The sequence below is a fragment of the Prunus persica genome, chromosome G5 (genome assembly GCF_000346465.2).
Source record: "Prunus persica cultivar Lovell chromosome G5, Prunus_persica_NCBIv2, whole genome shotgun sequence".
Lineage (NCBI taxonomy): Eukaryota > Viridiplantae > Streptophyta > Magnoliopsida > Rosales > Rosaceae > Prunus > Prunus persica.
This window is the reverse complement of record NC_034013.1, coordinates 1,106,249-1,176,283: the sequence shown is the minus strand read 5'-3', so window position 1 is coordinate 1,176,283 and position 70,035 is coordinate 1,106,249. Positions and strand designations below refer to the sequence as shown.

General features: G+C 36.6%; 4 protein-coding genes across 9 annotated transcripts; 1 reads left to right on the top strand and 3 right to left on the bottom strand.

Annotated features, from left to right (window-relative positions):
* On the top strand, positions 15,049-21,590 carry LOC18777244 (protein NLP5). Of its 4 annotated transcripts, none has more exons than XM_020563868.1 (5): positions 15,049-16,166; positions 16,821-17,803; positions 18,867-18,914; positions 19,008-19,920; positions 20,280-21,590. In XM_020563868.1, exons 2-5 carry the CDS (start codon positions 16,910-16,912, stop codon positions 21,164-21,166), a joined length of 2,742 nt encoding a protein of 913 aa, XP_020419457.1. In that variant the 5' UTR covers positions 15,049-16,166; positions 16,821-16,909; the 3' UTR covers positions 21,167-21,590. The 4 variants fall into 4 exon arrangements, with proteins under 4 accessions (XP_020419457.1, XP_007210497.1, XP_020419455.1 ...); XM_007210435.2 differs by having other exon boundaries at positions 16,761-17,803; positions 19,011-19,920; XM_020563866.1 differs by having other exon boundaries at positions 16,761-17,803.
* Positions 23,978-40,436, bottom strand: LOC18777803 (Niemann-Pick C1 protein). Its single transcript, XM_007210363.2, has 39 exons — positions 40,106-40,436; positions 39,545-39,609; positions 38,920-39,019; positions 38,676-38,783; positions 38,422-38,538; positions 36,648-36,798; positions 35,916-36,163; positions 35,569-35,757; positions 34,739-34,815; positions 34,520-34,637; positions 33,967-34,050; positions 33,619-33,714; positions 33,334-33,435; positions 32,681-32,749; positions 31,821-31,916; positions 31,602-31,709; positions 31,358-31,471; positions 31,065-31,148; positions 30,793-30,921; positions 30,370-30,568; positions 30,109-30,249; positions 29,921-29,964; positions 29,495-29,578; positions 29,317-29,385; positions 29,147-29,223; positions 28,645-28,714; positions 27,718-27,867; positions 27,275-27,340; positions 27,044-27,188; positions 26,861-26,925; positions 26,684-26,749; positions 25,932-26,025; positions 25,689-25,725; positions 25,482-25,539; positions 25,281-25,391; positions 24,879-24,946; positions 24,572-24,638; positions 24,417-24,485; positions 23,978-24,242 (listed from the first exon to the last, which is right to left on the bottom strand). Exons 1-39 carry the CDS (start codon positions 40,148-40,150, stop codon positions 24,189-24,191), a joined length of 3,834 nt encoding a protein of 1,277 aa, XP_007210425.2. The 5' UTR covers positions 40,151-40,436; the 3' UTR covers positions 23,978-24,188.
* On the bottom strand, positions 46,746-50,478 carry LOC18777403. Of its 3 annotated transcripts, none has more exons than XM_020564922.1 (7): positions 50,224-50,478; positions 49,093-49,192; positions 48,022-48,100; positions 47,718-47,905; positions 47,540-47,612; positions 47,235-47,432; positions 46,746-47,064 (listed from the first exon to the last, which is right to left on the bottom strand). In XM_020564922.1, the coding sequence occupies exons 1-6, from the start codon at positions 50,331-50,333 to the stop codon at positions 47,278-47,280; spliced, it is 705 nt and encodes a 234-aa protein (XP_020420511.1). In that variant the 5' UTR covers positions 50,334-50,478; the 3' UTR covers positions 46,746-47,064; positions 47,235-47,277. The 3 variants fall into 3 exon arrangements, with proteins under 3 accessions (XP_020420511.1, XP_007210995.2, XP_020420510.1); XM_007210933.2 differs by having other exon boundaries at positions 47,293-47,432; XM_020564921.1 differs by having other exon boundaries at positions 47,293-47,432; positions 48,022-48,097.
* LOC18777501 (probable serine/threonine-protein kinase PIX13) lies at positions 50,789-54,847 on the bottom strand. Its single transcript, XM_020563412.1, has 6 exons — positions 54,517-54,847; positions 54,039-54,436; positions 53,547-53,682; positions 53,122-53,255; positions 52,887-53,010; positions 50,789-51,391 (listed from the first exon to the last, which is right to left on the bottom strand). The coding sequence occupies exons 1-6, from the start codon at positions 54,566-54,568 to the stop codon at positions 50,961-50,963; spliced, it is 1,275 nt and encodes a 424-aa protein (XP_020419001.1). The 5' UTR covers positions 54,569-54,847; the 3' UTR covers positions 50,789-50,960.

The following is a 70,035-nucleotide window of genomic DNA, read 5'->3' as shown; positions in this document are numbered from 1 at the left end:
GAAGTGACAACACTTTGTACCGCAGTGTCTATTACGGCTACGCGTAGATGGAGCATCAAACCAGAAAGGAGCTGGAGCAGGCGTCGTCATCATCACCCCTGATGGAACCTTGTTAGAGCAAGCTATCACACTTGGCTTCCCGGCTTCAAATAACGAGGCAGAGTACGAGGCATTGCTCGCTGGCTTGCGCTTGGCAAAGGAGCTATCAATCAAGAAGCTGGCCATCTACTCAGATTCCCAGCTGATCACAAGTCAAGCCTCAGGAGAATACATGGCGAAGCACCCAAGGATGATCTTGTACCTTGACAAAGTCCAAGAGCTGTTGAAGGCATTTCCCACCTTCACCATCCAGCAGGTGCCCCGAGCAGAGAACGCGCACGCAGATGCACTGGCAAGCTTAGGATCAGCACTGGATACCCAATTCAGACGCTCCATCCCGGTCGAGCACCTTGATCAGCCTAGCATAGAAGAGGCAGAACAACCAGACCTGATGCAAATCGACGAGGATCCTAGCTGGCAAGAACCCATCATCGACTACCTAGTGAATGAAAACTTGCCCCAAGACAAGTCCGAGGCCAGAAAAATCAAGCAGAAGGCTGCAAGATATTACATGAAAGGCGACACGCTTATCCGCAGATCATACTACGGGCCTCATCTCACTTGCATCAAGTACCCGCAAACGCTTGAGGTTCTCTGCAAAATACACGACGGCGAATGTGGAAATCACGCTGGAGGCAGGTCGCTTGCTCAGAAGGCTCTCAGCATCGGCTATTTCTGGCCTACCATGCGTAAAGATTCCACGGAGTATGCTCGAAGATGTGATCGATGCCAACGGTACAAGCCAGTCCCTGGCTTGCCAGCTGAGGAATACCATCCGCAGAATAGCCCATGGCCGTTCATGCAGTGGGCCATTGACTTGGTGGGACCTATGCCGACAGCACCTGCTAATAAAGAGATGATGATCGTTGCCACTGATTACTTCACTAAATGGATCGAGGCCGAGGCTTTGTCTTCTACCAAGGAAGCTGACGTTGAGCGTTTCATCTGGAAGAACATCATCTGCAGATTCGGTTGCCCGCAATCGATAGTTACTGACAATGGTACACAGTTCGTGGGCAGGCAGATCACTGCATTTTTTGCGAAGTATGGCATCAAGCAGCATCTGTCAACTCCCAGATACCCGCAAGGCAATGGTCAAGCAGAGGCATCCAACAAAATCGTGCTGGACTGCCTAAAGAAAAGACTGGAAGACGCAGAAGGAAAATGGGTCGACGAGCTGCCAGAAGTTCTATGGGCTTATCGCACAACCAAAAGGAGATCGACCGGAGAAACACCGTTTTCCTTGGCCTATGGGACGGAGGCAATCATTCCCCCACACATCACAATCCCTTCCATGAGCATTGAAGTGGGCAGTCTTGACCAAAACTGCAGGCATATGAGAATTAACCTTGACCTGCTCGAAGAAGAACGAGAAAAGGCCATTGTTCGAGTAGCCGCCTACCAGCAGCAGTTGACATCCTACTACAATAAGAAGGCCAAGATCAGACAGTTTCGGCCTGGAGACCTTGTGCTCAGAAAGACTTTTATCACATCACCAAGGCAAGGATCAAAGAAGATGAAGCCAAATTGGGAAGGCCCTTACATGATCAGCCGATCTAGGGGCAGAGGAAGTTACACCCTCGACACTCTAGAAGGGAAGGAAATTCCAAGACAATGGAATGCCCACCACCTTCGGAGATACTATCCGTGAAGCTCTTCGCTTACCAGCTCGACTCCTAGCAGACGACGAGCCTCCCGTACTTCAATTGAAGACAAACTGCTTTCGATGTTGCCTATGTTGTTAATTTTCTTTATTCAATAAAGCGATGTATTCACACCAACATCAATACAAGAGCAAGCTTTTCAATGAAGTACTTTTTCGAGCATTATGTCCCACAAACATATACATGCAGGCAACAAGCCTTACCTCCATTGCAGACAAGCTGCTCCCCGGAGCACAAACTCAATGGAGTCTTTTTCAAGCGCTATGTCCCTGACATACGCACACAGGCGACAAGCCTTACCTCCATTGCAGACAAGCTGCTCCCCGGAGCACAAACTCAATGGAGTCTTTTTCAAGCGCTATATCCCTGACATACGCACACAGGCGACAAGCCTTAGCTCCATTGCAGACAAGCTGCTCTCCGGAGCACAAACTCAATGGAGTCTTTTTCAAGCGCTATGTCCCTGACATACGCACACAGGCGACAAGCCTTAGCTCTATTGCAGACAAGCTGCTCTCCGGAGCACAAACTCAATGGAGTTCCTTTTCAAGCGCTATGTCCCTGACATACGCACACAGGCGACAAGCCTTAACTCCATTGCAGACAAGCTGCTCCCCGGAGCACAAACTCAATGGAGTCTTTTTCAAGCGCTATGTCCCTGACATACGCACACAGGCGACAAGCCTTAGCTCCATTGCAGACAAGCTGCTTCCTGGAGCACAAACTCAATGGAGTCCTTTTCAAGCGCTATGTCCCCGACATACGCATACAGGCGACGAGCCTTACCTCCATTGCAGACAAGCTGCTCCCCGGAGCACAAACTCAATGGAGTTCTTTTTCAAGCGCTATGTCTTCCAAGTACTATGTCTCCGGACACACACTTACAAGATACAATGAGAATTGAAGTTCGAAAGACAACTGAAAATTCCATAACAAAGCGGTCAATCAGCCAAGTTCAACAAGAAGTAAGATGGTCAAACAAAGACCACTTATTGAAAGAAAATAACAAAGTTCAGCAGGTGACCCTTAGCCGGTCACATCCTCAACTGCACTGGCAACAGCCTCATTCTGCCCAACCGGCACAACTTGCTCAACCGCCTCGGTTGCCTGCTCCTTCGCATCCGCCTTAGCCTCATCAACTGACCCACCTTGGCGTTTGTCTTCCTCAATTGTAGCTTCATCTGCTATCTGCTCTTCAACTGTTTCTGCATCCATAGCATCCACCTGCCCACTCTGAGCGGGGGGCAGGTCAAGACCAGACTGCTCACCGTCATGATCTTTGAGGGGACAGCAAGGAGAAGTACCATTTTGGCAATCCAGGCCAAAGCGGCATGCTTACGTTCGAGGCAGAAGAAGGCTTCCTTGCGTTCGAGCAGGGTAGCCATAAGAGACTTGAGTTCACCATCCTTTTGGCCAACTGAACTCTTGAGCACGGACATACTCTCCTTCATCTCGGAAATCCCCGCATCATGGCGAATCCGCTCGTTCGAGAGCTTGTCAGTCAGGTCAGAATTCTTCTTCACCAGTTCGTCGAGCAGGGCAGAAGAGGGGGCAACATTACGCGAGTTCCGCATGGCCCCAACAGCAAAAACCATTCCCTTTTGAAGGTGATACATGACAGCTTCTTCTTGCTTATCCAAGGGAAGGCTCGAGAAAGCACAAAGGTCACCAGCTCGATACACGTGATCAGCTAGCTTAGCACAAGCAGATGGACTTGACAGAAAGCCCGTTTTCAGCAGATCAGACACTGGCTCGCCCCTGGCAGAGCTATCACTAGTTCCCGGACCGGCAGTTCGTGTAATTGGAGGACTCTTCGCTCGAGCAGACAACTCTTTAGCTCTTTTAGCTGCAACTTGCAACATTGAGTCAGCCCTGCGCTTGACTGTTCGTGGCCCCGCAGATGAGTCGTGGTTGCTGGACAGAGGTACAGTCATCTCAGCTTGGTTCCTAGATCGGCACGGATGACCCAAACCTTGCTTCCCAGCGGCTTCCTTGCATAGCAGATCACGGGTCTTAGGCAGTACGGGCAAAGACTTGAGCAGAATTTCCCGAACCTCCTGCATGCCGTTGGCCTTCTTGCTGTTCGCGCTGACGAGGCGTTTGATCCCGGCAGACGAGGCAGGAGCAACTCCCATATGGGCCTTCTGAGCAGGCGAGACCTCCCTTGTAGAAGACTTGTTCGTGGTAAGAGAAGATCTCGGCTGCCTTCGCTGTGGAGACGTATCCACTGATCGTGAAACTGTAGCTTAATCTCGAGCAGAGCTACTGCGCGCTTTCCCACACTCGGGGGACTCAGTCGATGACCCCTCCCGCTCAACTGGCAAGTCACTTAGCTCCAAGCAGCGCGACTTCCACCTTTCAATATCTTCAGCAGGGGGCAGGCCACCGACTTCCTTCCGATGTTCGCTTAGCAGCCAGCGCCATTCACGAAACTTGGTGGGGATGCTCAAAGCTTGTCGAACCTTCGTCATGTCCGGGTCGAGAACAAGCTTCTTTCGGATGGCATCATCTGCAAGCATGAGACAAAAGTTAGTCAGACACAGCAAAGAATTCCATGGCAACAGTAGCAGATTAGAGGGATGCGACTTACCATCACAGTAGGTGAGAGGAACGAGCGAACCGTCGCCAACCTCCCCTTCCCATCTGCCGCTAACCTCCAGCACATCCTTGCTCCACACATGATCGCCCTGACCCAAGCTGCCACCTGCTCCAGCAGCAGATCGCGCACCTCCAGCCCAGTTACAGCTGGACAGCCCGAGTAAAAAGCCTCCTCCACGCATGAGCCCAATTCAAATAAGGAAGCCCAGTTACAGCTGGACAGCCCAACGGATAATTTACATCTCCTACATGCCGCCACACGCCACGCAGAAGCTGGGGGGCATTTGTGGGAACCTAATTAAATCAAAACCCTAGGTCAAATAATTCCTTCCATTTGGGGATTATTTGACCTAATTGGGAATTATTCAATTTAATTGGGGATTACCCAATTAAATAGAATATTACCTAATCGGGTCGAGAATTAATTCTATTCCTACCCCAATTTCCAATTAAAGGAGGAGTTACCTATTTAAGTCGGGATTTGATTTGATACCTACCACAATTAGGGATTTGATTTACCCTAATTAATCAAATCCCTAATTAATCAAATCAATTCCAAAAAGGGGAGGAATAATTCCCTTCCATCTACAGAATTATTCCTCTGAAACCCTAGCCTCCGAGACTACTATAAAAGCATAGCCACACACAATGGTGGGGGGACGTCTAAATTCCTACTAAAACTCTGCAGAAATTATTTCTCAAGAACCCTAGCCACTTCCTCTCTTTCTCTCTCTCACACAAGGCTCCGGCCACCACACACGGCTCCGGCCACCCGGTTTTCCTTGAAATACCCTACCTAACTTAGGCATCGGAGGGCCTTTGGCCAACACCCCCCGGGTGTGGTCCTTTTACTCCGATCTGTTTTGCAGGGAGAAAGAGAGAAGCAGAGAAGACGAAGGAATCTTTGGCGAATATTCTCCCGTGAGATTATTTGCACAAACATATATATATATATTTTATGCAAGAGCGATATTATATGTTTCGATACATACGAGAGATAGTGCACGAGGTTTATACTTGATGAAATTTTTTTAGGGAAATTGTGAAATTTTTTTGGGGGAGTTGACCTGGGTAAAATGTATCGTTCCTTAAAACTTTTACTTTAAAAAAAAGAAGAAATATATATGACATCAGTTTTAATATGGCCCATTACCATGAGTCATTATCTCGCACAAACTTGACTAATAACCATCCATTCTCAATGTAGTTATTCTATATTATCTTTTGTGGTAACCGCCCAAATTTTCTTATGAATTAGAAATTAAAAAGCATAGAAAAAGTTCAACTTAAAATGGATAAGAATTATGGGTGGGCTCGGTCTGGTCTGGTTTGGACCTTACACCGAAATTGGTACTATAAAATCGATTCGGTCCAATCCAATTTTTGAGAAAAATAGAAGGAAACCCGCACCAAGCCGAACTACATATTCCTGGTGCGGTTTTCCGGTTTAGACCGGTTCCCTTTTTTTTTTTTTTCCTTTTTTCTTTTTAAGTTCTCTTTGTTTTCATTGGACTTTAGTAGCATATAAGGCCCTGTTTCACATTTGTATAACAATTTGCCCTAAACTTTAATAATTTCAACATGCCATGCAATGTAATTCAATCTAATTACATTTCAATCAGGCCTAAACTTTAATTAAAGCCTATCTTTCACATTCAATACAATCCAACAGAGCAAACAACATATACATGATACATGCATATGCATTTTAACTTCCAAACGCAAAACACGCATGCTGCCATGTGCCATCCAATCTAAACATATAATCTACCAATTTCCACCACTTCAAAATATCAAAGTTGGGAATCACTTTTTCAATTGGGTCGGTTCAGTACCTATCAATTTCATGCTCTAGTATCACAGTGTTACTTGCTTGAGATTCTTTTATCCAACTTTCCTCCATTTTTCAAAGGTGCTACTCTCCTCTTTTTTAGTTAGAACTTGTCATAGTGGTACTAATAGTAGAACTAATATCACTATTTGGACTACTACTTTGAGTAGTAGAAGGTGATGGGATAACATACTCCTCATAAAGCTTCATTAAAATCTTTTTCACTTCATTCTTCTTCTTAGTAGCATCTTGCGAGTTTTCAAACCTCCTCTTTAATACAAACCCCAAGTTCCCTAACTTGTACCGAGGATCAAGAACAAATGCTACCATCAAAAGTTGGTTCACTTTATCAAGGTCACCCCAATATTTCTCAAATTTCATCTTCATGCTACATGCCATATCATTCAAAACCATGGAGGTGTGAGTTTGACTTGGTAATTGCTCTCCAAAAAATAAATCACCAATTTTATCCCCCATTGCAATCAAATTATGAAAGGTGGTGCGGGATGCAAAGAAACACTCAAAAAAATTGAAAAAAGTAAGAGCATTGCTCCAATCTTCCTTAGTTGGTGGCCCTATCTTCTTTTTAGGCCTAGATGCAACCACCCCTTTATCTTCCCTAACCGGTTCATCTTCTCCAAAACAAGATGCAAATGGGGCATCATCATCTTCTCACATTCTCACAAAGGCTTTTTCAAACCTCAAAGCAGCATCCAACATCATATATGTTGAATTCTACCTAGTTGGAACATCTAACACCACAAATCCTTTGCATTCAATTTGCTCCTTCAAAACACAAGTTTTAAATTCTTCTAATCTTTGTGGAGAGGATCTTACATACCTAACCGCATTCCTCCTTGACAATATGTTTTTTCCTAGTTTTTTCAAGCCATCTCGAACAATCAAATTGACAATATGAGCACAACACCTCACACGCATGAACTTTCCTTCCAATACAAGACTACTATTCTTCCAATGACCCACTTCGACTTCAAGTAATCTATTACCTTCGTGTTTGAAGAAGCATTATCGGCTGTGATTGCAGGTATCTTCTTCGAATCCCAATGAAGCAAACAAGTCTTAAGGAGTTTACAAATTGAGTTCCCCTTGTGGTTAGCAATAACACAAAAGTTCAAAACTCTTTTGTGCAAATTCTATTCACTATCTATAAAGTGTTCCGTGATCACCATGTAAATTATGTTTTGAACACTTGTCCAAGTGTACGTTGTGAGGCACACTCTATGTTATGCTAATTCTCCTTTCAACTTTTGTTTCATCTCATCATACATAACCATAAAATTCCTTACAAGTGTTCTACGAGATGACACTTGGAAATGAGGGTTCAATGATTCACAAAATCTCCTAAACCATTTACCTTCAACCACGTTAAAAGGCAACTCATCCATCACTACCACTTCTACACAAGACCTTAACCAATCTTCTTTAATATACCCGATTGTTGAAAGACCATCAAGTGCTTGGTCAAAAGACAAGGTCTTTTGTCTTTTATCATTGCCAACCCTCCCAGAGTATTTCTTACATAGAGACTCAATATGTTTCCTCAAACTTGACGTCTTATTTAAATTGGGGTCCGCGGCATAAGTAATAAAGCAATACTTGTACCTAGCTCTCTTTTTACATTTCAAATATTTGCTCTCATCCTTCTTCACACTCTCAACCACATCATCATATTTTTCAAAGTGATCCGATACCTTCGATTTTTCTCTTGATGACTTTCTAGTCTCAGAACGAGGTAATGGTGAAAGACCACTTAGTTTAATAGGTGTTTGGGCTTGAGATTGGGTTACTGGTAAACTAGGTGATGGTGATGATGCGAATGCAGAAGAAGAGCATACTTCATTACTATTACTAGGCAATTGTTCAAACTGGTTCAACCCTCCTTTAATAAGAACCTAATATCAAAACAAAACCAACATAGCAGCAACATACCCTGATTAATAATTATGCAAGATTTGTAAAACCTAAAAAGCAATTAACAAAAATCATAACCTAATTTAACAATCCAAAAAACCAAAAATTAGATGTAGAACACAAAAATATACTAATTTACACAACCTACTTTTAAAAAAAATAAATTTCTTAAGAACAAAAACCAAACTAACACAAACAAATTTCAATTACAATTCAACAAAAACAAAAACAAAATTTAGTATCAAACAAATTCAAATCATCATCAATTAATCAACATCATTATATAAAGAAATCTGTTAAAACAAATTTCATTATCAAACAAATTCAAATCATCAAGGTTCTCATCAATTCATCATCAATTCATTTTTCAATTCTCATCCATTCAAATAATCAATTCTCAATTTATCAATTCATCATCATCATCATCATCATTTCTTGCCATCTTATTTCATCATGATAAAACAAATTTGATTATAAACTCAATCCAAATCATCATGAATTCATGAATTCTCAATTCAAATCATCACATTATGATATCAATCCATCAAACCATCATCAGATAAAGATATCAACATCAGCAACACAAACATGCTAATCAATTGCAAAAAAGATAAAATACATTTGGGAACAACAACACGAACAACTGCAAGCCTAATTCCAAGCAACGTCAACAACAATTTGAAGCCCTTGTCACAAATGGAACATATATTAGAATCAACATGCCCGAATTGAAACCGTAAAGAACAAATCCCTAAATTGTTACCTTAACCCAAAACCCATAACTGAAAGCCCAAATTGAAATATGTCATTCAATTCAAACCCTTGATTGTAAACCCTAATTGAAACCCATAATCTAAAATAATTAAAACAAACTAAAAATCTAAGAATATTATCTCATCCAGACCAACGAAGACGAAGGCGATGCTTACCAGAGAGAAACTAGTGAAGTCGGACGGAGGAGTTCCGAAGGAGAAATCGCAATTCAACGGCAGATAGTAGAAATTGGGATTAGAGAAATATTCCAGTTCAAAAAATGGAGAAGAATGAGATAAAGAAGTTCTTACCTCAACTGTGTCATCGTCGATGGCAAAGGAGCAACAATGGAATGAGGAGCTGTGTCATCAGCATTGTTGTCCTGTCTTTGTTTGTGTGTTCACTGTGTTGCGTTTCATATCAAAGAGAAAGATGAACAGAAGAGGCAGAGAGAAATGAAAATAAAAAAATAAAAAAAAACCTAAGTCGACTTAGGCTTAGCCGCCGAGCTTGGGGGGAAACGTTACATGCGGCCAGTTCTATTGTGGCCGAAATAATATATTAATATTTATTATATAATATATATATATGTAATAAAATAAAAATATATATTAAATATAGTAACCGGTCTTGTTTGCTTTAGTGCTATGAGTTGTGAAATTGGGACCAAGATCGATTGACATTGGTCTGGTTCAGTTTGGTTGCAATTTGTTAACTTTTTAGTCAATTCAGTTTTTAACGATTTCCCGATTCGGTTTTCGAGTTTTGCCATATCGATGCCCACCCCCTAATAAGATTTAAGACATGCGCACAATGCACATTATCAACTATATGGATATGTGTGCTTTATGACGTTCATATGATTGTGTTTACAAGAAAGAAAAAGTGTTTAATTTTCGTATTTAAAAACTCAAAATGTTTAAAAAATTTGTGGCCGATTTCAAAATTTTCCCAAACAAAGAAAATAATGGCCATAAATACAAAAGTTGAGATGTACAATTTTTGTTCGTATTGTCTAATGCAATCACCAAACTTGGAATTCTCCAATTGCAAAGTGCTGACATCATCTCATCCTTCTGGGCCCTTGTCCGATTGTCAATCATCGTTGACCTCCTCCATAACACTAGGATCATCTTCACTCAAACACATAAATGTCATATTGGGCCCTTGGCTTCTCTAACTTAGACCTCCACTTTACTCGTTGTTACCGAGCCTACTTTATGATTCGCATCAACATACTTCTTCACTACATCATACCTCAAATTAGTTACTATCTTTGTATTGAAGCACACTCATACAAACTCTATGCATTACCATTAGAGCTGTGCGGTTGGATTGCAAATACCAGAAACTGCCAGTTTCTGACCAATATTTTCGATTGGCAAACTGTTAACTTTTTCGGTCAACCACCAATTGAGGTTGGACGACCGAGCTGAAATGCTGTGATTGCGGATGTGGTTGTAGGATACCAAATCGTCGGCAACAGCAACTGACCGAGATAGAGACAGAGAGATGATGAGAGAGAGAGACAAAGAGACAGAGAGATGAGAGACGGAGGAGGAGAGCAAGAGATACAAAGAGATGAGACGACAGAGGATAGCGAGAGAGATAGGGAGATGAGAGACCGAGGAGGAGACAGAGAGATGATACAGAAAAGCTTGTGTGGCACTTATGCGAGGAAGAAGAAGAAGAAGCTGGGCTTCTCTTCTTTTTAAACGACGTCGTTTTGCCTAAGGGAAAGTTTTAAAATGATTTGGCCAAAACAACGTTGTTCTGGGCCAGGTCTTTTAAAAAAACAAAAAAACATCCAAGCTTTTTCTTTCTCGCCTAGGCGCCGTTGCTAGAGAGATGAAAGATGGCTACAAACTCCTCTCTCTTTTCTTTTTTTTCTTCTTCCTTTCTTCTCTTTTCCGCGGCCACAAACTCGTCTATATATATATATATATATATCTCTATCTTTCTTTCTCCTTTGTTTGTGCTTAACCGGCAACCGATCGTCACCGAATAGAACGGTTGTAACCGAAATAGCCGGTAACCTATTATCGGCAGTGCAGTAGGGGTTCCCATTTTTGTCATACCGCAGCCTCTCAAATGGTTGTCGGTTTGATTGTTTCGTTGTTGTCACCGGATCAAAGACAGCCCTAACTACCATTGTACAGTAGTGTGTTTCGCCTATTAAACACTCATGCAGTACAAGAAACTCATCAAGTGCAAGAACCTCACTCTCCCAACCTTTATTTCTCTCTTAACCAATGAATACATAAAGTGATTGGAAAGCCACACTCGTCCCTATGTTTGTGGTCCAAGATGTTTGTGCATGTGGATTTTACCACTTGTTTACCACTTTCTGATAGCTCTGAATGTTATGATGTAATTATTGGTCAATATGTGGCTTTGTAGGTACAATTAGAATGAACGATGAGGGTACTATGTGTGACAACATGTATGTAAATGGGATTGTAGACTTCATTGACTATTGTAATAAAGATATGATGTCTATGTTTTAAGTTGGGAGCATGGTTAAAGAGTTAGGATATGATGACCATAATATTACATCACTATGCTAGCGGACGATGATGTGATGAAAATGTGTGCCAACAGTGATGAAAATTGATATTTATGTGACACACTTATCTAATGAACCTTATATAGCAAGGCCATTTACATGAGCTGCTATAACAACCTCATCGTGTCTATTAATGGACCGCAATTATGGGAGAAAACAAACCAGTTGATAGTGAAGCCATAACATACACTAGACAACTTGGCAAGCTTAGAAAGATAAGAATGGAAGGACCTGAAGAGAAAACTAATAAGAGTAGCCAAAAAATGGATTGGGAAACAAGAAATTCCATATTAGGTGTACTAATTGTTGCTCATAAGGTCATAGCAAAACCAGTCACCATATGCATCTGCCTGAAAGGGAAAACCCACCATCAAGGTGTATATAAAGTCCAAGAAATATTGCAAATCAATAGGGTGATGCTACTGCGAATTTTAATTTTCTCTCAGTTCTCTATTATTAGTTTGCTGATTTTAAATGTTACTTATTACCAATTGGTTTGTTAAATGTAGGTCGAAAGAGCTTCATCATCTGCACAATGTTCCAAAAGAGAGGTTGCTAGTACAAAGAGAAAGGCTTCCCAGCCAAGCAAAGCTTCAACAGTTTCTACTCCACAAGTGAAATAAGTATTAGCAAATGAAGTGAGAGCAGCAATGACAAAGAGAACGTAGAGCTTAAGTTTTAGTTTATACCTTTTTGCACACTATTTTGAAATCCATTGCAAATTTGGTAGTCTTTTTTGTTGCCTTTTGGGACATTTTTTGGAATGTGTATTATGTAATGATAGTATTTGTTCATCATGTCTTTTGGTGCTTGTTGTTAAACAATGAAATCATGACTTGACTATGTTTATTTTGGCAATGGAATTATGTTGGCTTTTGAGACAATTTTAGTTTATGACTTTTGGCACACTTTGCATATTTATTTCAACTCCAAATACAAATAACAAAATTCTCCCCATTTTCATTATTGACTAGTTTTCAGAGTACATAAACCAATCATAAAATGCAATTCCCCAATAGCATAATGATACTACTCTAGGAACCAAGTAGAGAAGCTCGCAGACTCCTCTTAGTTTTCAAAGAACTCTAACCTCCAATTTTTTTTCCATCTTCCTCCTTCCTTAATCTTTTCAAAACAACTATAACCTTCATTTCCATATTCCCAAATTTTGGTACAGATATCTCATGACACTTACCCCATAATAGGTGCAGCCTCAAAATCTTCTCGTATGGTTATTGTTGGTCCACAATATCCTCAAACGAGAGTTATTGCCGCATCAACATTTGGGTGCATCCAATTCCATTCTCTGACTTGCAGACATCGTGTTAGGTTGTGGATGTTGGGACATAGGTAAGGATGGTAATAGGGCGAATCAGGGGTGGGTATGTCATTCCCATTCCCATCCCCATTAAGCATTTTCTCCCCATCCCTTTCTTCATACCTAGAATATTCAATTCGGGGATTTCCCATCCCCCCGCCCCACCCCATTATAAAAATAAAAAGGCTACTTTTTAAACTGGAAAGATGCACTATGTATACACCATATTTACGTTTATAGTACTAGTAAGGTTGGAGAGATTCCCCTAATTGTATTTGTGTTTGTGTGTGTGTGTGTGTATATATATATGTATGTATATATGGGCTAGGATCAGGGGACATACAAAAACCACAAATTTATACACATTTTCAACCATTCGATCATTCACCATCTAATGGCTCAAAATGCATTTGTCATTAGTGTGTGTTCTTTTAAAGAATTAATACTCTTTTATTACTTTTTGGAAACATAACAACAATTATTATTTTTAAAATTTACACTTAAATATCCCATCCAATAAAATTTTGATAACTGACATTCAATTTGACTTCCAAATTAATTATTTTCATGCAACTTTGTTCTTCTTCTTCTATTTCCGACATTACTCTCTCTCCTCCATTCTTCTTTCTCTCTCAGTCAAATTTTCATCACTCATACACCATGTATTGATTTATTTATTTAAATTCAAATTGAAGATGGAACAAGGATAATACTTTGTGATAATGGAATGATCGAATGAGAAGAGTGATTTTTCAGAGTTGGAGGTGAGAGAGTGGTGCTCAAATTTTTTCTCCCTCTCTCTGAACCTTCACTGTTCCCGAATAGAACCGAAGCTAACCCAATCTCTCTATGCTACAATGATTCCAAATTTTTCAAAATTCCCCGATAAATAACTGAGTAAAATTTGAAAGGAAAAAAGGAAAGAGATTCCCCAAACATGGAGGAGTGATTGCAGAGTAAGTGACAGTTGTGTTTGCTGACGATGGAGGAGTTGGTAAAAAGTTACAAAGTTTTTTTTACACGAAATCACAATTTAATAGTCTTTAACTACCAAAAAATAAATAAATATCAAAGTCTAATAGCTAGCTTCAAGTACCATTATCTATGAGTCATAATCATAAGATCAATTCAAAATAACAAAGAGGCAAGTTTGTCAATAGTTTTGAAGCCCATTTGAAACCCATCTTAAGTTTGGTAAATCAAGTTTATTAATAGTTGTGAAACCTATTTGAAAATTTCAGAAGAGTTATTTAAATTTTGATATTTTTCTAATGAAGTTTTTGAGGAAGGGAATGAGGTAGGAGGGGAAATGGTGAGAGATAGAGAGAGATAAAGGAGAAGAAGACAGAGTCAGTGATCGAATGAAGAAGAGAGCTAGGAGGGGAGAGAAATGAATAGGTAGTAGTATTGAGGAAGAGAAACCTCATATACCGTGTGGAGTTATGTTTCCCAAAATCAATAAATGAATACTTTATTTCCATTTTGTTTATAACAATAAAAAAAATAAAAAAATTATTTCCATTTAAAAAAAATCATATCAAATGCATTTCTAACCCTTAGATGACTCATCATCTAGTGGTTGAGAAAGTGTGTCAAAATATGTGGTTTTATGTGTGTCCCCCAATCCTGATTTATTTGAGGGATACCATTCTCAGGCCCAAATATGCTTATTTGAGGGATACCCTTCTCGAGCCCATATAAGGGTTTAAATCAATGACATGTATCTTCCAGGTTCCTTTAGATTTGAGAGAATGAAAATATGATATGGGTTTTGTTTCGGAAAGGATTCCACATTTTATTTTCATAATCTGAATCGTATATTTCTTAGGTATTCCTTCAAAGATCATCCTTGCAAAAAATCACTTGAATTTGAAATCATTTTACAGCTCAATCGATGGTTGTATTTTAGTGTTTTCTTGAAGTACCAGGATCGTTAATTTTGTTGATCACAATTGAATGCCTTAATGGTTTTCGATTTTGCTAATTTTTTTGTAAGAATAGTCTTTGAATAAAGACTTAAAAAATGGAAGGTTCGGATTGTTGAAATAAAATTTATATCAGACCTTACAATGGTTTTCGAGTTTGGAAAGGGGATTGAAATACCATCATCGTCCCTCCCCAAACACTATACGCAGAAATTTCCCTAAATTCAATTTTCGTCCTTCATACCTAACCCATTATTAGAGGTAAATCCCTACAAAGACCGTAACCAACAAGGAAAATTGTCATCCCTAGACATAAGGATCAAATTGGGTTGATTTGGGTCTTTGTTTGGGGATAGTGGGGGACCATGTGGGTTCATGCCAAAAATATCCTCTAAAAGTTGTCCACGTAAGAGTGCATAAGGTATGTTTCAGTGCCACGTAGACATATAACGCATGGACCAACGATCTAACTAACGAGAAGGGTTGAATGCAAATTTTATAGGGATTTGTGTATGCCTTTACAAATGTCCAACAAATTGTACATGAAGTTAAAAGATGAGTGATTTTTATTTTTTTTTTGGTCGTAATGGGTCATAATTTGAGGTGTTTTATCTAGTAAGGGGAAAATGAGATGAGAGTGAGAATTGGATGAGATTGAGAGGATGAGAGGAATGAGTAATAAAAATGAAAATAATTTGAAATACTTTTGTCACTCATCACTTCCATCATCTTCTCTCATCTTTTCTCTAAATCCTATCTCCACTCTCTTTCTCACTTCCATCAAACTGGGCCTAAAATACTCTGTTTTTTATTGGTGAATGAGGAAGAAAGAAAATCTTGAAGTGAATAAAATAAACAGGTTGAGTGAGTCAAAGAGGCGTAGGAGAGCATCTAAACTGGAGATAGCGAGTGCCGAGGCACGATCCCTCCATATTTTATTCAGTGTTGAGGGAATTTTGATTCCCACCGCTTCCACTGCTTCAAATTATGGCGTCATCACCATTTAAGAATCAGCTGTCTGATTCTCTCAATCTCTTTTTCTTTTTTTGTTTTCTTTTAAATTTCTTATATTACGATTCTCCCAATCTCTTCCAAGCTCACTCTCTATCTCTCTCTGTGTAATCTTTGCTAAGCCATTGGTTGACTTTAAAGCGAGAAGTACAATGTCCTCGATTGGTTTCTTGCGTACGTGTATGTGGGGTCCATATGCAGAAGTGAGAATCTTTCTCACACAACAATAGCCTGGAATCAGAATAAGTCATGTTTTCTAAGGAGAAGAGGCCCAGATTGAAACTTTGGAATTGTGGGGAGATATCACAAGGAACTAGGACAAGGAAATAGCCTCTTGAAAGCTCTTTATAAGGTTTTCCGTTGTTTCTGTTCCTTGTCTTGCAGACAGTTTTTATGGGTATTGCAGAAAAAAGTATATGAATGATACAAGAAAACTACCCACTTGGGTATCCACAAGAATCCTCACACAGTGAGTTATTCTTATTCCTTTTTTTCTTCTTTTTTGGTTCTGTTCTGGTTTTATTTGTCCTGGGTCAGAAACTAGATTAGTTCTGGTATTATGAAATGCTTGATTTCAGTCTCTCTTCCTTGATGGAACTATTTCTTTCACTTTGTTCTGCTAAAATTGGAATCTTGAACGCAAAGTTGGTAGAAGACTTGTAGAGTATTTTCGAAGAAGATGTAGAAAGTGGGTTTTTATTTTTAATTATTATATTTTGTTCTGCCTTCCCCTTTTGAACTTGAATCATTGATATTTGCAATTTTTATGGATATGGGAGGCCAAGGTTCTCCGTTGAAATTCTATTCTATTATACTATTACTGTGTTAGATACTGGTGGTGATTTGATTAGTTTTTGCTAATTTGAGAATATAATCCCGTACCAGAAAAGAAAAGAAAAAAGAGAATATAATCTTCCTGCAATGACGTATGTTTGTGTTTTAGTTTTGATTTGTTAACTTTACTTTCCTTAATTCTCTATGAAAATTTGTTTGCAATTTCTTCTGTTATTTTTTGTACTCAAAAAATTCTTGTTTATGATATTGGGGAATTTGGACAAACTAGGAATTGAAGGCAGGACGCTAAAGACGTAAATTGTTCCTAAGATATCTTCATTTTTTATAGCTCACAGACAGATTGGTTTTTGGGACCTAAAGGTTCTAGAATACAGCTGAGCATAATCTAGAAAGTGGGGCTTCTGCACAAGGGTCATCATGGACGATGATGTGTTATCACCAGCTACCATGATGGGAGCTCAACCTGATTCCGCTACGGATTTAGACTTCATGGATGAACTGTTCTTAGAGGGATGCTGGTTGGAAACCACAGATGGACCTGAATTTCCTAATCAAAGCCACGCCAATTCTAGTGCCCATATAAACCCCTCAGTTTTTTGGCATATGTTGGAGGCGAATGGCAATTTGACCATGAACCCATCTGAAAACAGTAATCAAGAAGTGATACAAACACCATTCTTCAAACAACTCCATGAAGGTCCTGTGAATCCTCAGTTTCCGAGCCAGAATATGATAGATGTTGATGGGTACTCTGGTCACTCAGCAGATCCTACAATTAAAAGTTATGAATTGAACAGAAGGTGGTGGATTGGTCCCTTAGGAAATCAAGGTCCTGCATCATCTGTGATGGAGAGACTAACGAGGGCTCTTGTGTGCATTCGAGAAGTCATGAGAGACAAAAATGTTCTTGTACAAGTATGGGTGCCTGTAAATAAAGGGGGTAGAAATGTTTTAACTACTAATGATGACCTTTTCTCGCTTGATTCTAGCTGTCCCAGGCTTTCCAAATATCGAGACATCTCTGTTAATTATCAATTCTCAACTGGAGAGGATTCTACGGAGTTGGTTAAGGGGTTGCCTGGCCGGGTTTTCTCAGGTCAGGTTCCTGAGTGGACTCCTGATGTTCGATTCTTCAGAAGTGACGAGTACCCACGGGTTGACTATGCTCAACGTTATGATGTACGTGGAACTCTAGCTCTTCCTATATTTGAACAAGGTAGTAGGACTTGCTTGGGTGTGATTGAGGTTGTTACAACCACCCAAAAGATAAAGTATCAACTTGAGCTTGAAAGTGTTTGCAAGGCACTTGAGGTCTGTACTCTTTCCTTGAATCAGAATTTCGTACTTCATTTCGGTTTTTTCCTGTCAATCAGGTCAGTGAATGCAGTGTAAAGTGGTGCAAGAGGCAGTTGGAGCTTATTAGTATTGTTATGAATATTAACAGATAATTTTACAAAAGTTGACATCAATCAAAGTCCCATCAGTCCTTAGAGATGTAATAACTGATAATCATGTTGTCGAAACATATTATGTCTTTCATTTTTCGGTAACTTTTAGTTCTTTTTGGAGAATCCCCATGTTAAATTAAAGTGTGGCCATCTGATCTTAACATTGTAAAACTTCTTGCTTCATTTTCTTATGCTTTCATATTAATAACTAAGGTTCTTTTGTTAATCCTCTAGTCTTGTTTCCCAAATTGAGAGGATAAGTAATGAATTCAGACTTAAATTACGAGAAGGAAAGCAACCCATGATCTTTTAACAGATATTCATTCACACCTGATGAATGGGACACTTAATTTTTTATTTATTTATTTTTTTTCCGGTCTAAAATTTGGAAACTTAATTCTGATGCTTATCAGTATGAGCTTTCTGAATCGGTGCATATAAAGTCCAACTTAATGATGGACATATGATTAGAAATGACCTATCTTTTGTCCCCCTGTTTACTTTCATTCAAGTTACTGAGAATAAGAGTGACAACTTTATCTTATATCTTAGCAGATAAACGTCCCTTTATGTTTTATTCATAATAGTTTGGTCATGTGTCTCTCTTCCTGTCTTCCATTAAAAAAAGAAAAATGCTTTTTTTTCCTCATCAGCGAGTATTTTTTCTTTGATGTCTGTGATTATAGCTTTAAAGATACAAGTAATTGAATTCCAAATAAAATGTTTTTTTTGGGGTCAAAATTCCAAATACAGTGTAAGTTACCAATTATTGTAAGCTTGTGATATGAAACTTTCTTAGATCCATATTCCTTTAATAAGGACTTTTGAGATTCATATCACAAGCATATAATGACTTGTTTGTAATTCTTTGCAGGCTATTCACATGAATATTTTTTTCTGATCTGGACAAGTTTTATCATTTGCAGGCTGTTGATCTTCAAAGTTCTAGAAATTGGAGTACTCAAAACGTAAAGGTAAACGGATAATTTCCCTGAAGAAAAATTGATTTATTAGATGTTCACGTTATTCCAATTTTCTTTTAAGGTCATTTGGTGGGATTATTTTAGCAGGGGTGTGTCAAGCCCTATCAAGCTGCATTACCCGAGATCCAAGAGGTCTTGAGATGTGCATGCGAGACACACAAATTGCCTTTGGCACAAACTTGGGTGTCATGCATCCAACAAGGCAAAGATGGGTGCAGACATTCTGATGACAACTACGTTCACTGTGTTTCAACTGTGGATCATGCTTTCCATGTGACCGATCCTTATATCGAGGGATTTTATGAAGCTTGCTCTGAGCATCACTTGTTAAAAGGCCAAGGCATTGTTGGGAAAGCTTTTATGACCAATCAACCATGCTTCTCAGATGACATAACCTCCTGTGTCAAGACAGAGTATCCGCTATCTCACCATGCCAGGATGTTCGGATTGCATGCAGCCGTTGCAATACGTCTAAGGAGCATGAAAACTGGTTCAACTGATTTTGTTCTGGAGTTCTTCTTGCCAGTGGAGTGCAGGGATCCAGAAGAACAGAAAAAGATGCTAAATTCACTGTCCTTAATTATACAACAGATTTGCCGGAGCTTACGGGTTGTCACAGACAAGGAACTAGAGGAGGAATCTGATTTCCCTGTCAGTGAGATGATAGTCTCTTCGGATCCCAGACCTAGTGGTATTGCCAGTTTCACAGAGGTCCACCTGAGTGGTAATGATGTCTCAATATTCCCAATGGAAAATCCAAGGGAGGTGCTGGGTGTGAAATCCTCAAAGTTAAGGCAACATCAACCAGATTCGAACCTAAAGGTTGGTGTCAAGTGTGGGAGAGAGTGTTCTGCTTTGGGCGAGGGTAGCTTCTCAAGTGTTGGTGTGAGCAAGACAAGAGAGAAAAGACGTACTAAGGCAGAAAAAGCCATCACCTTGGAAGTTCTTAGAAAATATTTTTCCGGCAGCCTAAAAGATGCTGCAAATAGTATTGGAGGTAAGCATTTCTTGCAATAGACCTGGTTCCTATTTCACGTTTTAGTTCTTGTGAATGCTTGTATGGCATTTTGCTAACTGTTTGTATACTTTCTGCAATTTAATGGTTGTTTTATATGTACGGATTGTATAATCTACATATGTGCGTTGTAGTCTTCCAAAATAAGGTTTCTCATGTTCATATTTTCTGTTACACCTCCTAAATTTGAAGTGAATTACACGAGTTCCACAATACTAGCACACAATAGTATCTGCTGTTTTCAATATTTATGTGGATTATGTTAAACTTTCTACTGTCAACATTTTGATGTATTTCTTTTGTCATTGGTTGTTTTTCCTTTGTCAATTTATCGTATTTAGTTTGCTCCACAACCTTGAAAAGGATATGCAGACAACACGGGATTAAACGTTGGCCATCTCGAAAAATTAAGAAGGTTGGTCACTCTTTACAGAAACTCCAACTTGTAATTGACTCAGTCGAAGGTGCATCTGGGGCTTTCCAAATCAACTCTTTCTATACAAACTTCCCAGAGTTAACATCTCCGAATTTATCGGGGACAAGCCCATTTTCAACCTCAAAGCTGAGTGATCAGCCAATGCCAACAAACTTGTCACCTGAAGGTGGTGTTGTCAGCCCCCAGGCTACTACATCAAAATCACCCTCATCTTCATGCAGTCAGAGTTCCAGTTCAAGCCAATGCTGTTCCAGCAGGACACAGCAACATCGCCCCACATGTAATGTCACTGGTGGTGATGATCCAATTGTTGGAGATAACTCTGGCGATGGTGTGCTAAAGAGGGTCAGAAGTGAAGCAGAGTTGCATGCCTTTGGTCAAGATCGAACACAGCTACTGCCAAGATCCCAGAGCCATAAAATTCTCAACGAGCTGCAAAAATTGCAGCCTATTCCACCTTCACTGAAGAATAATGGGGTAGCTCAAGAAGGGGAGGTTCAAAGAGTAAAAGTCGCATACGGAGATGAGAAAACCCGGTTTCGCATGCAAAGTGATTGGAGATATGAAGATTTGGTGCAAGAAATCGCAAAGCGATTTAGTGTAGAAGACATGAGTAAATTTTATATCAAATACTTGGATGATGACTCAGAGTGGGTCTTATTAACATGTGATGCTGATTTAGAGGAGTGTATTGATGTATGCAGATCGTCACAGAGCAATACAATTAAGCTCTCTCTCCATCTTTCTCGTCATCATTTGGAAAGGTTTATAGGTACAGGTGGCCCGTCATGATGCTCCCTGAGTTGCAAAACTGAGGTAGCAGAGTATTTCCTTCTACAAAAATGGAGGCGCACCTTCCTTTATTAATTTTAGTAGGGAGGGATGTTGAAGCCTCCGCTGTTGGAGTATGAAATCTTCACAATGTCGACAAAAAGTAATGTAAAAGAAAAATGCAAGTTTTGTGTCTCACAGAACTGAAAGCAAGGATACTGGAAAAGAACTATTTGGGTGCTGCATGATAAACTGCAGTTATTTGGGGATGTCGAGCTTAAGCCATTGGTTAAAGTGTACTATGTTGGTCTATTAGCTAGTTGATAGTGTTTGCTTTCAGTTCTTTTAATTACAAGCTAGTTGTTGATAATTGTCTGTATATTTTAGTGAATGAACATAATTCTTTTTCAATAATAAAGTAGGCCTATTTTCGAAGTTTAACTAACCAATACCTGAAGTTTGTCATACAATCATCTTTGTTCTCCCAGTTTGACTCATTTTTCATTTTGATTCATGTCTTTCAAGTTTAACAATTTTAATCCTGTAAATGAGTTTAGTTTTCGATCAAGTCTAAATCGTGAACTACGTCAAATAAATTGATGTAGAGTTTTTTCAGTTGAAATTAACATGGAATTACTATTCTGAAATTACATTTTACCTCAAGGACTTGGAAGTATATTGAGGCAGCTTTAGCCTTTTTTTATTATAAGATATATGCTTGGTAAAAAAGTTTTGGTGACTTTTCTTGATATTCCTTGAGCTTCAAGAAAGCCCATTCTTTAAATAATTAGTGTATTTTGAATTTTGGATGGAAGGACTTCAAATGAGGAATTTGAGTTTGAATTTTTGAGATCTCAGCAGCATATCTTTGGATAATAGATTGTTTGCTTCTATGATATGTGATGCAGGGAGAACGTGGTGGGAAATGAAATAGATTAATGGATAGGTTTGATATAGAGATACGGTCCACTATCTCCTACTGCAAGGACCACCCTACAACTGCAGTCAACTAGAAAAATTAGAAGAACAACTCTCTATGATCAGATGCTATCCATCCCGAGGAGTTTGCTCTTGTGAATCAAACCGGTGGTAGTTCTCTTTTTTTTTAAAAAAAATAAATAAATCAGGTAGAGAGGGGAAACTTGAACCTCTTTTAATATTAAAAAGAGAAATATCAATAAACTAATAAACTATGAGCTAATTTGTGTAGTTGTTCTTAACACGGATTTCGAACTTAAAACCTCTTGGTACGTCGGATTGTACTGATTAATTTCTGTCGGATAGTATTAATCTGTTCCGGAGAGTACTGACTATTTATCCATAATATTATAAGGCGTTTGGTGCTGTTCCGGATAAATAATCTGACTAAGTTATACTGTGTTTGGTGATGTTTCGGATAACATCATATCAAACTATTTATAAATAAAAAAATTTAAAAAAAAATATTTGATAATTTTAATGAAAATTGAGATTCAAATGACAGAAATTTTTTTTTTGGTAAGATTCATATGACAAGATTTGTTTTTCAATTGTTTTTGCCAAATTTTTTTTTCATATAACCCATTATCATAATTGTAGTATCTCATAAAAATTCCAACATACTCGCATACGTTAATAAAAACAGTACCAAATAATGTATAATTCAAAGTGATCACATATTAAGGTGATAAGAGCAAAAGAGAAAGTTGTTCATAAACCAAACTACATCAAAGAGTGAATCACAACTCCCTCGCCCCAAGTAAGAGAAAAACAAATGCTTTTCTCATTGCACCATCCATTGTCAGGAATGTTTTTTCATCACTTGCTTTCTCCAAAATTAGCCGTAGTGCCTTAATTTGGTCATTAATAGACAAGTCCATCTTTGCTTTTCTAATAGCAATTGACAAAGAAAAAAAAATGGTTCCTAGAATTCAGGTTCATACAATTTTAATTTTGTAATTTTGCTCTCCTAGTCGTCAGGTATGTATGTATTCAACTAAACTACCAACATTAGCACAGTTGTTTGTTTTTGGATGAAAACTGGCGATACTCTGTTTAATACCAACAATCTAAATATTCCCACAATGTCGAATCACTATATCACATACAAAGAAAAATTCGATTAAAAAAATGCCAAAAAAAAAAAATTCATAACCTAATTTCCACTAAAAATTTGAAATATATAAAGCATATTGGAGAGAGTATGAAAAAGAGAGAGAGTGAGAGATGGATACCTGGAGAAGAGTGAAGAAAATAATATGTGGAGAAGATAGTAGAGAACAATCCTAGGGAGAAGAAGATGAAAAGAGCGTCTGATTTTTTTCGTAGAACGCGTATTCTTTTTCTCTAGCCGTATAATTAAGCGTGTATTATCTAAACCGGGGTGCGTGGGTTGTATTAGTTAGTCAGGTAAGGAGAGTATTAAAAGCCCAACCCGTATAAAATAGTCGGGTAATTAAATAATACAAGTTGACACCAAACACCTGACATAGACTATTTACTCATATCCAGAGTCTAATACGGTGTACCAAACGAGCAGTAATGGAAAAGTGAAAGTACTAGTAAACTAAGAGTTAGTTGGTGATAGTGGTTCACAGCCCTTTCTGCAAATTGCAACCATGTTGTGTTTTGGCAGAGACATCACAAGACAACTCCAACAACCATCAAGAAATTGCTAAAAGAATTTTTATTTTTTTTCGATAATTAATGTTTTTAATAATTCTGCAATTGGATGTATCCTAAATTCGAAACATTCATTGCTTTAAAATTCCGACTTCTTGACTCTTGCTTGTCAAAATTTCTTTATAGAACCATCCACATTAAGGTATGATCCATGTTGGATTATGAACTTGATGCGAGCCAAAAGAACAAATTCTTTAAAACCTTTTCTTTTCTTCTTCTCAGTAGCAGCTATATAATTTACATGTTGAGCTATTTTAGATATTTCTGTTATTCTTGTCATACATAAAATTTCAGCTACAAAAGAAAAAGGTGAACCCTAGAAAAAGAACTGTTCTGGTAATCAGCTTCTTTATAGTTGTGGTGGAACAGGTGCCCGATCTTGTCACTCCTCAATGAGCACGCGTCTCGAAGGCGGACCAAACATGCTCAAGACAACCTGCAAACAACACAATGTTGAGTACTGTCAATCCAAACGGAGAAACCCGATCCATGGTTTCCATCTTTATTCAAACATATTTGCTTTTTCAGCTGTTAATTATTGTGTTCATGAGTTCTATGATTTGCATCAAGGGTGGTAAGGACACGAGCTACGAAAAGTGTACTAACTTACCGGCAAGAACACGAGCCCGTGCAAGAAACCAAGAAGAACCAATGCTAGGTACATTTGAAAGTAATATACCTATAAGAGCAAAGGATGGAAATACATTAGAGGCTGCTGACAGTACTGGCCAGTGTAATCAGACAATGAAGTAAACGATTTAGTACCACAAAGACTTCCGTCCTCGAGAAACAAAGCACGATGACCCCAACTAACTTCGTCAATGTGATTCCACTGCAAAAGCATGTCAACAAAGAAGATATTATACAAAATTGGGGATGCAAGTTAGCACGGAGAAAAGTTCTACATCTGTATCACACAAGAGCCCATTGGCATTAGACTTAAACATTTCAGCTCTTTAATGAAGCATGATCTATTGCGTATGATGCTCTGAGATGTACCAAACATAGCGAAATAAACAGGAGTTAGTGTCCTTTTTTTAAATAAAAGTGGATCGGCCATTGGGATAAGTACCTGAAGACAGAGGCTCCCATTGTAGCCAAAGCCTCCTTGGTGCGCTGATCTTTATCTCCTGTGCTAACCTGTACAGAAAGTCTTAGATACACAACTTGCAGAAAAAGAAAAGGGTAGCATGACACATTGACACCAAAGGTTACTTGAAGTCATAACCAAACCAAGATTTGAAGTGACCATGAGCAGAGAAACTACAAATACCTTATAAAGAATTTTAAAACCATTTAAAGTCATTAAAGCAATACATTGAAAGCATTTTGTTTTTCCTAAAATTTGACTACTAAGTATCTTTTTATCTTTTCTTTGAAAAAAAATTGAAATGGAACAATTGATGGATCAAATCTTTCTAACCTGAAGACAAAAGTAAATATTCAGATAAATGTTTAATAGAGTGATACTGACCGAGAAAGCATGTGTCATATGCACGCAAAACTCAACAGAAATGCCCACTGCCATTACAAGATTAACAACAGAGACTGCATTCAATTGGATGTTAAGAATTGCCATCACACCCTGTAGAATAGTATCTTGTGAGCAAAGATGAGAGCTAATGGAAGTGTTTTTTTTTTTTTTTAAAGAGAATTTTTAAGGAAGAAAGATCACCATGAGATCCACTACAATCATTGCCAACACCAATAGAATAATTGATGAACTCCATAAACTACAAAACAAATTTGAAGGAAATATCAATACATCAGTCATTCAAAACAAACACCACCTTGCAAAATTTACTTTCTAAATTAAAGAAGCTGAACACCACAAGTAGTCTTGTCTGCAATTGAATTAAGGGCTAAGTATATCAATACTGACCTGCAAGTGATAGCTAGACAAACAATAAACACAGCACCTGGTACAACATAATATATATCCAGGTTATTCTTTTTAATAAATGAAACCGCATTTACCATTATGCACATCTAAGTAAATAGATACAAGTTCACAGTAAAATCCGAGTTCCAGAGAGGTAACATTTTACAGATTCTCTTTTTTTTTTTTTTTTTTGGTTAAGCTATCTGCTATCTTCTTGTTCAGTGCTGTGAAAAAATAACTAACCAATGGCTATAGAAAGGTTGATCAGTGCTGTTCTCCAAATATCAAGGTATTGCTCAAAGAACATATAGAATACTGAATATGGGAATATCTCAATCTGCATCAGAAAAGAAATATCAGTTCAACAGACATACCACGACTAACACATAAGTGAATCAATAAGTTAATTTATTTTCATAACATAATGGAATGATAAACCAGTGGCTTAGGGAAATGGGCAAGACAAGACTGCTGTACTCAATCTAACTGGGAAAAATTGGGTATTTGGTCCAAGGACCCAAAAAGAACCCATTTTGAAAAGTGGACCCTTTTTCAGAAGTTCAAAAAAATGAATCCTTTTCTGCATAGAGAAAGACTATTCTACTCACATCTCGACCCATGCAAAAAGGAAAGGGCTTTCAACTCCTAAGAAAAGGAGACATTTTGCGTAGTTTTCCTGTTGGGTTTCACGGTTTAAAATTATAAGAAACTAGCAGTTTACATGCTTACTGACTTGGTAGATTCTCTCCTCTGTTGTTTTGACACTTTTTCAACTTAGTTATGATAATAGCCATTTGTTTGAACACATACTTATAGTTTGTTATTTACAACGGCAATCCTGTATAAAAAATATATGAGCTAATTAATACTATATATATATATACATATATATATAAAGGGAATTTATGGAAATACATATTTTGATGTGGCTTTATAATATTAAGGATGTACTGTAAATATATCAACCATCTTCGCAAGTAGCCTTCAAATCTTACGTTCAAAGAATCAGAAAGTCTAGAACTGAGCTCCCGAGCAGCCCTCATTGAATTTACATAGTCAACCTAAAATAAATTGTAGATATTTAAGTTATGGAGCTCACTTTAGTATTAATTAATAAAAGAGATATAGATAAAAAATGAAAATTTTGTTTGTATTGATCACAGACGAGATACCTGCTTGTTGAGAGGTGTATGATATGTACGAAATGATGATGCTGGAATAATGTCACTTCCATTGCCTGATAGCCAAAAGTATGATTAACTATTAAAAAAGCAAATTTAAATAACAAGCCACATCTAATGACAGTTTAACCTGAAAGCACATAATCATAAAGGCACAAAATCCAATCCACAAACCTTTGAATTCCACACTGCTAGTGTAAGCTCCATGGCCACCTTTAGCACAATCAGAAGACGGTAGAGCACTGAGGAACCAAGGAAGTTTTTCTTTAAATTGTGTGGTAGATGGACGCCCATTGCGCAGATCCGAGTGACGAAAGCACTGACACGGAAAAATTGAAAACAAGAATTGATGCATGCGTAACTAGACACAGAAATTTGGTTAACACGCATCATTAGTTATTTTACCGTAGTACAATCTTTGCACACTCCACCCAGGCTACAGGAACCATCACTGGAAGAACAGCAGGGAGGCTGGAAGACAACTTAATTTTAGTATCAAGGGGATTGCAGAGACAAAAACAAAACAGGATGAATTGTGGTATAAAAGATGCATAAGAGGACAGCAAAAGAAGTATTTTCTTTCAAATTTTATATTTTAAATTCTTGCAAGTAACTGTAATGATCCATAGTTCAGAATGGTATCTGACTGAAAATATCCAGCAAGTTTTGAATTCCCAAATGGTGGAGTTACTCAACATGCTCAACTGAGATAAAAGTAATTCCATGATTCCAAAACTGAAGACAACTCTGCAATTTTGGATCTAAAAGAAATTCCAAACATCAGATCCTACTAACATGATTCCATAACCATACAAACATTCATGCTAAGAAAAAATGTATATCATCACCTGATCATCAGGAGGGCAGTAGGCCCCATTTGTAAACTTCCGACAGCACCCAAATGCTTCTGGGGATATCCACACAAGAAAATCATCAAGCCATGACGCAGCAGGCTTGGCGATGTAACTTGATTCTGGAGTTAAGGATGCTCTTGCAATCTGCGGAAACAAAAGGACAATTAATACATGCATACAAAAGGACAATTCATATGCATACAGAAGGACAATACAGACATATACACTGCAGAATTAATACACAAGAAGACAATTCAAACACATACATTCTGGAATTAATGATGATCTAGCATTCTATAGACACAGAAGGACAATTCACACACACACACACACACACACATCTAAAAAGAGGATTAAACAAATGGGGCAAGCAGACATAAGGGATGGAAAAAGCCACATGCATATTGATTGAATACAAAAGGAAACATAGAAAGACAGAAGAATGAAGGTCATGAATAAAAAAGGTTGAACTGCTAAACCAAACTGTACAACCATCTCAACCATTCGTACTGAAATTTAATAGCAAGTTGTAAAATAAAAGCTCAACAGAGATAAGTTCCAATAATGTTCATATAACAAATGAACAGAGAACTCAGATATTAACGGTATAACTTTCTAGCATTACATATTATATTAAATATACTAATCCCTGTATATAATTAGAGATTGGGAAAACATGAATACTTTCCTCCCTATATATGAATTCAGTTTAACACATTGATCAATGGGTTTAGCAGTAATATTGGAAACAACCAGCTGAAACAAGCAAGAGACATCAAAAGGAAAGCAATCATTGTACGATTATCAGGGAAACTCTGGCATGTGAATCAGAAAAAATGCAGGAGGCACGTAATTTTCTAAAACTGTACCTAAAAGCTAGGAATTTGCCCATTAGCAGAGAAAAATGGAAGAAGGTTTTACCTCATTCAAAAGAGAATCTGAATCACATTGGCTAATTGAGCATAATTGGTTCGTATGCCTTGATTCTGAACTGAGGAGCAGAGCAACATAAGCATGAAGAAGCTTTTCAATGATGGAAGCATTAAGATAAGTGTTTACATAAAAAAAAAAAATTTACCATCCAAAACAACAATGGAACTTCACATTACTCCAAAAAGAACCGTCTGATTTGAAAAGGTTACATGTGATGCAATTTCTAAACAAAAGAGTAGTTCTTGTTCCAGATAGCCACTTTTGGGCTTGTACATGGAAAAGCAAATGAAATGCTGAAGGACATCATATATGGTAAAGTTTTCATCAGAATGGTTATATGTGATTCTGGCTAGAGTATCAGCAGCAACCTCAAGGACACCTGATCCTGCTCTACGATATACATATTGACTCAAGAACTAGATGTTCATAGGTAGTTTGAAAATATTCATGATAAATCAGGAAACAGTGAACATGAATAACAGTATGATACCTATAATTGTAGTTCTTCACAACAAAGTATAATGGGGGTCCAATTCGGAGGTACTCTGAAACATTATTAAAATACCCCTGCAATATTTAGAAGGCAGTGTTACCTCACAGAAAAAGCAGAATAATCGATAACCTTTATGAATTTGATAATTAGGTAAGCAGCTTATAGACCTGAAGATAGGAATCTCGGGGAAGAACAATTTTTTGTTCCAACCCAGGCTGAATTCTGGTGCACAATGCCTACGAAGTTTGAAAGAATCAGAGATTAACTGAGGAGAGGGATGAGCACAAACGGAAAAATTGATGTTGGTATATATAAGATACATTGGGGGAAAAATTCAGAACTCACAATGCTAGCCAATGCAAATGCAACAAAGACACAAATGACAGCTATCTTAACTCCCCAAAGACTGAGAATTGGAGCATGGATCTCCTGAAAATGGAAAACAAAAGCAAAGTAGTTAAAAGTTAAAGCAGAAAGCAAAAGACTTATCACAGCAAAGCATACGTGAGTCATAATAAAGTTACCACACAGAATTTTCTACGTACAAAAATAGCATACAACATACTAATTCTTAGAGGTTCAGTTGATCATATGCATTTCAGTAGAATTTGAAGTAACTTATGTTCTTGACATTGCAGCCTTAAAAATAAAGAAAATTATGAAAACCCTGGTAATTCCAGACTGTCTGTATCATCCCTATCCAGACTATTTACTACAACAGCACAAAAATCCAAAAAAACAAAAAAAAGGAAAAAGAAAAGAAGTAGTCACCTTCATATAGCGCGTTAGCAAACCAGGTTTTCTCTGATCAATGCCTAAATAAGACAGCATTCAAATCGAGATTATATAAATTTTGATAAATAAATAAATAATGGATAAGAATATCATATACTGAAAATTAGTGGGAGCAATAAGGATAATGCACCAACCAGACGTAAGTTCTAAAAATATTCTGATACCTTTGTCAGAGTTGGTGTATGATGAAATTTTCATGCATGGGAAACAATCAACCCTCTTATCTTCAGTTCGCCGAAAATCAAAAACAATTAAAGCTACAAAAGCAGTTACTTGAAGGAGGAAGTCCAACAGAACAGCTAGTGCTGCAGAAGAATGCACAAAAGTAAGTTTATAGAATAGGCCTGAGGTAAGACAGAAAGACAACAACCAAGTATTAAAACTATTTCACAGATACAAAAGTTAGAAGGAACAAAATTTCCAACCTGCAAACATAGAGAACACACGGCATGCTGGCATAGGAATAAAACTTCCAACCGCAAATGCTAAAACCTCTGATAGACTAGCTAGTGTTATGGATGGTCCAACTTCCACAAGTGCATTGCTTATTCGCCCTTCCAGAGACAACTCCAAGGGTTGCCGTTTAACAGCATTCACTAGTATACACATATTATCTACCCCAACCTGATAAGATGAGAAACCCCAGAATATTATAAGCTACACCAAAACAATCAGTAACCGATATGCATTAAGAAACAATTCTGGAAAACTAAAATTTCAAAGGTTTTAAAAGTTAGACTGAAGCGAGAATGCATGCTTCAGTCAGAACATGACAGCCACATATATAATTCAAAATATACCTAGGAGAAAAAAAAATATATATATATATATTGTGTTGGGGAACTTACAGCTAAAACAAGAAATGGGATAACTTCCATAATGATTAGCGTAGATTTTACACCAATTAAACTGAAAAAACCCACTGATCCAAGAACCGACAGCATGACAAGCACAACTCCAGAGAGACCAAGCAATACCTGGCAGTCAACCATACACAATTATAATGATATAAATAATGTCTCAATTTTGAACCTAGAGAAACTAACATTAAATTTTTTTTTTTTAAATAAACACAATTTCCCAGTCCGTCGAAACAAAATGAAAATAATCGAGACCATACCTTAGACGAAATGTAAAATGATGATAAACGAGGTGAGTCACCCAAAGTAAGAGATATATAGGCAAACATCACTAGATAGCTTATCTGCAATGAATTAAAAAACCATAAATGGACAAAAGCATTTAAAAAGATTCGCATGATGGAACTTGTCAGTTGTCACAGTTACACATAACAAATAAGAAATATCAAATCTGCATAACTGCATAAAGTACAGAACTTCAGGATTACAGTATATTCTGAGCTTTGATTATGAAAGGAAACATGCAACTAAAACGAAATAAAGAAACACTCACCAATATAGTAATGGCATCTGCAGAACTTTCTCTTTTTAGTTCTTCTTCAACAGAACTTTCCGATGAAAAAGAAAGTGTTAAATTTCTAGATTGCACCATTTGCAACAACTCATCCTATCACAAACAAGATACTAATCTTAGAGTTTAAGAGGGATAAATCTATCTTCCTCAGAAAGGAAAAATAAGTAGAGATAAATCTGTTCGCTTTCCGGCAGAACATGCAGGATAACACAAATAAGTAAACCTTTGCCAACTTAATAAAGGCTTTCTCCCACGTCACTGCTCTTTCAGTCTCATTCTCTTCTTTACTAATAGCATTGTTTACAGGATAAGTTACGAGAAACGCCGTTGCCTGCGTTGGAAAAACCTTAATGGTTCTGAAAAACTCAAAGAATCCAATCTTACTTTGAACAGGAAAGGATGAAAAAGTAAATTAGTTCAGGAAAAATGGAAAAGTCATTACCTCGGAATAGTTTTTCCCAGAGAAGCCTCCTAAGGCTGTGCTAGGATCAAGAGGGCCTTTAAATGCACTCATACATTTGTCAGCAGACGAATAGTGCTTGAAAAACAGAAAACGCAAATGTCAATGGATCTACTTTACAGGAAATTATTGCCATGTTCTTTGAGAAAATTGGAATGGTAAAAAACTAGCGAGCTAACTGACTATCGAACAAGCTGGAGAGAAATCTAAGCGTATTAAGACATGAGGTTGGTCATCTGATCAGATGATTCCGGCTTATCTAGAAAAAAGCAAATATGGACAGAGCTCTACATTCTTATTATTTGACAAATTCAGCAGAAAATAAATATTACAAATTAAGCATACTACAGTTATTAGATGCACATATTATAGATCAAACAATAGGACCAGTATCCTCATTTATCCATCACCTTTAAATGAAATTATAAACAACTATATTGCAGCGCCATTTTTACTGGCATTATAACACCGATAAGCATACAAGGATAAGATGCACATATCAGAGATCAAGCAATAGGACCCATAACGTATGCAACCCACTACCCAAAACAGCTTTAAATGATATTATAAACTATACCGCAGGCCCAAATTTGTCTTACAAACCCTGAGATTACAAATGTTAATTTTAACCATTCATGCTCTATCCAAAGTAACACGCAGTTGATAGTAAGTAATGTTCAATCTGGTAGATATTGTGCTTTCACTATTAGTTTATATTGGAAATGATGGCCCCAAAAGATAACAAATATCAGTAACAATTTAACCAACAGTACAGAATCTCATTAGACAATAAACTAGATCCGCGCTTTAGATAATATGTAAATGGAGATATAAGAATATACCTCAAAACAATACTTTAGGTGTTCAACCCCACCATAATCGTCATAATTTGCAGGATTCATTTTGAAATACTGGTACCATGAATATCACGAGAGAAAATATTAATCAAAATCTTAAAGATATCTAGATTCAACAGTTATGTTTAAAAAAAAATAACACAAGGAAATTCAAGAATCCATTTGTCACAATGCAAAAATTTTTTACAAATGAATAAATTGTTGGTATAACAACTTGAAAAAGAAAACTGACACTCAAATCACAGTGCAAGATACATATGCCAATCAAGCAAACAAGGCATTCAACAAGCCACAAGGCTACTGTAAAAAAGTTTATTATCATGTACACATCAATTCATATACTAGACACATAGTTCTCTTTGTTTTTCTATGTACATCGGCCTGGAACAAAAAAGAAGGGTTTGGAGGGGAAGAGGAACAGCTACAGATGGGCTATTAATCAATACACATATTTAGATACAGGCTTTAAGAGACTCAAATTACACTTCATGACAAGTAGCTAAAATATTGACAAGAATGATTGCAAGAGATGTTTAAAGGGTGACACACGGTTAAAATAAAAATAAATTTAATAAAATACTAGTTTCATTTCATTTACCATTTTAATATGGGAACACTCAACTAAAGCAGAGTTGTACCTGTAGGACACTTTGAGTGGCACAATCTTTGTCCATTGGCTTCATGCAAATATCAGCAAGAGATATCACCGAGCCAGAATAATTTGCTTTAATTCCATCAACCTGTCAAATACAAGTAATGTTGTATTAGAAGTACTTGTTTTTACCACACATCAAATGCAGAAAAAAAGGGAAAATAAATAACTGCAGTACAATTCAAAACAAAGAACAAGGCTAGTCTCATACCAATCTTAATAGATAAACACTTAATTCTGAAAAGTATCACTAGAGTAAAGGATCAAATACCTTCTTCTGTATCTCAAAAAGTAACTTAATATTTTCCTCTGTCACAATACTAGGTGAGCTACCATGCTTAACTTCTGGAATTGTTGCTAATATAAGCTGCAAAAAACACAAGGTGTGACATGAGTTTCTCCCATACCAAAAACAAAGTAATGATGAAAATTAATGGCAAGACAAAAAGAAGATGCAGCTCATTCCCTAGCCTAGAATGTCTGTTGGATCTATACTTTTTTACGTCCTAATTCTGCTATCTTTGAAAATTAACCAGCTTGCTTCCCCATACGGTAAAGTATAACCGCTCGTAAGATGAAAAATAATTTACCAAAAGAAGACATTGTAACAATGTAGAACCTGCTCAATTCTGTAGAAAGGGGCTAGGTGGCTATCAAAAAAATTCTTCTCTTCTGCTGCTTTACTCCCAGGCCCTACCCATAGCTGAAACATTGCACAACTTAAGTCAAACAGAATTGTAAAAGTCAGATGATAACATAAAATTCTTCAAGGCCATAACAAATTGAAATGTAAAAACTTATATTTCTGGTGACCTTCAAAAACCATGGCATGCATAGTAGAGTCTGGAATACTAAATCTCAACAAGAAACCCACATCAGAGTATGCACGGGATCATAATTTTGAATTAACAACAAATGAGTTGTAAAATATCTTCACAACATTTGAAACTGGTCATAAGTTATGCAGATGTGTTCCATTCTATAATGATACATTCAGTAATGGTTCCAAAAGGCCAAAAACGAAATAAATTTATGAAATAACACAGAGAACTATAAAAATAATAAATAATAATAAATAAAAAAAGATCATTCACAGTGCATCCGAGCATATTTCTTCATTTAACACATAAACAACACAACTTAAGAGAAACTATTCAAGTAGCAAATCGAACCTTCTCAGGCCTTGTTTCCACCTTGAAACGGATAAGACCCAGACAAAGCAGCAGAACTAAAGCCAAAGATGAACATAACACTATGACTGGATTCCTAGCAACCCATGTTCCATATCTCCTGTACATCAAAATGTAATCTTTTAAGTTAGAAACCATTTCTGCCTTAACTGACATAAAAATTTAATAGGTAGTAATCATTCTACAAGGAATAGCAGTCACCTGAAAAATCTTGACATGTATCCTTGCACAATTGAAAGTTGGACACTATTTCTAATGTGAGGAGCATCTTCAAACACCTATTATCAACAATTTTAGTCTAAAGAAATACGTGATAAGAGCAGCCTACAGCAGCTACAGAGTATAACAGTAATATATAGTTGAGCACAAATACAGAAATGACATTCATGAAGCGAGTAAACCACAGAAGCTAGAGAGGAAGATACTACTAGTAGAACAATTGACCATAAATTAGAGACAGTTTTTTGCGGTAAAGAATTGTGCAGATATAGAAGCAATTTTAAGCATATGCAAGCTAGAGAACAATCTCACAAAGCTAAAAAAATTATATAACATTTAAAGAGGAAGACAATACTAGTAGAACTGAGCAAAAGTTCTGGTGATAATTCCTGCTTTGTTGCTAAATAAAGAAACATATGAAAAATAAATTCCTAAGCATATCCCCATTCTGTGCATAGTTTATCAATGTATGTTGGTAATCTGATATGCTATAAGAAATTCTTCATAAAAACTAAAACTTACACTTGACCAAAAAACAAAAACTTACAATGGACACAAAAATGGCAACAAAATGGAAAAATCAAAACAAGATTCCCGGACTGTGGCCGGTGAGTTCAGAAATGACATATATGATCCATAAATCTTTGCACATAGATGGAATGCAGACGGCCAGCTACAAGCACACATACCATCAAATCATAAAACACAGAAGTAAATTTAAACTTTCAAACCATACACATAACATAACTGATATAAATCTCAGAACACACATAATTGATATATACATACTTGGAAACGAAATTGGTTTTCACCTGCATCGGAGGATTTTCATTCTTCTCCCTGCTAATAGAATGAACTTCACTGTCATCCATTACATTCCACCAAGGATTTGTCATAGAAGCTGGGTTGGCTTTTCTAGTCCGACGAAACAAACCCCATCCGAAGAACACAGAAACTAATACGATATATAGAATCGCTACAGCAAGGTCAATACATTTAGCCTGCAATTCTCACACGAGGAAATCATATAAACAAAGCATCTATAGTACCCGATTTCACACTACCTACGTGAATCTGCCTCCAATATGAACAAGTTAAATGATGTGCGAGCCAGAAGTTACAAATATTCTACTCGCAGTTACAAATATTCTTCTCTCACCTTAACGGACCCAATTCTCACTGAGCATGAACCTCCTTTCTGGGAAACTGGTGAAACTGTGTTGGAACAAACTGTAGATGAAGGGCAATCACCGCAGGAACAGCCCAGTGAATTATCACCACATGAATAAGTAGAGACATTCATAGGTTTCATAGCAGATGATTCTGTAACACTTGAAGAGAATCTAATGGCATATGGTGAACCTGGCACATTAGAAGGTGCTTGTCTACCGATAAAAGTAAACCACTCTGCCATAAATCACAGTAAAAGCACTAATAGTTATTAAACAGCATAAACCAAGACATTGACATACAAGCACTTGGCCTTAGCTAAAAAATGTATATTTCCACTGCATAATTTGTATAGAACACAGAATGGAATACCAATTAGGCATTCTCTAATCTCTGCCAATTAGGTGTTCTCATCCCCCTCTACTTGCAAAGCCCAGAGGCTAAGAAACCCACTTTTTATAAATAAAAAAGAAAAGAAAAGGTGCAGCGTTATTGCCATAGTTACATTTTATCAGATATTGAAAAAGTAGCCATGTGGCTTGATTAATACCAATTTCATATGCTTGTGTTTCCATTATCATTCCCCGCTTAATGGTGAAATCCATATTAGTGTACATTTGTGCATATATTAGTGTACATTTGTGCATGTGCGTGTGAGAGAGAGAGAGAGAGAGAGAGAGAGAGAGAGACCTAATTTGCAATTTCAGAAGAATAAAGTTACCTTTAAAATTTTTAGCACCAGCACCAATAAATTCCATAGCTCGAGAATTCATGGTACCGAACTTGACATCCTTGCAGGAGTCATATAACCCTTCACCATAAGCATCAGTAATATAAAAGTCAATCCCATCGACGGTCAAATTGTTATTAACCTGAAAAGGGATAAAGCTTCCTTAAATAACTCTATACTCTTCTAAATAACAGTATTTGTCTCTCTCAAAGAAAAACTTGTTTCTAAGGAAAAGACTAGAGAGTATCTTACTCATCACAGAAAATTCAAACTGTTGCCCGATCAATTTTTTTTTTTAATAGAAACATTTTTATTCAAATTGTAAGGATCAAAACAAGGCCATTTAGCACGCAGGTAAAAAGAAAACACTAGCCGGTGAAACAGACACAAGGCCACTCAACACATAACTAACCAACCAACCATAAAACAAACCCTTAAGATACTACAGCAGCAGATTGCGCATAATTATAGGATAGGGTACATCCTTAAAAGCAGGGGAAGTTGATGCCCAAAGGGCAGCCCAAAACTTCACTCTATCCCATAACTCTGCCACTCCCACTCCCTTATAATCCTCAAAAATTCTCCTGTTACGTTCCATCATAGGTTCCAAACCACTGCCTGCATCAGACTTCCCCAGAGAATTTTGGCTTTCTTTCCCCTTCCCAAAGCATCAAATCTGATGGAAAAAAGTTCAAAGCAGCCTTCTGGTATTACCCACACCTTGTTAACTTCCTTCAATAGTGTCTCCCACAACTTTAGAGAGAAAGGGCAATGAATCAGGAGATGGTCCACGCTCTCCCCTGCCTTATTACATAGAGCACACCAGTGAGGGCTAATGCATAAATAGGGACAACGTCTCTGTAATGTATCACCTGTATTTAGTTTTCCCAACACCGCTTGCCACACAAAGATCTTAACTTTCGGAGGAGTCTTGGCCTTCCAAATTTGAGTGTACGGGGAGAATATCTCCCCCTCATCACAATTCTGAATATGAGAACAGAAAGAATGACAGGTGAAGAGACCGGAGGGGTCAAGCTTCCATCTTCTCTTATCCAATCTGGAAGTGATCACCCTCACACCCTCCAATAAATCCAACAATCTAGCCACCTCCGTTATCTCCAATTCATTGAGCAGGTAACAAACAACCAACCTTTCTGTTGCCCGATCAATTAAGCAGGTAACAAACAACCTCAAATAATTCAAGAATGTTCTGTTTCTTTTTCCATTTTCCATCCACCAAATGAAACTCAAAAGTTTCATGTGCTAAACAATCAAGGAAACAGAACATAGAGGAATAATTTTAAATGATTTCCGGGGACTTAAATCTTTTAACCAGATAACTGTGAGCTGTCATTTCTGTTTTTCTTTGATACAACAAATATTTATTTTATTTTTTTTAAAACGGTTATATTGATACAACAATTATAAGACTTCAATTTTGAATATCAAGTATAGTCCTGAATGAAAGACATAGGGGCACAATTGATACCATATGAGCACATGTTAGATATAATGTCTATAAAGAACATCATACATCATAAAATAACAATGGCTTACAGTAGGTCTCTTTGGCAATCCAAGAGTTGCAGAATTGAACAGACATATTTTGATTGGCAGGAAATTTTGTAAATGCAAAATATAATAATATATATCAGTATCATTCTTATTCAAATATTTATTGATAACATGATTGGAGTGCAGGATGGTGTGGGAACACAGAAAAATTTTAATAGGTAAACAGGAAATAAGAACAGGATTTCCTGACCTTGGCTACAGAAGTCACATTGATAAATAAACTCTGACTTGGAGAGCAGGTAAGCTCACAAAACAAATTCAAAAAGTTTCTTAAGCATGCCGGACAACCGACAAGAAAGGGAATTGCCTGCAAAAATAGAAATTAAAAGAATATAAATGCTATATGTTTGGGTGAGGGTGAAAAGCTTTTGGAGAGAAAATGAACAACTCTAGTTTCTTAGCAGAGTGGGTTCACGTCCAACTCTAAAACTAAAAATTACTTACTTGCTGGACCTGTGACCGTAGTGTGTCAAATTGAGTTTCTGTACAACAAACATTTCCAGTAATTGTTGGACACAAACTTTGGACCTTGGATGAAAGCAAATCATCTGGCTGGAAGAGATAAAATATGTGATAATTGGGTGATTAAAAACCTTAACATCATTGATTCTGATAGAATAAGGTGCAAAGGTAGACTTCAAGCTAAACTGTTATCCAGAAAAGAGCAGTAACTTCTTCTACCATGTACCTTCACAGATGGAGAGCCAAAAGGACAGTTTAAGTATTTTCCATCACTACGTTTTCCACAAATACCATACATGGCACAATATTCTTCAGAATGCCTTTCCCTGAAAAATAGAAAGGAAAAAAAAAAGTTACGTAAGAAAGCTCAACTGTTTTTTGTCAAATATAGTATATGCCAGAGGCAAACAAAAATCAAGCACGAGATAGGCCCGCCTATTATGATTCATCAGCAATATGAAATATTCACAAACTTCTAACAAAAGTTACAGTTCCAGGAACTAAAAGAAAGTTAATTGAATTATCATAGAGAGACCATATGAACAGGACATAATTCAGAACCAGGGCATGTCGTTCGAATAAAATTAAGCTAACAGTGGCAATATGAGCAATTCAAAAACTGCTAATCAGGCAACATTATAGACAGACAGACCGCATGCACACCGCATCAGCAGCACTTCAAAAGCAGGGCAAGTAATTTGGGTAGCTAGACCACCATATGCATCAGTGAGCTCACAAATTGCAAAAGTAAGCAGAATTAAGTGATTAAAAAAATAATTAAGCCTCAGAAATTTGCTAATGTGGGCAAATTGTAGTTTGGTTGTGCACGTAAAATATCAAGCAAGCCCCACCCTGCTGTAGCATTAGTCGTTACGGACGTCTGCGCATATGCTAGAGAGAGAAAACATAAGACCACCTGCATCCACATGCATGAATACAGAGAGAGAGAGATTAGTGAAAGTAATCAAAGTGAAAAAGTGCTTATACTTGAAACGAAATCGAATGTGCCTAAACCTAACTGTGAGATTCACAGAAGTTTTTGCCACATAATTAGCAGCACACATAGTGGAACTCTTCGTGATGACCACACCAGTATAAATTCAATTTCGAAATCAAAAGTCTGTTTGGTGACTGAGAAAACTGTTAGGAAGACTTGAAATTCTTTGTAGAAAAATAAAGTTGCCGAAATTAAACAAAAACAAAATCAAATCAAACAGAAAAAGGTGGAAAAATAAAAAAAGCTTGAATTCTTTTTCTGCTTCCTGAGCAACAACCGGAAAAAAGGAAGCTTTTCCTGCTCTCTCTTTATTCAGAAAGAAAAAGGAAAAGTAAAGGCAGAGAAACAAGCGAGAAAATTGGCGAAAGTCTTTTGGACATTATCATAAAAAGCAGAGCAGAAACGAAGTTCATGCCTGTAAAAGAGAAATGGATAGGATAAGCCCTGGACGGAGGGCCATTCTCCTCAGCGTACGAGCTCAATCCAGTACAGTCCAGTCCAGTCCAGTACCGCTCAGAGCGAATGTGGAAGACGACGATCTGCGCAAAAGCGTTTGTGTATGCGTATATGCGCGTTTAATTTTGTATTTGTATGTGTGAGAGTGAGAGAGAGAGAGAGAGAGGGAGAAAGAGAGAGTATTTATAGCTACTGCTGACTGGGTGGGATAACAGTCCTCTTTGACGTTGGCAAACTTCTTCACTCTCACGATGTTCAAGGGGCAGCTAAACCAAGGCCCCAAAGCCTATATTTACGATTATGGCCTTGCTTTCGGCTGGTTTGTCGGAGCGTCGTGTTATCAATGATTTGAAGGACTTGGCCCCCTTTGGGGAAGGGGGAAGAGGGGGCGGCGAGGTTGTTTTGGTAAATTCAGATGAAATCGAAACTGTGGATGTGGCTGTTTAGTAAGTCGATGATACGCTGACGTTTCAAGGTTAGAGCTAGGCGAAGGAAATTAATTATTTATTTACGTGGGGATTAGAGGTCAATTTGGAAAGAAGTCCGTTTTGGAAAGGGGGGTGGTTTTGGAAATGGAATTTGGAAGTGAGTGAGAGAAGAAACAAAACAGAACAGAAGGGTTTGAATAATGTGTGTGAAAGTGCACAAATCTTTCACACAGCAGCAAGTAAGGTGTCTGTGGCTTTGTATTGAGTGCGGTTGTTAACTGATAAAGACGTGTCTCATTGTTTTTTTTTTTTTTGGTCAATGTGTGATGTAGTTTATTTTATTTTCCTTTTTCACAAATTTATGGTTTTTTTTTTTAGCTGGTTTTTTTTTTAAATTTCTTTTTTGTAAGATTATTTTACAAGTTAGTCCAGTAATATTCACATTCTTTTTTTGCTTCATGCATTTTCACTTCCTAATTAGTGTAGAAACTTTTTAAAATATTAATTTTGAAACGTCGGAAATTAAATGACAAATACTTTATATTCTTTTTTCTCTTTTCTGGTAGATTTCATACTAGTATTGATTTTTTTTACCGTACAATCCTGCGGTGTTATGAACTATAAATAAATAAATATATTGTGCTGATAAAATTACAAAATGAAGAAAATGATTGTATTGGGTTTTCATTTACTGTCAAATTTATTGAATTTGATATTGAACCATGATAAATATTTTTTTATCTAATACTGATTAACTGAAAATTAAAATCTCTTTTGTATTTTTCGAAATTGAATCTCTTTGTTATCCACCATGAAAAATATTTTATTTGGAAGCGTTAATAAATAAAGTTGTTTTTGTGAATTCAAAATGATTCTTTTTTTCTCGTTGCACAATTAGTAAGAAGAGAGGAGAAAACTCACACACACGATAATACTATAGGGACTTAAACACATGACCACTTGAGAACACACTAAAAAGCTGAACCAATCAAACTAATACCCATCAATGTACGTTGTACATGTCTCAATAAATTCAATTGAATTCGGTCAAATTGGTCAAAGGAGCTGAAGAAGAGTTGAATATTGAACATAAAGGTTTTGACGCTCCAAGGAGCTTCACATCTTCCCAAAATGGCATGAACATATTTTTTTGAGTTTGTTTATTATATAACTAAATACCTCTTTTTTCCCGAATTTTAAATTTCAAACCCAACTTTTATTGAAATTCAGATACGAAAATATAATTCAAGGATCATGGTTACAATTTAAGTACGTCACAGCACAGGAGCATTGGTAGGTTAAGTAGCATTAACAAAGAACCGCATTCTAAATCCACAACCACCCCACTGTGGCTCCCAGCACCAACTACAATTGTACACAGCCGAGGTGGATTGTTTATGGAGATGGGACCAGAAACCCCAAAATTGGATAGCTGCATTTTCGTTATTAATTGGGTTTTGACCATAAAATTGTATTTGACATCTTGCTGGACAATTGGATTTATTATAGTTCATCACATATAAAGCCTGAAGAGACATCGAGTGTCTTCCATCAACAATCCAATCCATGGATATGCAGGATCTCAATCACTAATCAGCCTTCAGTGGGCACTTTTATATACATATTGAATTATTTAATAACTTATTTTCTCCATTTTACTTATCATTAAATGCACGCTTGATTCTCGGTTAGTTAGACGATTTCACCCTTATATGTAGAGAAGCTCGTCTAGTCCTCTTAATTGAAGTCCACTTTGTCAACAATGACAAAAAAAAGAAGCTATTAATTATATTTAGTAACAAATCCATGTTACCTACTCCAATTGCCAGTTCAGCTCATTTACATTCCTTACACGCTTCATCATTTAGAATGTACTTGTAATATATTGAATTAATCTAATTATATATAATTGAATCTCTAGTACCAAAATGAATGTCATCTAAAATAAATTAAAAAGGGTCCTATAGTAGTAATGAAGCACGTTTAAAGTCATCCATTTCATGATGGCATACTGATGTACGATAGTAATTAGCAGCTCAGTTCATGTAGCCCTAGGCAAAAGCCCAACCAAAATACCAGTTTTTAATTTCTGAAGTTGGGTCTGATTTGAGATTATAATATGTCGTTTTGAAGGGAGCGATGAGACGAACAAAACTTAACTCTATTTATGTCATGACATACGGACATTTCTGTTTTCAATATTTTAGATTCGAGTATTTCCGTTTTCATTTTTGGTTTGGTATGAATATTTAATAAACTTTTTGAGCTACAATTAGACTTATCAAATAAACCTTGAAAATTTTCTCAACTCTCTTGTTCTAGGGTTAACGTTGATTGGTTTGTTGTTTTTGTTGCGTACATAGCATCATTCAAAGTAAATACAAATTTCCTAGCCTTTAAATTTTAGAAAAAATCAGAAAACGTTTCATGATTTGGGATATATAGGTACATGATGCGAATTCAAATGTGGACAGGGAGATGATGAGGGTATATATTATAGTTCACTAGAACTAGAACTGATGAATTCATGATCATGGCCCATTTAAGCTTAAGCACTATTTACGAGTGCACCTCATTTTCTCCTAAAATATGCATGAAATAAAGATGGTGTGGAAGCAACTTTCTGCACGCAATTTAATTTCCTGCGCAAGTGTAAAGGTCAAAACTTTCGCTTAAAGCAAAGCCCCCCTTGTAGCTAGACACGACAGAGAGATGATTGAAAAGAAACAAATTTGCTTATGTAATGTATGAGCAAATCAAGTACTTCTACTTCTTGTGGTTGAAATTGAAGATGGGTCGGCATGCATTACATCAATGGCGTGTCTTTTATATTCTTTTGCATGTAATTAGTTGTAACGATATGTTATTCCCTGATGCAGCGAGCATTTGAACAAGGATGTTGGAAAACACGAATCACTTGGTTGTAACGATATATAATTTCCTTGATGCAGTGGACACTCGAATAAGAATGTTGGAAAATACGAACTACAAATAACCAAGTCCCATTTAGCTTTTAAAAAATGCTATTGCTTCTTTGGAAGTAACTTTATAAAAAGAAAAAATATAAAAAAAGAGGATTAGAGTTCTTCCATTTATAGGCTATTACCGAAAAATATAAACAACTTGGTCATTTAGTCATATATGAACGCGCTTACGTATCTTTAAAATAGTTATATATCTTGTTTATTAATTGTTGATATGTATGTAAATTTATCATTTAAAGTCGATGCACATTAACTATTATAAAAATGAATACATATACGGTCAACTCAGTAACTAGTGATGATTGTGTGCTTAATAATATAGAAGTAGAATTGGGATGAATGAACAACTGAGTAAAATATACAGAGCTGCATGTTCATGAAGAATCTAATGAGAAAGAGAGAATGTATTAGTTAAGTAAGGCATGCATATTTAACAGTGAGTTGGCCAAATTAAAAAGGTATGTTGGTGGGACTAATGATGGTGATGAGTTGGCTCACTCACTCACTCACTCAGTCAGCGCAGCAGTGCTAATGAATGGGAGAGAATCACACTCGCGGAGGTAGGGGCCTTTTGGGATTGTTAGCTAGATTAGGCTCAACTGTTTTAAGTTGAGAAGAAAAGAAAAAGAAAAAGAAAGAGAGAGCCATTCAGGTTCATGATTGACACTCATTGGATATAATCATCACCCTCCGCGGCACCGGCATGCCTCGATTGATGATGCAAAAGTATTGCAAAGATTGCCACACGCTAATTTGTAATTAGATGCATATAAATACAATTATACATGGCCTTTAGAGTTTACTTAACCATAAGCATATATTCAGTTTCAAATCTCTCCCAAAATATAGGATTAGGCTCCATTTGGATGTAGGTAATTAAAAGAAAGGGTTTGAATTTCTCAACAATGCTAAATTGGTTAAAACGAAAACTAGAAAACATTATATTCGAATTTGTGAGCAACAATATTACAATATCTAGGAATAAAAGAGACAGAAATCTATTCTCAGATTGATTAAAACACCCCTTCACTTCTTCAATGAGGTTGCCATCTAATGCAAGATCCTCCTCATCTTTCTCCAATTGAGTAATGACAGCTTGAGCATCTGATTCCACCAAGATTGAAGAGATTAGTATACTATCTTGACCAATTAAAAAGAAGTTGATTCGATTATTAACTTATACAAAACACATTATTTGTGTGATTCACACAATGTGGGCTACTTCTATGAGATTTATTTGGTGTTTACTGATAATCAATGTGATTACAAATTATAACAATTAGCTTAAACAAGTGACATGCTGGCTAACTTGTCATTCTTCAGTGTCAAAAAAATAAATAAATAAATCTCATGTAAGCACATATGACAGTTCCATTAACAAATGTAGAATAAAAAGATTCTACATTGGCCCGCATTATTTTAGTCCTATTTTTCTTCCACAATGTTGAAAGCATGACGGATTCATTAAGTGTGGGAGTATTATTATTATTTTCCTTATAGTTAGCATATAGATTTTAATTATTTTTCTTATTAGTTAAGTTTTAGGAATGTTCTGGATCTTAGGATTTCCTAGGATTTTAGAGTTTCTTGATTTTCTATTTAAGCAAACTCATTGTATTAATCAGTTTATTCATATTATTAATCAAATGTAGAGATTTTTTCTATTTTCTAGTGAATTCCAGTTGCTGATAGATTATAATTTATTTTTCTAGATTTAGACGTTTGTCGATCCATAAATCCATGCTTCCATTCCGTAGATCACCTTTGCTCCCCTGTGTACTTGTCACTATCGATACTCTCACTTCCCTCTCAATCTCATTCAAGCGACATTGATGGCTGAACCGTCAACTCGCACCCCACCACCTCCATCACAATAGCTGCCCTCAGAAAGCGACGAAACAACCCGCTCACATTAACTACAACGAAAGCCACACAAACGTCAAACTTGTATTATTTTGTATGGGCCAAAATGATTGGGACTTGTGGATTATGTGCCAAGAAGTAATACTGGAATCTTGTGCTTGTGCATATTATGGTGTTTTAGAGTACTTGATACATCTCTCTCGGGCCATGAGATGAGACTGATAACGTCAGTGTGATTTTTTTTTTTTTTTTTTCAAAAGTCAGAGTGATTAGTCTAATAACTCATTCACATGATAATAAAATGCGAGATTATGTTGGACCTTCAATGTGATACTATTTTTTCTCTATCCGATTTTTCCCGTTTTCAAATTTTTTTTATAACAAGGTTTTAATGAAGGCGCTAAATAGCACCTAGAGGTTCAGATTTCTAGGTTGTAACTTTAGAGCTAATTTGAATAAAGTTATGCTTTGATTTTAAAATTTTAAAAAAAACAAAAAAAAAGGTACGTAAATGCCATTAAAATGTTATAAATTAATCTCAAAAGGATCTCAAGACTCCATCCCTAGTGATCAATCCACTTTTCATGAAACCATACCACCTTAAAGTCCTATTTGACACACACTGCTTTGGGCTTTCAATGAAGTGAATCATAATCCCAAAAACAAAAACAAAAAAGGTAAGAAAAAAAGAAAGAAACCACCTCAAAGTCTGAACCCAGTCAAAACACCTGAGATTCTTTATTTTTTACATTTAATTTTTATTGTTTACTTCTCTACATGCTTAATCTCATCACATTTCACATCAACACTTTGAAAACTATTGATCATAATAGAAATGATTAGTGTATGCGGCGCCAAGCCATCACACACAAACCACCCACCCATGCCTATAGCCCATATGGCAAGGGAAGGAAAGTTTTATAATCGTATTTCATAAAGAAAAGAAAAACAAGAAAACTGAGGCATGATATAAAGGGAGCATGCATATGCATTGCAGTCTTTCCAAAAGCAAAGCATGGCCAGGCCAGCATGGAGAAGAGCGTGCAGCATGTGGAATCATATTTCTTAATTACTTATGTTTAATTACTGGATTTAAATGATTCACTTCATTACTTAAGCTTTCACGTGGGTAAAGAGGAGCATGGGCTTTGAATGTTTTAATATTTTAACATTTTAAAGATTCTCAGTTTACCTTGTGGCACTGGCATTCCAACTGTAAGACAAATTATTAAGGGTTTCTTTCTATGAATTTGTACCCGATTTGCATTTTGGTCACTGATCAAAATTTTCAACGTGTTACGAACATACATTGATAGTCGTTCAATTACAATCAACCAAGGCCTTCATGCAGGCCGATTATATACTAATTGTCTCATAATTGTGCATTATTAATAAATGTCAAGACATCTACATGCAGTGCATACAAGGTCATAACTTGTAAAAACTGGGAACAATTTGTTTTGTCTGCATCAATTGAGTAGTCTGCTGCTGAATCTGATCATATACAAAGGACTAGAATTACAGTTGTACAAGGTCGCTACCTCTTTACAGCAAGAAAATGATTTACATGAAAAGTTAACAAGTGAATTAGCTATATCCAATACAAGAAGATCACGTCAATCTGCATCCAGGAAGACGTCAATCTGCAATATATAAACATTGTCACAAGTAAGTAATGCCAGAATTAAAAGTGGTTTACACAAGCTATGCCGAATACTCAATCCCCATAAATACCAATGAGACAATTAAGCCAATAATGAAATTATTCATCCATTTTTCATAAAAACAGAAAAGGGATGCATTGCTTAATTACTTTACAACATCGGAAATGAATGTCAATAACTCGTTTAGGAGTTTTAGTCTTTCCACACCGGAATGATTCCTTGAGCTGCTAGACGCTTTTCAACCCAAAATACAATATGTTTTGCCGTTATTTTCTTCTCATCAATGAGAAAAGGCTCAACAGTACTCGCTCCTTGGCCATAGGAAGACAGAGAAAACCCTTTCGGCCCTGCACATTTTGCCAAGCGACAAAGTAACTTTACCAGTTTTTTCATTCTTTCTAATTGTGCACTACACAACATTAATAAACTTATTAATAAACTTTGCAAGACGTACCTGTGAGGACTCCACTGGGAAAGAAGGCCCAAAATGAATACCGAATGTCCTTTTTTAAAAAGAAACCTTCCAGCTATATTCATTTCGAATCAAACCAGAGTATCAATGTAGTGTACTTGTAATAATTGGCTTCAGGTTACACATAATGCTAGTAAAGACAGAGAAGTAGATAACTGACCTTGTTTTCTTGAAAAGATAGTTCAATGTCAGAGAGTTCATCTTGAGTTTCAAGTATTGCTTTCAGTTGCGGGATAACATCCTCCTCCATCATTTGAGGCAATGGCTTGACTGGAGCTTTCGCTGCAACTTTAGGCTTTGCTGGAGCCGCCTTTTGAGCTGTTTTTACCTCCTTTGTATCAGCAGCAACTAGTACGTAAAAGGGGCAAAAAGAGTTCACTTTTCACCAAAGCTGCCGTATAATGTGTCAGATAATCAGAAGGCAATGAATCCCTGCCATAAATTGTGAAAATAGAACAACTTACCAGTAGAAGTAGATGATTCTGGCAAAGCAGAGCACACAATATTTCTTTGAGATGTGACCAGTTTACTTACCGTGTGCTGCTAAAGCAGATGAAACACAGCATGAGAAAAAACAGTTTCAAATCTTTCATTCTATGGCAAGTGATTTGGAATTTACTAAATAATATCACCCCATATATATATATTGAATAGAAACATTGTATTGATAATCAAGAGGAAAAATCTTCGATCAAACAAGAAGACCAAAAATAAAGAGTGTTTGACCTACTAAGATCGAAAAAATTATGTAAATAAAAAACACAAAACTTCAGTAAAATCATCTTAAGACTGCCATCATGTCTCTCATGATGGTAGAGTAGTGATAGTCCTTGAACTGCCCCGAAACCGAAGCCCAAAGGGATGCCCAAAATTTAATTCTGTCCCATAATTCCTCAACCCGTACTCCTATATGACCCTGAAAAATTCTTCGATTTCGCTCCATCCAAAATCACCCCATATTGAAAACTATGTTATGTTATGTTGTTGCCTCCTTTTTTTTTAGGGTTGTGGTAATAAAAACTAGTTGGTCCCAAAGTTAAGGCTATAAACAACAAGGTAAAGGCTGATGGTAGAATATGTGTTGCATAAAAGGACTCAGATTTAAATGTGGATTGGATGAGTCAATGGATGGTTGGATTTAGGAATTCGTACTTTTGTTTTGAGCAAGGGTCCAAAGCAAAAGCAACCAAAATTAGAACAATTTTGAAGAGGAGCTTTCAGAGGAGGAACTTGTTCTTTCTTGTTGGCTATTCAAAAGTTCTTCAAGAATGTTTTGGAGAGGAGATAATGCACTGTTCATCTTGGATCCACATCCAACAAGAGCTACAAGGTTAGAGAATTAAGCCAATTTACATTTTTCTTTTGATGCTTCAAGGCTATTATCATATGTTATCATAAATGCACAAACTTCATAGACATACTGTAACTGTACAAAAAAATCCAAACACACCAGCTAACTGTGCAACACAGGACGCACAATGCAAGATTGGGAAAAAAATGCATCAACAGAAGGAAATTTGAGGTGTCCTACTTACACTGGCATTGTCAAATTTAGGCTTGGATAAACAAAAAGAAGTTCTGTCATCAATGGCACTTGGTGTATATGTCCTACCAGCACCAACTTCAAGCAGACGCCTTTCACCGACAAGAAAATGCCCGAAGATCAATGAAAGTTATCATTTAAATTCAATGAATAATAAAGGAACATTCTACACAACAGTAACACCACACAATTATTAAACATGTTAAATAGGTAGTGAGCAGCATACTATCAACACACGTTATGTTCAGGTTAAGTCCGTTGAACTGAAACACAGCCAGTTTACTAGTCGTGTTAAACACTCAACACCATTTGGACATGAACATGACTATGATAGGCACTACATTACAAGCCCGCTAACACTCTGTAGGTTTCGAATTACATTATCACGTTTTGTCCAAAACAGTCATCTCCAGTTTCTACTCTGCTATCTGTTAACTTAACAGGGATTAACAATTGAGTTATCCATGCCTAATACTACTGAGGCAGTAACCTCTGTTCTTATTTCAGATTCTTTTTCTTTTCGTTTAATATTTGAAACTATTTTCCACTCGGTCAACCCCATATATTTTTTATATTTAAAAAATAATACTCAGTTACCCTTGTGTGAAATTTTATGAAGAAAAGGAAACTAAGGACATGAAATTAAAACTATCAATCTGATTTTCTCTCTATTCCCACAAAAACTCAACTCTTTAGATTTGAAACTATTTCCCCAACCTATTCCCGACTCTGAACCGTCATCTTTGACTAATCATTTTCCCATTCACACATAATTTAATTTTCAAAGGAGAACCCAAACTTGGCATATTTATAATCGTTTAGGAGCTTTTCAACAAAGTGCAGTGCAGGTGTGTGATCATTGCTACCAACCAACATCGCTTCAATTTTTTTTTTCTTTTCTGGGTTCGATTAGCCAACCAGGGTGGAACAAAAGCATAACGTTCATTTCAAACAATCTAACATGTACAAGGGATTTGATTTGCTGAACGTAACAAACTTGGCTTGGCTTGCTAGCCCAAACCAAATGAAATTCAAAATAAAAAACAAGAAAACTTCTTGAAAGCATCATACTTTTTCTAAGGAGGACAGAATTAATAAGTTGAAATTAGAAAGAAGAAAATACCTGGTTGGAGAAAATAAGGAAATATGTAAAGGGGTGAAAGGGGCAAGGCCACTACGATTTTGGATTTGGGGCACGCTTCCAGTTCCTACAACAGAGCTTATGGCCGCCATTGTTGCTCTGCCTCTGCCTCTGCGAGGTTGGATTGGATTCAGTTGAGAGATAATCCGCCTGTGGAGAGTGGGAAGTGGAAAGGGTCTGTGATCTGTGTGGCGCGAGGTGCGAGTGATTAAATTTGGATAACCCTCCTAATCCTTAGCTTCTAGTCCAAGTGAAGTGTCCAACGACAAAAGCACCCGGGGAAACTAGGCCTGTAAAATGGGCCGGACCGGGCCAGCAAAGAGCGGTCGGCCTAAATCCAACCCAATAACAGTATTTTTGGCCCTGAGAGTTGAATGGGCCAGGCCGGGCCTATATGGCCTAACAAAGGGGCAATTGTTTTGACATTTTTGACAAATAATTTGATTTGTTGATGGAGCCCTTAGATGTTGACATGCGTTATCTCCGGCGCTCATCTTTGTGTTGGTGAGAGTCATGCGCCACGTGTATTTTATGTGAGACCCAAGAGTTGAATGGGTTAACTTTGACTAGTCAAATCTTGAATTTCTTACCATTGACAAAAATTAGTGAAATTTCACTAAAATTTCAATGTCTACAGGTCCGTATACAAAGTCCCCAGAAAGAAAAAATAAAAATAAAAGTTTATTACAAGATACAAATTTGGACGGGGGTCACTGGCACTACATTCCTCGTGGACCAAAGTTTGGAGACCTATGAAGATGATGGGTATAATGATGGGGTGATGGTGATGAACGTACATCTGGCCGTCCTCTGCCATTGGGTTTTGCAGTTTTTGGCTTTTCCTTAATGGCATTTATCTTTTCTAGAATTCCGAGAACTTCCTCCATGGAGGGTCTGTTTTTCGGATCAGATTCTAGGCATTTTAGAATGAGCTCAGCTGCTTGGCAGGCAGCTTTTAATGGGTATTGATCTCCAAGCCCTGGATCCATTATTTTCTTTAGCTCCTTCTTCTTGTGAAGAGAAGGCCTTAACCAATCCACCAAACTATGCTCACGAGAGGGTCGATTGTTGTCTAGGGCTCTTAAGCCTGTTAGCATCTCCAATAATACCACACCAAAACCGTACACGTCGCTCTTTACGTACAAGTGACCTGACAATTTTCATGCAAGTGTTAGCTAAAATAATTAAATTTTTGTTGTTGTTAGGGAAAGATGCTTTATTATTAAACAAACATCGTAAGAATATACAGCAGAGAGAATGACAACATCCGAAAACCAACGCGAAAAATTTGATGAAAAATAATAAGGACAAATATTAGAGAAAATAAGTACACCAAAGACAATATTAAGCAATATAAGGGCAATAGGCATTCCATTCTTTTAAATTATAATCAGCCTCTGATAAATTAAAAATGATAATTAGCCTTTATTTGCAAGAGGGCGTGATGAGATTTGGTTAGGCTCACTAAGGAAGATTAACTCTTTTCTTAATTTCCTATCTTAATTATGCAAATGGATGAAATAATTGCTTGTCGCATATTGCTTGACCAATAAAAGTCTTGTAGAAAATAGCTACTTAAAAAGTCTTGACGTACGTAGAATTTCAGGTTGACATATTGTTCGATCAACCACTAAGGTACAATACATAATGTTCAAGTATATTGTGCCCAACTACTTTTTTTTTATTTTTGGAGAAAGTGTACCCAACTACTTGAGAGAGATTTTAATCTATATCTATATATATAAACAGCATGCCTTAAAAATAAAACATTCAAAAACTTCGAGAATGCCCATGTTTAAAAGAAATATTAGAATACCACAATCTAAAATAATGAGGGTATAATAATAAATAAATAAACGAATTTACTGAATTACAAAAATAACTCCACCCATATATATCTCTCTCTCCCTACTACACCCACATTCCTCTCTTTATATATATATTCATGTACTTAACTAATTCAAAGAAATAAAAACTATAAAAAGGCCAATCGACAAACGCACTAGTGTGTGTGATAAGACGGATGACGCCATTAATATCACAAAGAATTATTCATTACGAGATTTTTTGCACCAGGTATATATATATATACACACACACATACATATTACGAAGAAGTTTGAATTTGGATTATTTGAATCCAAAAATTGTTGAAAATAAATAAGTTTAAGAGTAGATATAGGTATGAATTTTGATTAACATGTTAGGAACTTGAGTGAATTCAATGTTGTAATGGGAGACAGGACACCATACGCATGAGATTTTCGAATGACAGTCATGACCTTTTCGTATAACTAAAAATCATTTGAAAATCAAGTCACAAAATTGAAGACTTTTACTTGGCCATAATAACCGCAGCAATAGAATAGAAGACTTGCTTAACCCATAAGATCAGGTGATCCCTAAAGTCGTGGAAAGCATCTATTGTTGACCAAGACCAAGCCAACATAGAGTTTCCTTTTCCCATTGTTTGCAAAATGAAAGTCAATTGAGACCTCTCTCCAATAGATTGAGTGAATCTTGGTCTGGTAATAAAAGTGACTGCCTTATTGCCTTGAAGTAAAACTTATACTAGCTTTTTTTTTTGAAGTAAAACTTATAATTCAAATGGTTAAGAATATTTACGGTAGAAATTGTGACATTACCAGTTGCGACATATTCCGGAGCTGCATATCCATAAGTTCCTATGATGCGCGTGGTTACGTGGGAGTTGCCATTTATTGGGCCCACCTTTGCCAGCCCAAAATCTGAAAGTTTCGCATTGTAGGCCTAGATTTCAATAATTCCCAACAAGAAAGAGAAAAAAAATCAATAATCAACCAAATAAAAGTAACAAAAATTAAATTAAATTAAAAAAGAAGTATGACAAAGAGGGGGTACCGGATCCAGCAAAATATTGGAGGCCTTAAAGTCACGGTAGATGACTTTTTCTGAGGTGTGCAAAAAAGCAAGACCTCGTGCAGCTCCAATTGCTATCTTAAGTCTTAGTTCCCATCCAAGTGGTTCCTGACCTTCTGCAGAATTCATGCATCAACAAAAAAAAGCAAAATTGTGTTATTAACTAATACTAGCAATTTTTTGACTTTCCAAAAGAAAAATGCAATATAAGAAAAACTTGCATGCCCATGTGCAACGTGTGTTGAATTAAATTAATGTTATTAATTTTTATTTATTTATTTATTTATAGTAGAACAAATAGTTTAAATTAAAGGGGAGAGAGATTTTTCACACGCACAATACAACTATGATGTCGTGAAGATTTGAACCTGAAACATTTGAACTACAAGTTAAGACTATTTACTTACTTCTGAAAAGGTGGTTTTCCAAGCTTCCTTTTTGCATATATTCATAAACAAGAAGGAATTGATTTTCTTCGCAGCAATATCCCAGCAGCCTCACAAGGTTTGGATGACGATACTTCCCCAAGAAATTCACCTCCGTCTGCACAGCACAGCACAATGTACAATGTTAATCATGACCCATTTGCTACCTTAAAATTAAAGCATGCAATCATTGAAGTAATACGTGCTCGATGCACTTATATATATTAGCTAGGGCTTTATACTAGTCAACAACATTGACTTCTTGAGCTCAATTATTATGGCCATGTTTTATTTTATTTTATTTTTTTATAATGAAGAGAAAAAGAAAATAAACTCCCATGTACTGCTTAGTTTTCCTTGGCCGGCCAAATTAACCCTAGCTAGTAGCCAAAAATACATATAGATTTATATAAAATATGTATCCATATTATCATCATCATCCCTAATGAAATAAATAAATTAATAAAAACTTGCCTGCCATTCTTGGAGGCCTTGATAGCTATCGGGGTTGGACTTCTTGACGGCAACGGCCATGCCGATGCCGACCTGGGACGGAGCATAGGTGTCCTCGTTTACCCATCCCTTGAAAACCCTACCGAAACCTCCCTCACCCAGTATTGTGTCTGGTCTGAAATCTCGAGTGCACTTCTTCAGCTCTGCTAAACTAAACTCTTTCAACTTTGGTAGTTTAGTTTCCAGACTTTCACTTGGAGCTGCACTTTCTTCTTCAATATTATTATTGCTGTTGCCTTTGCCTAATGCCTTGCTAGCATTTTTTTCGGTTATTCCACTACTTGTTTTGCCACTACTATTCCCGGCAGCCTCTTTGATTCCTGCCAATCCATTTTGCTTGCTATTGTTTCTAGATGTTGCTGCATATATATGTATACACACAATTAATTAATTGATCAATTAAAGGCATCAATCAAGAGGGCTATGTAAATATATATACCTGAGGTAGACGGGCTATGGTTAGTCACAGGAGCTGCATAACAATTTCCCATGGCGATCGACGGATCGATCGATGATCACTCTCCCTGTGTCTGATGTGAGGTTGATAACTTGAAGTTGGTTAGCTTGCTATTTAGATATCCAGATATTTCTGTGGTCTTCTGGGTGTGTCAGGTTCCTGGAAAGGGAGGGAGAAGCAACAAAGAAATAGCCCAGGAAGAGAAAACTTGCTACATGTATGGATATGACTATGAGACTTTTTTTGCTTTGGACTTGTACTCACAGACATACACACTTATAGTATTTTTTGTGTCTGTGTCGCTTACTCTCTTATTCCCACTTCTTAATCAATGTACTCTTTCTTGCCCAACATTTGTGCTAAATTATAAGAAAGGAGAAACAACAAAAGTGGACTGAAAGCGCAGGTTGACGAATTAAGATAAAAATATAATAAACAAGTAGTGGAATACAAAGGCAGGTCAATGGCAGCGTCACATAGACGAAACACTACCATGCGTGAATTTCTTTAGCGGTGGGGCCCATTGTCGGGCTCATTCAACAATGGGAATGTCATCATCTAATTTTATGATAAGCTCAACAATTAAATTCAAGCTACTTAATTGCTTATCCATTATATTTTCTTCCACAATTAGCAATCATCTTCCCTATTTTTGGGTTAAAATTTAGCTAAAAATGCACAAAAATTATTTTAGAAGCTCTCTATAAAATTTGAAATCCAATCACACTCTATATATATATTTTTGGGAGATTCACTATTATACCCAATATGGGGGCCAAAATTATAAAAATACCCTATATAAAATGGACTTTAGAAACACACCCAAAGTCCATTTACAACATAACAAAAAAGCTTTTAACTTCTTATAAATTACAAAACTGCCATCAATTTCTTAAAACAAGCCCAATCCCAAAATCTCATAAAAATACCCAAAGCACTCAATAGGGCATCAAAGTAATTTAATAATTAATATTAAATTCAATAAGGCCAGCTATCATTTTTTGGGTTTTTTTTGGGTTTGTTTATAGGAATTCAATTATGTAGGGTTTATTTATAATATTAGTGCTAGAAATGGGTATATCACTAAATATCTCTATATTTTTTTAGTACTGCTAAACGAACCTTAAAATTAACTGAGTACACTCTATTATCAAACTATTTATTGAATTACTAATTTATCTTATTATAAAATGACCATTTAAGTCAAATTAGGCACAATCAGCTCGGTCTGCTTTTTGGTTGAATAAGGCTTAGGCCAAGGATTTGAAATTCTGGCCCGATCTACGGTTCAGCCTATTTAAATCAAATTAGGCTCAATTCAGCCTTGCCCAATCAGACTCACAGAAAAGCTCATCCATGTTATGATAATATGTAATTAAATGTAATACCATACAATTGACTAATGTAAAGAAGAAATACTTATTTGTTGTGCCACTTATTTTTTTCATGTAGTTCTTAACATAAAGAAATACTTTGCATACTCATAATTTGTATGTAATAAAAGATATATACTTAATGATTTGTAACTTAATGAAAGAACTATTAAAATAATTCAAATAACTAAAATAAGTAAAATAACTAAATGCTATTGTGAGGCCTCCTAACGTCCTCTTCTAGCCCTACGCCAGTCTTCCCTTCTTGGAAAGAACTCGTCGCCGAGTTATCATCTGGATACAGTAGCTCATCATCCGAATGAAACTCAAACAAGTCAGCGACATTGAAAGTGCGAGAAATCCTCATAGGAGATGGCAAGTCCATGACATACGAATTATCGTTAAGCTTATGCAGGATTTTATAGGGGCCATACTTACGAGGTTTGAGCTTATAGTAAGTCCTTACGAGAATCTCTGCTTCCGCAAAAGCACCATGACAGCATCACCGACCTGGAACACCTTGGAGCCCCTATGCTTGTTTGCCGCAGCCTTGTACTTTGCATTAGTTTGCTCTACGTGCTCTCAGACTTCATCTTTAGCGGCTTGAACTTCCCCCCCATGTGGTCAACGACTACACTTGTCACGCCCCGAACTCGGAGGTCGGTGAAAACCCCTCGCCTAGTGCGTGAGAAAATAAAAAGTAAAATAAAATAAAAAGAAGCCGAAACAGGTTTAAAATAAACTTCTCTTATAAAAATACCTCCAAATCTTATAACTTTACAATTAATAAATAAAGCTCTATCACTCTCAACTAATTCAGCCAAAGTGGGTATAGTCCTTGTCTTACCCACTAATTCATCTGAAAAATTAAACAGGGTAAGGGGTGAGCAACCACCGCTCAGTAAGGACATGAGACCTTACCACAGTAGATTAATATAACTAAATTAAGTGACATACAATCACACTGCCAAATATCACATTAATATTAATAATAATGCATGAATTCTCTTCATCTACTCCCGTTAATTCATATAATTAGACAAGCAGACCTGCACGTCCCATACCATGCTTGTACCACTTGGTCTCGAATGCCAATTTATATGAACTAACACCTATCTCAATCATCCTATAATTCCCCTTTTGTTAGTTATCTTGTTTACCTCATCGTCTCTAGTCCCGAATAACACAATAAAAACCATGTGCATTGTGGGATCCCTGAGACCTGGTACCTGCCAATAGTTAAACTCAACTACACAAAAGACTATTTCCATTACCCTTTTTTCCATCATTATTTTCTCCACCCAACATCTCCAATTAATTTTCATGACATGATATAATTATGCATTTCACATATCCATATATCTCACAACAATGTAACATTTAAAACATCACCAATGCATATATATATATATAATTATGCCAACATTATTCAACCAGTCAAGAACACATAAACATTCAATTGTAACAAGAATATTAATCAAATAATCATATCACGCATAATATAGTGTTCACGAAATTTGATTATATCAATCTCTATAAAGGCCCTCAAGAAACCCCCTACTTCGACACTAATGATTTTGCAAGAAATGTAAGACGATTCCCAATTTTCCACCGCATTCACAAACTCACGACTCTATTTCTCTCTAATATTTCTTCTTCTCTGTATTTTATTTTTTTCTTCATGCAGACTTACAAATGCTTCACAACTTGGCTAAAATGAGAATGAAAAACAAAGGACTGAAATGGTCTATTTGTAGTGTAGTGAAGATGGGTAGCTACAGTACATGATAATATCAACATTTATGTAAAAACTTAATCTCCAAGTTATATATCAATATGGCCTTGCACTCCAAGTCAACAACAGATAAGAAAAAAATTACTATGAAGACACGTTGTGGTGATTCCAATACTATTCTAATTTCTTCATGGTGAGTTGACAAGGCTACTAGCATGTTGTAGGGGCTTTTTCTTCCTAAAGCTGTAAATGGGCTGGGCTGCCGTAAAGAGCAGATGGATGAAATTATCCCATGTGTCTGAGTTCGAAGATCAAGCCCTAAAAATGCTTCGAAAGGACAGAGATGTTTTAGGAAACACCTTGGTTACCTTCACCAACAAAAATAACAACAGCTTATAGGTAGAATCTTAACTTCGCATGAGAGGCTTGTGGCATGAGAGTAAAGTTGTCATGAGTTTAGCCTTAAAGAGAAAGAGAGAGCTGTGAGTTCCTATTAGAAACAGAGGTTCTAAGGAAAGGGAAGAGAGAAACATCAAAGAGTTTGGCTGAGAAGAAGAGAGAGGCTAGGCAATGGGTGGCTTAAGTGCTTTTCCGGCAGCTTGACAGAGGTTCTATCAAATATCAGAATAGTCTACCAAGAGGGAAAATTAAGGGAAAAGGATGGGTTGAGCACGAAATTGTTGGGTTCTTGAAAGCGAGAAAGGAAGCTTGCTCTCTAGTTATGGTTTGTGGCTAGTGGTGAAGTATTGGTTGTTTTAGTTAATTTTCCAGCAGCCTGACAAAAGCTATGTCAGACTTTGGAATGGCTTGCCAGAAGAGAAAATGGGAGGAGATGGAGGAATATGGCACAAAATTGCAGAGTTTCAGAGATGAGAGATGAAGCTTGCTCTCTAGATGTGGGTTATTGCTTGTTGGGTAGAAAATGCCTCTTTCATAGCCGCTGGAACCCTAAGAGTTGCTATCCAATTTAGCCAAGCTTTTTCCTTCCTTTCTCCTCCCTTTCTTGGACTTATCTTACTATGGCAAAATCCTCTCTGCCCAATCTCACAAAATCAGGGATTTTTAGGAGCTCAATGCTCTTCTCGCAGCTGCCTTAGTGGAGAACTTCTATTCCCAGCTATCTCCTTCCTTTCTTTCCTTCCTTCTTCCATGCCCAGGTCTGATGAGGGAAAGAAATGAGTGTGCATGCTAGTTCAAAGGGTGATTCCCCTCCTAGCAGTCTGCGCGCCAATATCCCTTGGTCCTTTGGATTTTTTTGCTTGAAACTTGTTCCCCCCATGTGCTGGAACCTCCTAGCAGCTCTGCGTAGTGGACCTCCAGACTTCCCTTCGTGGCTTTTGTTCTCCAGCCAAATGCTGGGGCTTTGCAGGTCCTTATTGTACTTGTATGGGCCTCCTAAGACAACAAGTTGATTTACCAAGTAAATGAGCTACTTTGGTTGAAATAATGAGCTATTTTTCTCTCTTTGTGCTCACACACATATTTGGGCATAGTAAATGGGCTTGAGTTCCGAGGCTCCCAAGCAACCTTAGGACTTCCATTTATCGGCCTATCAATGGGCCTCATGTCAACTTATTACCATCCATATCAAAACCTACTCAAGCAAGCCCCAGACATTTGAGTGGCTTGGGCCCACTTAGGCTTGTAGCGTGGTTGGGTGTGAAATAATGATTTCTTGCTTGGCATGCTTTAATTTTATTATCCCCGAAGAGGCAGTGCCTTTTATAGGCTCATTTCAATTTTTAGCATGACGAATTGCATATTTATTTGGCATGGCACGTGGATTATGACTCGTGCGAATGTGAATAACGGACTTTTTCTTAATAAGGCATTGCGTTGGGCCAGGAATTCATTTGGGCCGAACTGTGGATTTTTTGGACCTTAACACATGCCTTCTTGACACCTAACTACCCATTTAAGAATCATTTTACTAATGAATATACAAATAGAATAATATTGTTATGTAAAACTATATACATAAAAATTATTTTTGTTTAGTCATCATTTAAGAAAACGGACTCTCAATCTATCCTCCTTAAAGAAATTTCATCCTCAAAATTTAAAAAGAAAACTTAATGCAATCAGAGAAAAGTTTCTAGGTACTTCTTACGCATTTCAGTTTCTAATTCTCATATACCTTCTTGTGTATCTGTATACCCAAAGAATTTTGACCAACGGTATTGTTTTTGTTCATAACACTTGTTCCTTGTGATCCAAAGTTTGTATTGGTCTTTCCTCAAATGATAGTTCCTCATTTAAATTGAGCTCTCCTCAATCTAGAACATGGGTTGGATCAGGCTCATACTTTTGAAGTATAACAAGGAAAACATCACGTACATTTGAAAGTTGAGGTGGTAATGCTAACTTATAAGCTACTTCACCAATCCTTTCTAAGATTTCAAATGGTCCAACAAACTTTGGTGATAATGCATATAAAGCTTCAGAAGGTGCCATCTGAATGCTAGATTGATAGTGGTTGTTATCAAATGATCTCCCCAACTTCCACCAAAATCTAGAATACGTGATATCAACATGTCTTCTAAAATTTGAACTGTTCTCTCTGACTGTCCATCAATTTGGGATGAAAATCAGTACTAAAATTTAGTTGCTTACCCAATGCTTTCTGTAAACTTCCCCAAAATTTTGAAGTAAACTTAGAATCTCGATTAGATACAATCGAAATAGGAATCCCATGTAATCTTATTATCTCTCGAACGTAAAGCTTTCCAAGACTTTCAGTGGAATAAGTTGATTTGATAGGTAGGAAATGTGCAGATTTGGTCAAACGATCCACTATAACCCATACTGCATTACGTCATTTTGGAGATATAGGTAAACCTTTAACAAAATCCGTGGTTATATGATCTCATTTCCATTCTGCTACTGGTAATGGCTGTAATGGACTTAACAGTTTCTGATGTTCAGCTTTCACTTACTGACATGTAAGACATTTTGCTACAAATTTCTCTGCATCTTTCTTCATACCATTCCACCAAAAATTACATCTAAGATCACGATATATCTTTGTCCCTCCAGGATGAATTGTATAGGATGAATAATGACTTTCTCTGAGAACTTCATTTCTTATATCAGAAATCTTTGGTACATACAACTTATTCAAATATCTTAATCCACTGCCTGTATGGACACTCCATCCATCTGGTGTCTTTCCAGCTATAATCTTAGTTCAAATATCTTTAGACACTGAACCAATTCTTGTTCCTCAATTGTTCTTCCAATCAAAGTGGGGTAAGTTACCAAATTACATAGATACGCACAATCCTTCTACACACCTATATATAAGTCAAAATCATGAAGAGACTCCACCATCTTCCACCTTTGATCATACAAACTGGCTACAATTCCTTGGGGATTTTGACTTAAAGCATATGTTACCACATCAGCCTTTCTTGAATGATAATGTAAGTCAAAAGCATAATCTTCTAGGTATTCCATCCATCGCATTTGTCTTAAATTCAACTCCTTCTAAGTCAATAAATACTTCAAACTCTTATGTTCCAAAAAGAGTTCAAAACGTTCCTTATACAAATAATATCTCCATATCTTCAGTGTGTGAACAATGGCTGCCAATTCTAGATCGTGTGTCGGATAATTCTTTTCATGTGATTTCAATTAACGAGAAGCATAAGCAACAACTCTATCAGACTGTATCAAAACACATCCTAAACCATGAAATGATGCGTCAGTATATACTGTTGGAAGTTTGAAAGCAAATGTCCCATATTGGAGAAAACAAAAGGTTCTACATGCTTTATAAGCATGAAACCTTAACACCAATTAAATAAGATTCGTGGACTGATTGACTTGGTAGTGAAGGCTATACGTAGTTGGCTTGCTTGATTAATAATATTATTTAAATAATCAAGACTTGGGCCTTGGGGCTCTTGGGGTCTTTTAAAAATAAAAGAAATACACCCAGTCCAAAAATAAAATAAAATAAAATAATTTTCTTTATTTGGATTTCTTTTTAGCATAAGTTAAATTCAAACCAAAAGTCTTATCTTTTCATTTGAATTTGAATAGGTATAACTGATATTAACTGCTATTTTGAAGGGGTGCAATTCTGTTATAAAACCACAAGTCTTAAACCATAATACGATCATCTTTTTTCGAACTGTTTCATATTGCTTTAAAAATTACATACTGTATTGGAGAGAGAAGCATACCAACGTTCACCAGAATTCAAGGATCCGGTGTTGGATCCTTGAGTTATAGATAGTTCAATCCTGGGAGATAGACGCCTGTTGAACTTCAAGCACTGAGAATAAGTGAAATTCTGTCTTTAGGACATCGCGAATCCGCAAGCCTCGATCTTCAATAAAAGTTAGTATTCTTGTTCACCCGTTTTGATTTTAATCCTTTGATGGTAGGGTAAAGTTCCTCATTGGCTTGACAACCATCGGTGGTCAACAAGTCAACTTTCCTTTGTGCATGAGCGTGCCACTGCTAGCAGTTTAAAACCCTAGCAGACTTTTAAAAAATAGATAACTTGGGTCCCAAGTTACTGATTCTTAAACAAGCAATTGTGAATTTGGGTGAGGAATATCTCCCACGTAAGTTCTTTTCTTGCCTCAGACTGGTGAGGACTTCAAAATTTTTCACAGTACAAAACTAGTAGGTCTAGCCAGAATTGATAAAAAAAGAAGACAAACCACCTATTACATGACTCAAGAGAGAAATGGCAACTCCGGAAAAGACAACAGAACATTGGACTTCGATTTCTGCCTGGGTAGCTGCCTCTAAACTGGGCTGGACTGGATATGTTTATGCTGGATTGAATCGTCAACACCTTAAACTGATGAGTTTCAGTTGGAAATCGATACCAATGTTTGACTTTGGTAGAGCTTCAATCTATTTCGAGCCATGGAAGGCTTGTTGAACGGGCAGAATTGAGGCCTCTTTAGTCTGAAGAGGACAGAAGTGGCTGGATTGGCGGTCACTGAGCTGGAGCTGTGCTATGGTACCTGTTCTCCTTGACCAAGGCTTTCTATAAATTTGTTAAGGTTTTCATATTTGTAAAAACTCGGACTTTGCTGAACTTGGCTTTGTGCTGAACCAAATTTGTAACGAGAGAAATCTTGCTTTATAAAATTGTTTCTTTGAACTAAACTGAAACCAGAGATTTGAATTCTAGTTGATTTGTTTCTTGTGGGTCAAAGAGCTTTTGGGTGCTTCAGTGTCTAAAGGTTTCTTGAGATCAATTGATCTTTTTGATTTTGTCAGTATGACTTTGAAAGTTTTTGTCTTGATTGATTTTTTAGCTGTCTTTGATATGTTTCACCTCCTCTCATATTTATAAGAAATGCTGGAGTGAGATTTTTAATCTTTAATAATGGGCGGCAGATCTTTCTTTTTAAATGCCACAAAAAGGGAAGTTATTTATTCTGGCAGAGAAGAACCATAAACAATCAGCTTTCATGGAAGTCTTTTCCTAGCTTTTTCTCAAAGAAAATCAACTCTCTTTTGTTCCCTGTTTGTTCTTTGTAAAGAAAGAACACAGTCTATGATGATAGTCAGTTTGTTTTTTCTGATGAGCAACCCCCTTACTCCCTACTTATCTCTTGAAAACGTAGCATGCTTATCTCTTGGAAAGGCAGCCTACTTTGGTGCAGAGCTTCTCTGCATACGAAAAAGGGATTTGATCTTATTTCCCTGGCTGCAAAAAATGGAGAAGTCCTCCTATAAGACATGCCTTCATTAACTCCCTATCACCTCCTCTATGATAGTTGAAAATTTTGACTTTTTCCAAGGTTAGAAAGTCACGTGGGATTTCTTGAGAGAAACCTATTTTTAGAAAGATTTGCTGACTTGCTTTTTTCCTTAGGTAGAGTAAGATTTTTCTTTAAAATGGCCAATAATGGTATTTTATATTTTAGACTAGGGCTATATTCACAATCTGCTAAAAATGCCTGAGCCTAATTTGGCTTCTTGGTTTGATTTCTAATTCCCATAGATAAAAAAGCCCAAAGCGTTTTGTTCATGGGCCTTTTGACAAAAGATGGGCTAGCGTGCAATATTTTGGCCCAAACAATTTTGTACTTAATTTATACTTACACATTTTTATAATTTTCGTAGTTTGCTACTGTATACATTATATAATCGTGTATTAATATAGTGATCCTATAATATAAGATATTTATTGATTTTTCTTAACATATACTATATAACTTATACCTCTTTCTGGTATAATTAACACAAGAGCTTATGTCAATCAAGTTTTTAACTCTTGAAATGCTTCCTCACATTTATCATCCCAAATAAACTTAACTCCCTTTTGTGTCAACTTGGTCATTGGATTAGCTATCCGAGAAAAATCATTGATAAACTTCCTATAATAGCCAGCCAAACCAAAAAAACTTCGAATCTCATGAACATTTTTCGGTTGTTTCTAATTTAACACTGCTTCTACTTTTGCAGGATCCATGGCAATGCCTTCTTCTAAAATAATATGTCCTAAAAACTTTACTTATGTCAACCAAAATTCACACTTATTTAGCTTGACAAATAACTTGTGTTCTCTCAATGTATGTAGAACAATTGACAGGTCTTGTTCATGTTTTTCTTGAGATGATGAATAAACGAGAATATCATCAATGAACACAATCACAAATTGATCTAGATAAGGTCGAAAACCTTGATTCACTAAGTCCATGAAAACCGCCGGAGCATTTGTCAGTCCAAAAGGCATTACTAGGAATTCATAATGTCAGTATCGCGTTCGAAATACAGTTTTCGATACATCTTCTGCTTTTACTCGTAATTGGTGATAACCAGAGCGAAGATCAATCTTTGAGAAGTTTTGGGAATCTTGCAGTTGATCAAACATGTCATTAATCCTAGGTAATGGGTACTTGTTCTTGATGGTGATTCTATTTAGTTGACGATAGTCAATATACATCCTCAAACTTTGATCACTTTCTTCACAAAGAGTGCAGGAAAACCCCATGGTGAGGTACTAGGACGAATGAAACCTTTTCTTTCAAGTTCTTGAAGTTGTGTTTTGAGTTCTTTCAATTCAGCTAGTGCCATCCGATGTGGAGGTATAGAGATAGGTGATGTGCCATGGTAGGTATCTATAGAAAACTCCACTTCACCTTCTGGGGGTAATCTAGATAACTCTTCTAGGAAAACATCACTAAAATTCTTCACTATAGGAATAAGCTCAAGTTTCGGATCACCCAAATCCTTATTGGCCATGTGAGTAATTAATCTGAAATAATTACAATTTCTATTATCCAAGATTGATTCAGGCTTGCAAGTATTCCTATTTTCATAAAAATTGAATGTTTTCTTTTCGCTAAGAGTCATAGTCACAATCTTTCAACCACAATCAAGAATAGCTTTAAATTGGGTAAGCAAGTCCATCGCCAATATTACATCATATACCATGAATTCTAATATCATCAGGTCAACAACACATTTATGATATGATATCTCTATTATGCTGGATCTGCATACCCTATTAACTTTGAGACATTTACCCAATGGAGATCCAACCATTAATGAGGATTTCATAAATTCATATTCTAATCCAATAATATATGCAAACGAAATAGATATGAATGAATTTGTAGCACCGGGGTCAAACAATATACTAGCCCATGAGTTGAAAACTAGAAATGTACCTTCTACAGGTTCATTTTGCTTTGCCACTTGTCCAATAGCATACACTTGTCCTTGAGTGAGCTATTTTGGTCTCCTTGCTCCTCTCAAATAGATAGAAGCAATGGTCACTTTCAGATTTTTCTAGAACTCTTTGTTCATTCATCTTTCTCCTTTAACACTCATTGTTTAAGCATCTTGAGTTTTCTAATGGGGTTCTTGGTTATGTTGAGTTTAAGCATCTTTGTTCATTCATCTTTCTCCTGAATGGCTAATATTACCCTCATGCTACCATTCTTATCATTGTCATGTTGCCTATCTACTCTAGATATCTTAACAATTGAACATTTACCAAATATTTATACCAGATTAAACCTATATATATATATATAACAATACTAAATAATTATTACGTAAACTACACTTAATCATTAAAAGAAATATGCTCTTGAAAAGTTATGTCACAAACTCACTTCACCAATTCAAACTTATTTTGTAGTAATATTATACCACAGTTCGCAAGGGTATCTAATCCCTAAAACTCTGATACCATTCTGTCACGCCCCGAACTCGAGGGTCGGTGGAAACCCCGCGCCTAGTGCGTAGAAAATGAAATGAAAAGAAGTTGAAATAGGGTTTCAAATAAACTTCTCTTATAAAAATAGCTCCAAAATCTTCCAACTTTACAATTAATAAATTAAGCTCTATCACTCTCATCTAATTCAGCCTCAACTGGTTTAGTCCTTGTCTTGCCCACTAATTCATCTGAAAAATTAAACAGGGTGAGGGTGAGCAACCACCGCCTAGTAGGGACATGAGACCTTCCACAGTAGAATAATATAACTAAATTAAGTGACATACAATCACACTGCCAATATCACATTAATAATAATAATGCATGAATGCTCTTCATCTACTCCCGTTAATTCATATAATTGGACAAGTAGACTTGCACGTCCCATACCATGCTTATACCACTTGGTCCCGAATGCCCATTTATATGAACTAACACCCATCTCAATCATCCCATAATTCCCCTTTTGTTAGTCATCTTGTCTAACTTCCTGTCGCCAGTCTCGAATCACCCAATAAAAACCATGTGCAGTGTAAGATCCCTGAGACATAGTACCTGCCAAGAGTTAGACTCAACTACACAAAAAAACTATTTCCATTACCCTCTTTTCCATCATTATTTTCTCCACCCAACATCTCTACCTAATTTTCATGACATGATATAATTATACATTTCACATATCCATATATCTCATAACAATATAACATTTAAAACATCACCAATGCATATACATAATTATGCCAAGATTATTCAACTAGTCAAGAACACATAAACATTCCAGGAAAAACATTCAATTGTAACAAGAATATTAATCAAATAATCATATCACACATAATATAGTGTTCATGAAATTTAATTAAATCAATCTCTATAAGGGCCCTCGAGAAACCACCTACCTCGACGCTAATGCTTTTGCAAGAAATGTAAGACGATTCCCAATTTTCCACCGCATTCACAAACTTAGTCTCCCACTCTATTTCTCTATAATATTTCTTCTTCTCTTTATTTTATTTTTTTCTTCGTGCAAACTTACAAATGCTTCACATCTTGGCTAAAATGAGAATGAAAAACAAAGGAATGGAATGGTCTATTTATAGTGTAGTGAAGACGGTAGCTATAGTACATGATAATATCAACATTGATGTAAGAACTTAATCTGCAAGTAATATATCAATATGGCCTTGCACTCCAAGTCAACAACTAATAAGAAAAAAATTACCATGAAGACACGTTATGGTGACTCCAATTCTATTCTAATTTCTTCATGGTGAGTTGACAAGGCTACTAGCATGTTGTAGGGGCTTTTTCTTCAGGCAGCTGTAATTGGGCTGGGCCGCTGTAAAGAGCAGATGGATGAACTAAAGAAAATGGGGATTTACCGGTTACACTGTGTATGTCATTATTGTACGCAAATTCAATTTGCAGAAGAGTTAAGTCCCACTGTTGTGGTTTATCACTACAAATACTGCGAACCATGTTGCCTAGAGTTCGATTAGTGACCCTGGTTTGTCCATCCGACTGTGGATGTGTGGTACTACTATGATTCAAGGAAGTGCCAAACAGTTTCCATAAGGTGATCCAGAAGTGGCTAAGGAACTTCGAATTGCGTTTAGAAGTAATGGACTTAAACACCTCGTCAATTGAATAGATATACAAGCAATCCTGGAAGAGATCACTAGAAAATTATTATTAGGGTTCTTAGGTATTCGAGCTATACTAAGAACTATGGATTGCATTACACTAGATATCCATTTATACTACAAACTGGATATCAGATACGAGAGACTCAAACTCTACAAGTGGATATGTCTTTAAGTAAGGAGGTGAAGCTGTATCTTGGAAATCTACAAAACAAACGTGTATTGCTAGATCCACTATAGAATTTGAATTTATTGCTTTGGATAAAGCTGGAGAAGAAGCTGAGTGGCTTCGTAATTTCTTAGAAGATATTCCAAATTGGACGAAGCATGTGCCCGCAATAAGTATACATTGTGATAGTCAAGTGATGATTGAAAGGGCACAAAATAATATGTATAATGGTAAGTCGACGCATACGTCGAAGACATAATACCGTAAGACAACTGCTCTCAAGTGGTATAATTACTATTGACTATTTAAGGTCAAGAGATAACTTAGCGGATCCGTTTATGAAAGGTTTGACGAGAGACTTAGTTAACAAATCATCGAGGGGAATGGGGCTAAAGCTTATATCTCAATAGATCCCATTATGGGCACCCAACCTAGCTGACTGGAGATCCCAAGACCTTGGTTCAAAGGGACAACTAAATTATGTGTGACTGAAGTGCAAGCATTGTGGGGATTCCATCCCTTGCCAATTCCTATGATGATACAAATCGTGTATGGTTAAGTTAAGCTTTTAATGATTCCTGTGACTTGGAAAACCAACTGGAGTATAGCAGGTTACCCTTTATAGGAAGTCACCTATATCAGTACGAAATGAGGCCGTTTCTATGAGAATTGTAAGGCTCAATTCTCTAAAGTACAGATGAACACTAAGAGTGGTCCATTGCCGAAAGGACACAACTTAGAACCAAATGTGTATGAAAAGGTATTATGTGAGTAATATTATTTCAGTTTACACGACGGCTGAATAGTTCAAGACATCATGCTCACTGATTAACTAGTAAATCCGATTTTACTTCATAATGGAAGGTTCAAGACCTATCCTGATGTGATACCTTTTCAACCGAATTCTCTCAAGTGTTTGCATTGTACATTTGCATTAACTAATTTCCATTCATGTGGGGAATTGTTAGAGAATTATAATATTTATATTTAACTTTTTTAATAATTGAATGGAAATTAAATTATGGGACCTATGACTTTAAGTACATGACTTTTACAAATTTGTATGTATCAATTAGCAATAGTCATGTTCTTAACCGAGGAAAATAAAATATTATTTATTTTGTTGTTTGTGAATAATAATATTTTATGTGAAAAGTTGCATTATTTCATAGTAATTGAAACATTGCACTTCTTGGACATTTCAGAATAGAGAGTTTTATCTCTATTTGAAGTCTGAGTTTGACATAAAAGGAAAAGTTCCTCTTCGAAAGAAGGTAAATTATGGTTGTAACAGGAAAAGACACATTTGTTGATGTTTTTCAATCACATCTTTTCTGAACAGAGGCCTTGTTGCCTATAAATAAATAAGGTCCTACAGAATTTCATTCATCAAATTGTTATCCAACAATAGTAGTTTTTAGAGCATTCATAGCATTGTATTTTCAGAAATATAGTGAGTTAGAGAGAGTTTATACACAAGTTTGAGTTTGCTGTTCTTGGGGATTGTAGTGCTACTTTAATAACAAGTCGATCAATGTATCATGGGAGACGTTTGCCAAGTAAATCCTAAAAGCACCTGTGAGGAGGCAATTTCGTCTTAAGGAGATAGAACCAAGTTCTAGACTCTATCATTTGTAAAGTATTCTTAAAATTTTCCTTCTCGTTATTTTCTTGTATTTATTTCGAATTTATAGTAACGTTTTATTTTTGAAATTCTGTAAATATAGCAATTATCATATTTTACCAACATAAACTTCTTGGAATGCTTGGATATCTCCCAACAATGGTGAAAGAAAAATGAGATATCGTATCTTGATTGTAAAATAGTTCCGCTTGTATTTTCTATAATTGTGTTGAAAATAAATTATTCATTTGAAAAAACATCATTATATGGAAATACAACAATAATATGAACATGAAACTAATAAACTCATTGTTTCAAACACATTGTGTTTTAGTTCAATTTATATTGGAGACATTAGTTGAAGGATTCCCTTTTTATTTTATTCTATGTTATTAGAAAGAGAGAAAAATGTCACATTTTCTCTTTTTACATTCGATTGAAAGGAGAATAAAAGGTGTAAACTTCTAATTTTACCTGTAGAAACGATTTGACTTGTACATAATGAAATTACCTGTATGATGACTAAGAATGCTTAGAGGGGTGAATAGCCCCATTTAAAATTATAATCAATAAATAAAAATAAACTTTAGTAGTAGGATTGATATGACTTATCAATCATGGAAAGATGCAGAGCATAAAATAAAGGAACACGCAGAGAATTATTTTACGTGGTAAAACCCCACATTTGAGAAAAATTTACGAGACTCTTTAGTCCAAAACAAATCCACTATAGAACGATAATTACAAGAAGTACTCACACACT

Bases quoted from the DNA above. Each gene is read 5' to 3' on its own strand.
- LOC18777403 (XM_007210933.2), bottom strand. From the start codon at position 50,333: ATGGCGGCCATAAGCTCTGTTGTAGGAACTGGAAGCGTGCCCCAAATC. The intron at 47,906-48,021 runs GTAAGTTGTTCT...TTTACGTACTAG, and splicing joins AGAATCATCTACTTCTACTG to TTGCTGCTGATACAAAGGAG. The intron at 47,065-47,292 runs GTGTGGAAAGAC...TATATATTGCAG, and splicing joins CAGCTCAAGGAATCATTCCG to ATTGACGTCTTCCTGGATGC.
- LOC18777803 (XM_007210363.2), bottom strand. From the start codon at position 40,150: ATGGCCCTCCGTCCAGGGCTTATCCTATCCATTTCTCTTTTACAG. The intron at 30,922-31,064 runs GTATGGTCTCGA...GTTGACTGCCAG, and splicing joins CATTTTACATTTCGTCTAAG to GTATTGCTTGGTCTCTCTGG. The intron at 25,726-25,931 runs GTTAGTTATTTT...ATGTTGTACCAG, and splicing joins CAACCTTTCTATAGCCATTG to GTGCTGTGTTTATTGTTTGT.
- LOC18777501 (XM_020563412.1), bottom strand. From the start codon at position 54,568: ATGGGAAATTGTTATGCAGCTCCTGTGACTAACCATAGCCCGTCTACC. The intron at 53,683-54,038 runs GCAAGTTTTTAT...TGTGCTGTGCAG, and splicing joins AAGGCCTCCAAGAATGGCAG to ACGGAGGTGAATTTCTTGGG. The intron at 51,392-52,886 runs GTAATGTCACAA...GAAAATTGTCAG, and splicing joins TCCGGAATATGTCGCAACTG to GTCACTTGTACGTAAAGAGC.
- LOC18777244 (XM_020563868.1), top strand. From the start codon at position 16,910: ATGGACGATGATGTGTTATCACCAGCTACCATGATGGGAGCTCAACCT. The intron at 18,915-19,007 runs GTAAACGGATAA...GGATTATTTTAG, and splicing joins GGAGTACTCAAAACGTAAAG to CAGGGGTGTGTCAAGCCCTA. The intron at 19,921-20,279 runs GTAAGCATTTCT...TATCGTATTTAG, and splicing joins TGCTGCAAATAGTATTGGAG to TTTGCTCCACAACCTTGAAA.